The sequence below is a fragment of the Phaethon aethereus genome (genome assembly GCF_964289735.1).
Source record: "Phaethon aethereus genome assembly, chromosome: 5".
Classification (NCBI taxonomy): domain Eukaryota; kingdom Metazoa; phylum Chordata; class Aves; order Phaethontiformes; family Phaethontidae; genus Phaethon; species Phaethon aethereus.
This window is the reverse complement of record NC_138579.1, coordinates 51,787,662-51,859,750: the sequence shown is the minus strand read 5'-3', so window position 1 is coordinate 51,859,750 and position 72,089 is coordinate 51,787,662. Positions and strand designations below refer to the sequence as shown.

At 40.7% G+C, this 72,089-nt stretch overlaps 1 protein-coding gene across 1 annotated transcript; it reads right to left on the bottom strand.

Moving 5' to 3' along the window:
- Window positions 1–22,392: 22,392 nt before the first annotated feature.
- On the bottom strand, window positions 22,393–44,895 carry KMT5B (lysine methyltransferase 5B). The gene is made up of 9 exons (XM_081999871.1): window positions 43,612–44,895; window positions 42,663–42,806; window positions 32,792–32,957; window positions 31,409–31,518; window positions 29,341–29,507; window positions 28,658–28,677; window positions 28,344–28,480; window positions 25,578–25,774; window positions 22,393–24,216 (listed from the first exon to the last, which is right to left on the bottom strand). Exons 1-9 carry the CDS (start codon window positions 43,773–43,775, stop codon window positions 22,751–22,753), a joined length of 2,571 nt encoding a protein of 856 aa, XP_081855997.1. The 5' UTR covers window positions 43,776–44,895; the 3' UTR covers window positions 22,393–22,750.
- Between the last annotated feature and the right edge of the window lie 27,194 nt (window positions 44,896–72,089).

Genomic DNA, 72,089 nt, shown 5'->3' with positions numbered 1-72,089 from the left:
TAGTCCCCTGCCCTCTCTGAGACAGTAACATGGCCTCCCCCTTCCCCCTTGCAAGCCCCACATGAATCAAAATCTCTCCAGCTCCAGTCTTAACCCCAGTTCCCCTTTCTGATGCAAAATCATCACGGGAAATGGAAATTCCTCAAATCAGCAACATACTAGTGCTTTCCCAAACATGCTGTGGGTCTGGATAGAGCCTTAGAAGGCAGGCTGCTTTTAGAGGATGGTCTCCTCCACAGCAGCGAGGCCAAACATCTGCAGCCCATCAATTCAACAACTTCCAACATCCAGAAAAAGAAGTTGCTGATCTGCCTGAGACAGGTGGAGCTACCATAGTTTTAAAGACAACCACCTCTGCTTTTGTAATAATCTTCCCTATGCTGTCCTCATCTTCCTCCACCTCTCCAACACTGAAACACCTTGGAGACATTATAAGTAAAATTTTCTGACAAGTGCTTTTCTGATTTTCCATGTCTTTTAAACTTCCCACCTCTGCAAAGCAACGCTTGGTAAAAGAAGGCTGTCCCTGCCACACTACCCACCAGCCCTGCACCTACCACCAGTACCACCAAGAATAACCAGGACTTGCACTCCAGTGTCTAGGGCTATTCTGTGAAAGAAGGAGGTACAGTATGGAGCCGTTTTTAATATCATATCCTAAAGACATATATCTTCCTCAGAAAACATTTCCTCTGCAAGGTTCTCAAACTGTTCTAAGTGTGAAATACCTCTGTCCATCAGATTAATTTTTATCACTTCTGGACAGATAAAATGACTAGCGTGAAACATCTTTTGATGATTTATAACTGGTTAAGAAACTTCACTCCTGGAAGGGAAGATTGTAAATCACTGTAGCTGGCACTAAAATTGACATAACGTGTAGATGCGTCAATTTGAGGGGGAAATAAAACGGGGCTAGTTGCCAACTCAGCAGTGTAAACCTCTGGAAACACACCAGTCAATAATATCTCCATTCTTGTCTCCAAGTTCACTTGTGTCACTTAAAACAAGATGCCGTCAACGACACACTTGCAAGTTCTGGAAGACTTTTTATACCCACTGTCTGCTCCATTCATGAAGTTTGTGTTAAGAACACACTACCAGGGACAAATGAACCAGCTATTCCAAAATACTTTATAGTCACTGCATGCAAATAGAAATCTCCTAAATAAGCTGTAGGTAGCTACCTTGTATACAGGCAGGATAAGAAGAACTTTCTGAAAGAAGAATTAAAGCAAACTCCAATGTTTCTTGCACAGTGGTAGGCACAGCTAATTGACTTGCCTGAATAGAAGATACCAATTCAACACATAAATATGAGAGGAAGGAAGAAATAAATTCACTTAACACAAGTCTTCTCTATGTTGGGAATCTACTAAAAGCTAGTCATCTTTTAGTGTTCTTTTAGTGTTCAAAGGCAGGATTCCCCCAATGTTCAACCCACTCATCTTCACGCCAATCTATGGCACTGGCAGAGGGCAGCTCAATCCGTCCCAGATGTGTAGAGCACAGAGAGGCTATCTGGACAGGATGCCTCCATTTCAGTATGATGAAACCCATTCCAAGATAAGTAGCTACTGCTTGGGGCTCAGAAGGAAAGGGGTTCTGACAAAATAATTTGATCAAGGATCTTCAAGAGTGGCAGTGTTAGTTACACAGACAAAGCTCCAGTCCTCAGCCTATGAGCCTGTGTACCAAAGCTGCAAGGCCCAGCAATGGCGAGAGGTGGGGTGCTACTTCCAGCTGGAACATCTAGGACTGTAGCATGCCAGGCAAGCTGCTTTAGCTAGGTTTCTCAAATGCTGTGTACCCAGAGACAGACTATACAGAGCATGCCCGGCACAGAGAAGACTAGAGCTGTGCAGTAGCTATTCCTCTGGGACCCAATGTCATGCACAAATCCTGAGCATATGGAGACATCTATCTGCCAAGGACACATCCAGAGGAACTCTGAACTACAGCAGCATCTCTAAACGGAAAGTGTTTGCTGCTGTTAAATAAATGCACAAAGGAGAGGGGAGCACCCAGGAGAAATGATGTGTAGCACTTCATATTGGGAATATGAAGGGAATGTCCACTTCTGTAAACAGAACATCCACTCCATGACACAAGGAGAAGAGCTGGAGGAAGGAGGAAATAAGTGAGATGAAAAACAAAAGCAGGCTGAAAGGCAGATGATCTGCATGATGAGAGCTGTTTAGCTGTGATTACACACTGCTACTGTATGCCCTTTGACTCTTCTGTGCTGCCCAGTAACTCAATTGCTTCCCTATTTTCTTTTCTCACAGTATCCCATTCTTTACTGAACTCCGTTGCTGTTTTTCTTCAATGGTCTCAGCTGACATTAGTGAGGCAACTCTCCTCACCCAGAACACACACAGCTTGTCTATGAGTATCAGCACACACCTTAGTGCTTACTGATCTCCCTGTGCCTCAGAGCAGATCTTCCCCTTCCATATTTTGTATCCTCTTTGGAGACCATTTAATTACAGCCTTTCCTTCTCTAGCCCTCTTTCCTGTGCTATTTCTCTAAGAGCTTTTACATCCTGTGCTAGAGAGCCAACTCACTCTTCTGGTGTAATTCAGCATAAGAAAGGGAGAATCCTAAGCATCCCTTGCTGACTCCTATTTACACCTCAGTCATGCATTTATTACTTTATCTGCAGCCAATGCTGTGGAGTATTAAGCATCCTCTCAGGGCCTTGGTGTCTCTATAATTCTTGAGTGAGTTTATTATTTATCAGATAAAGCCAATATTATTCTTTCATGCTCACAATGTGTGCAAAACCCTTGACAATTCACAGTCAAGTTCTCTTGGAGCCTGTGGTGATCAGCTCTTCAGCCCTCTTGGACCAGCTGCTCCCTCGATCAGTGGTTCTCTGTCAGTAGACTAGGGTGTAGTGGGCACTGAACAGCAGAAGGCCTGAGCTAGCAATCATCCCAATTAACAGGAGCCTTCCTATTGACTGGATGTTGTCTACCTGGACTTTAGTAAAGCCTTTGACACTGTCTCCCATAGCATTCTCCTGGAGAAACTGGCAGCTCATGGCTTAGATAGGTGTATTCTTTGCTGGGTAAAGAACTGTTTGGATGGTTCAGCTCAGAGAGTCATGGTGAACGGCGTTAAATCCAGTTGGCGGCCGGTCACAAGTGGTGTTCTCCAGGGCTCAGTTCTGGGGCCGGTCTTGTGTAATGTCTTTGTTGATGATCTGGGTGAAGGGACTGAGTGCTCCCTCAGTAAGTTTGCAGATGACACCAAGTTGGGTGGTGAGTGTTGATCTGCTGGAGGGTAGGAGGGCTCTGCAGAGGGATCTAGACAGGCTGGATCAATGGGCTGAGGTCAACTGTATGAGGTTTAATAAGGCCAAGTGCCGGGTCCTGCACTTCGGTCACAACAACCCCATGCAATGGTACAGGCTTGGGGAGGAGTGGCTGGAGAGCTGCCTGGTGGAAAGGGACCTGGGGGTGCTGGTTGACAGCCGGCTGAATATGAGCCGGCAGTGTGCCCAGGTGGTCAAGAAAGCCAACAGCGTCCTGGCCTGTATCAGAAATACTGTGGCCAGCAGGAGTAAGGAAGTGATCGTGCCCCTGTACTCGGCACTGGTGAAGCTGCACCTCAAATACTGTGTTCAGTTTTGGGCCCCTCACTACAAGAAGGATGTTGAGGTGCTGGAGCATGTCCAGAGAAGGGCAACAAAGCTGGTGAGGGGTCTGGAGCACAAGTCTTATGAGGAGCAGCTGAGGGAACTGGGGTTGTTCTATCTGGAGAAGAGGAGGCTGAGGGGAGACCTTATTGCTTTCTACAACTACCTGAAAGGGGGTTGTGGTGAGGTGGGTGTTGGTCTCTTCTCCCAAGTAACTAGTGATAGGATGAGAGGAAATGGCCTCAAGTTGCGCCGGGAGGTTTAGACTGGATATTAGGAAAAATTTGTTTGCTGAGAGCGTGGTCAAACATTGGAACAGGCTGCCAGGGTGGTGGTGGGGTCACCATCACTGGAAGTGTTCAAAAAACGTGTAGATGTGGTACTTCAGGATATGGTTTAGTGGGCATGGTGGTGTTGGGTCGATGATTGGACTTGATGATTTTAAAGGTCTTTTCCAACCTTAATGATTCTGTGATTCTGTGACTTCCAAGGTCTAAAGTAACCCCAATAAAGCTCAGCATAGAGGATATAAGAAGTGAGGGGTAGTCCTCCAAGGTTTGGGGGAAAGGGGCTTTCTCATAAAGTAAAAGCAATCAGCATCAAAAGCACCTTGTCTACAATGTCAGGTTTTTAAGTTTTCTTTTAAGCAGCCTCTTTTATGCAAAGTAAGTGAATATGAAAGCAAGAGCATCTGCTAAAGCCTTTAAGCCTGAGGTACTGTCTGTTCTGAATGCTAAGAAGCATTCAGTGAGGTCACTCTGATCCAACCAAGACTCACGATCTTGCTTTTGAGAAGCATCTGTCCAAAGGCAACCCAAAAGTTGCAGATCTTGTATTGAGCTTGTGCCAGCTGTCATATAGATCACAGCAAGCTGAGAGCTGCTGCTGTTACCCATGTGGGACACATCTGGTAGGAAAGCACTGCCTATCAGTAGCAGCTAGAATGAACTCCAGCTTTCTTCTGGCTCTGTTAACCTAATCCCAAACTTTTTCAGTGTAGGGACTGACTGGAGATACCAAAGAAGATGGTGATGCATATGGAGGGTGGGCAGCATGCAGTCCAGGTGCTTCATATTCCTTTTGTGCTCCTGCAGGCAAGAGAATCCATCCTCAACTTTTCCCTGAAGCAAAGCTGAGTAATGGGTCCCTTCCTAGATTGCTAAAGGGTAAGCAGGGCCAGTCCTCCACGTGCACTGGAGTGAACTTGAAGAAAAAGGTAAGAAACAGCTACCTGAGCTCTTGCACGCCACTTCTAGGGCTCAAGACAGAATGAAATCAGAAAAATTAGGGCAGTTTCAAGGTTTTACTGACTCAACAGTGCAGTGATATCCAACCTACAGTCTTCTGTAAACCTGCTAAAGTTCAGCAGGCTCTACCTGCTAAGTAGAGCTGGCAGGACAGATTTCACTCAGTCCCTTTGTGGGTCTGATCCGCCACTGACTAGAACTTCAAAGCAGACGAGAAATGTCACCTGCTCAGACTGGTTGCCTTGCTTGCATGGATGGTGACACAAGCTTTGGGGGAGGGGTGAAATCAGCACTTCTCGACTTGCACAGAGAAAGGAATTTCCTTTAAATCATTATTGCTCTACCAGCTGTAAAAACTCAGATTTCTACTGTTGTGCAACACTTCTCCAAACAAAGGCATTATACTGACATGCGTAATTAAAATCCACACTTTGGGGAACTGCAAAATTGACCATGCTTTCTGAAGAAGTAGTTTCTAGAAGAAACCTCAGCAACTCTAGGAAAAGGCATACATTTTCACAAAATTGGGAGGAGGAAACAGAAAAATCCCTTACTTTTGGATTTCTGCTTTTTACCGCATGGTGCATGTGTTTATCTCCTTCACTGCATGAGAAAGTGGTTGCACAGCTTCCTGGAAATCTCAATGCAAGGTCCCTCCTCCTCAGTACAGTTTAGTCTCGTTAATCTTTCCAAGGTCTCCCCTTTCCACTGCCTATAGCACTTCCATCTCCTGGGCCACCACTGCCTGTGATTCTTTCCTGTCAAGGTCACTCTTACCTCTGTTGTTGTCATATTCTTTCTATCTCCCCCCTTCTCCTGTTGCCATCTTTCATGCAAATGCCACTCAGCCTCTCTGTTGTCTCACTTGCTAACTCATCCAGTCTTGATCCATTTCCAGAGCATCTGAAAGAGGAAATTGGTAGAAGTTGGAGAAACCAGAGCCTTCAAACCTGGCTACGGGACCAATGATTTTGCTGTCCCTCATAAGTAGAAGTCATTGCAAAGAGACTTGTTGCCTTTCTGCTCTGGGTGAAGACATTGTGTTCTCACAGAGCATCTCAGTTCATACCAAAAAGTCTTGTGCACACTGAATATAATAACAGATCAGAAACAGAGCAGAAAGGGTTGGGAGGCTGTGTTCAGCCTGAACCGCAGCAAACAGTATTTCCAACCAAGAATAAGAGTGGTCCATAGTGTCAGCTGCTGTGTTTCTTTGATTAACAGGTCAAGAAACTTCTATTTTCCACAGCCCTGTGTTGTGCAGCTAGAGTGGCGGCATGCACTTCTGCAAATACCAAAACAGACAAGTGACACTCACTCACTGGCCGTTGATATTTCTCAATTAGGTATTCAGCTCCATCCCTTGCACACCGAGTTTAGCAGTTTAAAGCACTATTGCCACCCTTGCTGCATAGTTTGCTCTCAGAACACAAGTGGTGTGGACAGGGTGTCCTCTTACTGCCCCAGAAGCAAGACAACAGCACAGGATTTACAGAGCCTGAGGGAATGATTTGCTGGAGCATACGATGTTGGCCTAGTGCCACTACCATGGAGGTTGGGGATGAATCTGCCATTGGCTTATGTGGCTGCTGCTACTACCAAAAAATGCCACCCTTAGGCTCTGTGAACTTGGGCTGCTTTCTTTATCCCACAGTAGAGTTGAAAAATTATTTTATTCACAGCCCCATGGAGAGGATGGGCAGTGGTGAAGAGCTATCCAGACAGATACCCTTTTCTTCCTAACAGCCTTTTTAGATGTGCCCTTTAACCAGATTCCTCCACAAAGGGACAAAATCACAACCCTTTAAACAGAAACTTTTTCTCTACATAGATTTGCATCCAAGCCAAAGTCAGAGAGTCCACCAGTTGTCAGAACCGATCTAAGGCCTCATCCAAAACTTCAGCTGAACTTAGCTTCTTGCAAGAGCTTATCCTGTTTGGTAGTTTTTCTCCTTGTTTAAATAGGTGCCCAGACTCAAGCAAAAAGTGATGAAATCAAAATCCTGGGAGACATACTATGCATGACTATCACAGTTTAAGCATCGCTGTTGTGCTTTCAGATACAGTCATATCAAGGCAGTGAATTGCCAGCAGGTAGAAAGACCATCTGAAAAGAATTTTAAAACTTACACAGAAAAGAATTTTAAAAGACACACAACTGAAGTAATTAAACATCCAAGCAAAGAGCTAGAAGGGAACTAAAGTTAAGCTGAAGAGACTTGCAGTGCCAACAGACAAAATCTGCTGCACACCCAGCCTTAAGAGGAAGCAGGAATTCCTTGCCTAGAGATGTCTTCTGAACAGAAATTCCCGGAGATTATAAGCTCTGTAAGAGCATTGGCCCTTGCATGGTACCTTGGATGGTCTATGGCAAGATGGCAAAATGGATTCCTCTGAAGTAATACATGCCATTATCTCAGAGCACATTACAAAGCCAAGGTGGACATGGCATTTATATCAAAGTTCAAGTCATCCTTGCTTCAGTAGACATGTAATTCCGTGTCCCTTTAGTGATTCTTCAACTGTGGAGGTCCAATGTCTAAGGTCAGGCCCTCATAAATGTGAATTTACTCATGCTCAGCTGACTCTGATGTTGCCCTTTGAATTCACACATCAACAATATGAGTTAAACTGCCTCACCCACTTCCACTAACCCCCTCCCTTTTTGCTACCATTTTGTCAACGCAAACTGGAAGCAGAGATGACAACTCAGACCTGCTAGAGTGAACTTTGGCTGCAGTGTGAACTGTTTACCCTGACCACTGAGTAGTATTACCCACCAGGCTCCAAAATCAACATGAACTACATGATCTAATGGGCTTAGATAACATTCACTAACAGCAGACAGAGCAACACTGGAGAAGTAAACTGTCATACTCCAACTACTGCCTTGTGAATTGCAACACAGGTCAGGTTTAATACACTCCTCTACCCAAAGACAGGGCACACACAGCTTTATATCTGAAATCCCACTTCACTCATGTCCAGAAAAGGGGACTTACGCATGGGCTGAAATACTGTTAAATTGGAGTATTGGGGGTTGCTTGTAACACAGGCTGTTTGCAAGCACTTGATCATGCCTGCTTGTACTAACTTAAAAGAAGCTATACACTCAAAAGTTTACTCACCTTTCAGACTACGTTTCTAGCACAGTAGTCTCCTAGGACTGCTGTTAGCACTCATACCTTGCACTGTTCTCAACCTGTCCTTCGGACTCTGCCTGGTGCTCCCTGGAAAATTTCCCAGAGTGGTTCAGCTGACAGTAGCATTAAAACTCACAGCATGTGTCTGCAAACTTCTTTGGATCAAACATTCAGAGACAGTACACAGCAGAGATGTAATTGTCGCAGATATGCTTTTAAAAAGACTGCTTCTGTCTAAGGATATGTCTTTACCAAAGATGACCATCTCCAAGCAGACAGCTGCAGATCTTATGGCCAGTGAAAATAGTTTATTTCCCTAGCAACTGTACAACTTCAAGTCTTCGCTGCAAAATCCACTACTCAAGTTTTGCCCTTAATTTGAGGGTCATCTATGCACAAAACCTCTTAAATCTTTCCACTGGCACATTAAGAGAGAGAGTAGCACTTTTATTAATGCCAGTCACTGCTACAACAGCCTCCCTGCCACGCTAGTTTCACAGGACTGCTGTTGAAAAAAATCACTTGTGCTGTCCTCCTTGTCTTGTCCTTGAGAATTCTGCCCATTATTCCTTGGAAATGTTCCCAGAGCAGTTCAGTTTGCAGCAGCACTAAGAATCGACAGCACTGACATAAACATGTCAGTCGATGTTTTTGTATCAGATGTACTGAGATACAATACAACAGAGGCTTAATTATCACAAGGTTAGCTCTGTTATATCCCCTCTTGGTTATTAAAAAAAAAAAAATGCAAGGAAGGAATAAAGAAAGAAAGAAGTTGTCAGCAAGAAACCACAAACTCTTCCTTAAGCGGTAACTAGGCTACCGTTTTTTGGAACTTTTCCTGATATAACAAAAGACACCATGAAGACAGGATCTTTGGCAGCAGTGGTTTTGAACTTCACAACCCCTAATTTTCCTCTGGTTTTCTATGCATGTATCACTGGAAATATAATTGATTGCTGGGGAAATAGTCAACCTCCAAATAGATTTCGATTTCTAAGCAGCAGCAAGCCTCTGGAAGTTCTTATGGCTAGAATCAAAAGGAGATTTTCACCAAAGTAGCCCCAAATTCCTGAGTTAACTGATGCCTTGTTTTACCTGATCACTGTCACCATTGCAGGAACTGCTGCTGAGCCATCGCTCTGTGGCGCAGGTCAGAGATGAACAGGAGGCAGTGCTGGGAAGGCAGTGACTTGAATTGAGGGACCAGTGATGGAGATGTGGGCTGTGGGACAGGGCATTGGAAGCAACCTTGGAGTGCACTGTGGTGGGAAAGACAGTTTAAAAAGGAAGGAGGTGCAAGCATCTTCACTGAATACCAGCCTCAAAGGGCTGGCACAGACAAAGGTACTGCAGTGTTGTGAGAGGAGTCAGAAGGTGAAGGAAGAGGAGCTGAAGATGACGAGTGTGAAGGAAGAAGGCATTTACAACAATGCAGCAAATGCAGTTTCGCATGAGCTGGAACCGATTCATTCCCCTTGACATCATTTGTGTGGGCTGCTCCCTCTCCTGGGGAAAACTTGCCTCTCCCCACCCCCCAGAAAAACCAACCCAAGCCATTTCAAGCAAACAATGCACCCACAGAGCTCACAGGCACACTGTCCTCATGCTTGCAGGTTCAAGTTGGAGAGGGCAGGGTGCAAGACCCCCATGCTGCCCTTCATAGTGTGTGGCTCTGTCCTGGCTAGAGGAGCCCAGGGTGGTCAAGCAAGCTGTAACCTCCAGATTCTGGTGTAGAGCTAAGCACTGCTCCAGCCTGCACAGACAACAGCAATGCTGCCTTCTCCCTGCTATGGTACAGCTCCCAAGCACCATGCAGACCACTCTCCACTCTCAAACCACTTACCCAGTGGCACAATAGGCCGGGATCCAGGAAACAGTGCTTGCAAGAACTTTTCAGAGTGAATGCTGCAGTAGAAATGCCTCTTTTTCTGGGAATTGGACAGAGATCATCTGTTCCATTCATGACTGATGGTAAGGAGTGACATTTTTAGCCATTAAAATAAATTTCAGAATCTGTGACTGAGAAGAAGGAAGGACAATCTTCAAACGTACGCTCATAGTGAGAAATACTCACCATCTACCTACCCATTACTCCTTTAGGATTCCAAAGCCCAGTTAAAATCTTTGCAATGAAGCTAGCTCAGAATACCTTGCAATAAGATTAGAGCCAGCTGGTGAAAAATGGCATGTTACAGCAGCCAGTACATATCGACATGAAGCAGCCCTGGAGAGGTGAAAGGCAGCTCATGAGCATACACCCTACTGGTGTATGACTAATGCCCCCTTAGCCTCTTCTAGACTAATGCCTCTTTAGCCTTTTATCTGCTGTAGAAAAGTTATGATTTAAATACACACAATCAATAATAAGAGAAGAATTATTTCCATTTTACAGAGGGGAAAAAGGGGACAGATTTGCCTGTAAGCAGGAAGCAGCGGCAGGGCTGTGAGAAAACCTAACACCTTCCAAATCCCTGCAGTTTGACCAAAATCATCTACTTTGTCTAGTTGCATGTGCTATGTCAGCTTTGTGGAAGCTTTCACCCTGGTGATGCAAGGATGAAAAAAAGCCTTGCTTGATTCTTAACAGTCTGCAAGAGTCACCACATGATACCACGTCAGGCAACCACGCAATCAGCAAAGGTCACAAGACATTCAGCCATTCCTCTTGGCTTTACAGTTGCTTTCCAGAGCCAAGACTCCTCCTTCTTGCAGTCAAGTATTTTGCACCACCATTTTGCAGTCCAGTACATCAGCACTCGTGCCTGCCAAGCACCGGGAAGCCCTCCCATAATAGTCAGGCCCTGTAAGAGGCACACCATTTTTTTGTCTGCAGGCACCAACAGGAGAACCATAATGGATTTGCAAAATCTAACTAGCCTTAATAGCTTCTTACTGACTGCAACTGCAGCTGCTTGGCGCCAAAAAAGGGGTGGAAGTCTCACTTTTACAGATATGCTAGGTTTGTAGGGGGGGTGAAGAGCTTTTCCAAAAGATGAAAAGGAATGGAAGAAAGTTACTGTTGCCCTACAAGCTAAAAGGGGAAAGATGTCTTCTAATTATTTTACTGTTCTAACTATTGGAGTTATGGCTACCTAAGTCAAGACTTGTAATACATACATAAAAGTTTGCATAACTAGGAAAAGTCCTTGTCCTGAGGAGCTTATAGCTTTATTAGACTGGTGACAGGTAGTATCATCCCTGTTTTACAGGCAGAACACAGATCAGAAGCCAGGCTTCAGATGCTTTGGTGACATGTAAGGCCAGTCTAGTAAGGCAGGTATGAAGGACACACGGGAACACACAGGAAGCTCAGCTCTCAGGGTCCTTACCCCACTGATACCTATGACTATTTCTGCACTGATTAAAAGCATCTACATATGCTTTCGATTTGGCAGAGCCTCCTATCTCCTCACTTTCCTTTCTGTGAGTCAATTTAACTTTCTGGAGCACCCAACCTAAGCCAGACTTTCAGAGTAGATCAGCATTTGGGTGTTGTTCTGTTCTCTTTTTACAGAAGTAGAATTTGGATTCTGGGGCCCTGTTCAAAGGCACACAAACAGCTTTTAAATATCCAACTGAGATTTCCTGCATCTCTGACCACTGTCATCCCATTAAGCTAGCCAGTCAGTGTCAGGGATGCTTAAACCTGCACAGAAGGTGATGCATCAAGTCTTTTCTCTATGCTTTAAGCAGTGTATATATCAGTGCTGTTTCAGGGTCTGTCACTTCTCTGCTATGGTCCCTTAAGGAAGCTAGTTCATGTTTCTGTGCCCCAGTGCCTCCATCTGTTTGCCACTGTAAATCTGATCTCCTTTATAGATCATTGTGGTATAGATAGATAGATACGTGGTAGATCATTGCTGTATTGTTCTTGGTAATTCTTGATCCAAAAAACGTCATGGGCAAGAGTCCTGAGACTTAACTTCATGGTTTCTGTGAAAGCAGCAAGCCAGGGCTGCAGAAGGAAACAAAGAAAAAGGGCAACATAGCCTGGATTGAAGGAAGGCCAGGTAGTGTTTGGCTACATCTTTCACTATTTGTATTCCTCCATAGTTTTCATTAAGACTTCATAGAAATTAATCTACTAGGTCAATTTAGATAATAAATGCCTTGCAGTGTGAGGAAGAATGCCAAGTAAACCAAACAGGAGAGTTCACTATTCCAGAAAGAGATGTTAACTAGATGGCCAGAATCTTCCTACTGCTGATAGCACATAGCACAGAGGTGCAACCCCTGAGCAAATATTGATTTAAAAGTACTACATAGCAACAGAACAGGCAGCAGCCAACTCGTTCTCACTTGATTTTGGGAGCTGCAAGACCAGCCAACAACACCCCCCCCCCCCAAGAACACATACAGCATTCCTGAGGCAAGTGTTAATGCTGGATCTTCACCAAGAAAGGATTCCTATAGGCTCAGCGGATGAAAGGAGGATGTTACACCGCTTGCTTCGTTCTACTCTTTTCCCCACTAGCCCCATTCGTCCTGTACTTGTACTTCCCCGTGTCTGAGGGCCTTTAGCACAGCAGGAAGTAGCTACCAGCAGGATGAGAGGTGCAGCAGCACACAGAGCCTGCCTGCCCTTGGCAGGAGCTATTCTGACTGATGGAAGCAGCAGAAAGTCAAGAGACCGGCCTGGGTAAGGCAGGAAAGTGCTGAAGGGGGAACCTCCTCCTGGTGGAGTGCAAAAGGGTCAAAAGTAGCACGAGCACAGCCGCAGTCAGTATCAAGTTACTCCCCGATTCCCCTTGCCGAGCATTGCTCTCTAATCTGTATTATTCCCTCCCTTCGGATCACTGCTGGCTGGCTTTCTTTCCCCAGGTATCATTCAGACGCACTCCTGGGATGTCAGACAGTAAAAAGCAATAAATGGCCAAACAGCTTGTAGCTAACACGTACTGGTTTCTAAAGGGGAGCTGGGATGCAGGGCTGAGAAATTCCTCTCTTGGAATCCGAGTGCCACCTTGTGCTGGGAACGGTAACAGTCAACGGATAAAAACCAACTTGTCCAGAAAAGCAAATGAGAGAAAGGGAGCAAGAAGCCATCTTTGGAGCAAAGATGCATTAGGTGTTTTGGCTTTTGGAGATCTTTCCTCCTGGTACCAACCAGCATCGCCCTCAATATCCTGCTGTAGGGTAGATTCTGCTTTTTGAAGGGACAGATGAGCTACAGTGAGCAGCTCTTCACAGATATGCTCTGACACCATACAGCAGCACAAAGCCTTACCCAGCCAAGTCAGACCTCAGATGTAACCGCACGAACAGCTACAGCTGGCGGGTGTCAGCTCTGTCCTCAGCACCGACAAGACTGTCACCTCAGACAGGAAAATTTTGCAGAGTGTTACTGACATCCACACTGGCGCCTGGTTTGCAACAGATGAGCCTGTAAGTAATACAAGTGTGGAAGAAGAACCAGTAAAATGCAACGAACATTTTAGAGCAATTTCCAAATGTAAAATACTGCTATCCTAAACCAATGTGCAGGTGAGAGAAGCCAGCAGGGAAAAGAAAAGCAGTGTTTGAGTTTCTTATTTGTTTCTTTAAAATTCACTTTGAGGCTTTTACTCTAAAGATGGGTTAAGTTCCATCTGGTCAAATTATATGAGGTGCCTCAAACGAACTTCCGAAAATGCCTGCTTCTCTACACTTCTTTTTTGGGGAGCTTTAGCAGAGTCAGCCTCATGGAAATGTTTTTTTTTGTTTTTGTTGAAAAATGGGAGGTTGTTACTGTGTGAAAATACATTTCAAAGTCAGCCTGAAAGATTTTGCACTGCTGTTGATCAATTTGGGTTTAATCTTTTTATAACTTGGAATACTTTTGCAAGCTGGCTATAGACTTGGAGACAGTATTGCTTTGAGTTTTATTCACTTCAGAGTTTCTTCACAAACTTAAGAGGAAAAAAAAACCCCGCCTCTGGGAAATACTTCTCTATCAAGGTAGGAATTCCTTTGCAAACACCTTAGAAAGGAACAGGGTGTGAGTATCCAGTTCATGAAAACTGCTCACAATCAGAATGCAGTAACCTGAATTTTGAAGTTAAGACTACAGCTAGGTACTCTAAGGATTAAAATGCTACAAGGACAATACTGTTTTCTCTCAGAGCAAGAGTGATAAACCCAGGAAATTCAGAGTTCATGTTACGTTCAAAAGAAATCTGACTGTGCACACAAATGCAATTAGAGCACACAGCTCTTATCCCAAAGGGTCTTACACAAAGTGTAATTCCAAAGCTACGTATCTAAGCAGTCCCTCTGCCTCCAGCAAGACCAGAGATGAACGTAACTGTTGCTGTCTATGTACGTACTCACAAGGCTGAGTCAAACTAAAAGAGCTAGAGGGATCAGTTTTCCCATTAGTGATGAACCACCACAACAGGTTGTGGGCAGGGGGAGTACATCTCAGCTTTTTGACGGAACGTAACACTACATCCTGAATGGGAAGGGAGGACCATCAACTGAAACTTCAGAGTGCTGAAAGCAGAGAGATCACCACCAGAGCTGAATTTTGCTTCCACTTCCCTCTCTCAGACTCCGGCCTCCTTTGGCATTTGCAGCACACCAGCTCTGATGTAACAGGAGAGATGAACATCATTAGTGATGTCACCCAGTTCAGCAACTAAGGTGGCAAAGGGGTGCCAATGTTGGTTCGCAGCAGCAGCAGGGCCACTGTTGATTGCTTCGGTGCTGCCAGTACAACCTCACCAGAGAGGTGAGACTGCGCTGCAGCTGCACAGGGGTGAAGGTCTCAGCTTGACTGAGGCAGTGGTCCTTAAGGTGATGCTTAACACCAGCCATCCACATCAGCATGAGGACAAACATTAGCAGCCACTGGGAGCACCATTCAGGGTTCTTGCTGACTGCTAGTCCTAGACATAAGTTGTTAGGTGTTTTTTTCCAGTTTCCAGACACTTCTCTCCTCCCTCTGTTGATGCGCCACTTCTAGGGCAGCAGCTGCATCTTGCATGCAGGTCAGCTGCATGGGATGGAAGTACGATATTGGAAAAGCCCTTAAAAAAAAGGCCTGAAGATGGAGTAAAACATTAAACTCCCAGACGGAAGCAGTAAGCCAGGAGCAGGAGAACTGTGACACCCAAATATTCTCCAGCAGGCAAGTATACCATTTAATTGGATGCTTGATGCCATGGATGTGGTATCCATCTGCTCTGCTTGACAGAGCTGTGGGAAGGGGTATGTACATATGAACCACTTACTGATTATCGCAATAACACTATCCATAATACTTGATTACAACATTTTTACTGACAGTCCAACCTGAGAAGCATTATACACAAGCAAGCATGAGACAGCAATCAGCTCATCCCTTATCTAACCTGCGTGTTCTCACTAGCTGACAGGAATCACTTTGCCTTCCTTCCTGCCAAACGCTCCTCATGGCTCTTACCCCTCGGGGTTTCCACCTCTTCAAGCCTCTGAAAGTCCTGTACGTCCTGTCATGCCGACACACCTCATATAAGCAAAGCTGTACCGGCTCAGACCAAAAAGTCTCTCTATCCCAGCACGCAATCTCTGACAGTGACCGATAACGTAAGGTTGGCATATAGGTAACAGGTTCACATACTCCTTAAGAGTAATATTGCCACCATTTCCCCACAAATGACTGAAGCTCAGTGGTGTAAACTCAGTCCGTGTTAAGTGACTACACTTACAAATACTACCATCACTGTTTCATAGGTGTAATTACATCTTTAGAATTTGTGTATTACAAACCTAGGAAATACTAATGTTTTCTATATTTTTTCTGCAAAGAATAAGACTTTAAGTGTTGTGGTTTCTTTAATAAAAATATGAGATGCTACATTTCAGTCTTTCGTGAAACTTTAAAAAATGTTCAGAACACTTTTAATATCTCAGCCCTTAATCCTTCTCCCATTTATTGCCTGCCATTTTTCTTCTATCTTGAGTTCACACTTGATGCTATTTGTATACACCAAAATAACTGAAACACACACAAATGGTTAATTTCACCAGAAATTACATTTGTCATCCTGTGCTGTAAACTAAAAGTAGATATACCAATAGCTTTGGGCTTTTTGCTAGAAATCTAATAAACCTGAAAATTTTTAAATTTTATTACACAACGTATTCCTCAAGCTGGAATCCTTCCCCATTAGTCACTTACTCAAGACAGCTGAATCACCTCTGCTGCTCAACACCAGCCTCAGAATTCAGAGATACCTTCTACAGCAGAGGACTTACTCTAGGCTTAAACCTTATAAAATACAGCATGAAACAGCATGGACTGGGGGGGCGTGTGTGTGAAACTATTTTTCCACTTCTCAGTTTCAACATAAAAGTTAACAAGACAGCTGAGAGAAGAGAGGAAAAGATAAAAAACTATTCTGCCTCAGACCATATCCCTCCCTCCCCCCAACAGACAAATACAGAAATATTTTTTCATTTCCAAATGGTTTTAAATAAAAGACAGGATGCAGAAAATGCATGGGACATCTACAGGTTTTTAACAACATTTTAAAAAACTTGTGTTATTCAGCTATCAACAGATACACAACTTTGAAAAATGAAGAAAATACATTGAATTTTCAGGAGTGATTAACATGACCTCAGAACCTATGCTTGATCCTATATTTAAATGGGATATAAGTAGTTTGGCTTCTGGACTTCACTGTAGATCAAATATAACTGGACTCTACATGACTTTTTTGTGCCATGTCAAGAAGAAAACTTTCAGAAGCATTTAAGTAACTTAAAAGCCTAAATCTCATTCTTAAAACTAACTGTAAACCCTGAAGGCATCAGCATAGCATTTTCCTTTCTAAGAATGCATACTTTGAGGCCACACCCAAGGCTGGATCTCAAAACTTGCCATTACTTCTGAAGTTGGAAAGTGGTGTTTGCTGAAGCATTAGCAGTTTGGCATTAGGGGAAGGTAATCCCTCCTGGACTGCAGCCTGCTGTGACTGGATGGGCCATGGCTGATCTTTGACTCTAAAACATTTTGGGCAGGCCTTGCACTTGAATTATGGGAGAGGACTTAATCTCTGGATCTGGAAAGACTATCCTTTTCTCTCAGCACCCAGTATTATCCAAGATCTTGGTAACTCTGACCGTGAATTACCCAGCAGTCTGTCCTAATGCTGTATACACATGGTTTGTGTTATAAAATCACGTCCCATCCAACACATTTCTGATTGCCATTCTCTACCTTAGATCTACCAGTTTACAACAAATTCTGTTGTACAATGTTGCAGCCAAACATGGTAATTGGAGCAGAAAAGATTATAAATCTAATTACAAAATAGAATTGATTTCTGATGAACATCAAAAAGCATCAGTGGAAAAATCTAAGGTTTGTTGGACCCATTGATAGCTCCACACTTCCTGAAACTCACTACCAAAACCATGAATCTTTGTTTGTTAAGGTAGAACAATTCCTAAGCAACACTGTTTAACCAGCCCTGTACCTGTTTCACTGCTAACATACCTGTACCTACAACAAGGAGTCCTCCAACACCACCACCTAAGCTACTGTTTCTGTGGCAGAAACTGTTCTGATCAAATTTCATGCAAGGATGAATCCAAGTGAGATTACAGCTAAATCAAATGTACCTGCTTGGGAAGAAGTCATGGATTTCCTTTGCCTGTGGGGAGGAGTAACACAAACAACCACACATACCTTGAAATATTTAATAGGATTAGTGTAAATAAGGTATGTGAACCCAGGCATGACTACCACAGAATCTCCCTTGGTGGGAAAAAAGCAGCAGCTACAACAGGCAAAAAAGAGACCAAATAAATAGCTAGTGTTGCTGCCATGAAATGATGCTCAAGAAAGACAACCTACCATAACCTTGTTAACTTCTGAAATCAAGAGTTTGGGAAAGGACAACAGATATTATGCAAGGCTATAGGTTTACTTATGACCCAGCCCAAACACGAGAATACTCACTGGGGAAGGGGATTTAGGAAAACACACAATACTAGCAGATATAATGCAAACTTAAGTGACTTTGCTTTTAATTTTCAGTAAGTCCACACAGCTCCCCAAACCTTCACCCTTTCATTCTAAATAGGGCAACCAGCCATACAGATATGGGAAGCAAAGGAATTCTGCTTCTAGCTTATTTTAAAGAGCATGCACTGGCAGCATGGTAGGCAAAACGGACATAAGAAACCAGAAAAGAAACAAGCCAAAAGCAGACATGAATACATACTTTGGGGAGTACCTTGGGTGTGTTTAACACATAGTGGCTGGCAGTGTAACTGAATAAAGCCGATGCATTGTGAACAAGAATAACACTCTGAACGATGCAAGCTAATACCTGGGCATTCAAAGTACATACAGAGATAACACCTAATGGCCAAATACACTGGAGAGAAAAAAGAAAAAAAAAGGGCATTTGAAAAAATAAGAAAAAAAAAAAAGACAGTAACAGGACATTAATGTTTATCTTGCAGAGAATCCACAGCAATGTTAGCAGACAAAATTTTTTTCCAAGTCCAAACCCCCCTGCTTGCACACTATAGCTGGAGTTACAGATGAGGTAGACAAAAGCATGCTTGATTAGCTGAGAGGGAGACTCATTTCAGACAGTATTACAGTAACATCCAACAATCACAAGCTTCTGCTGTTTGCAGAAATGTTACTTCTTCTCAGTACAAGCAATTTCCCAGAAATTCCCCTATGTCCAGGGAACATTCATGTTCATGTGAAGCAGGAAAGGCTTGATTCTTATTTGGCTTTTTCCAATCAAATCACTCCTCGTCAAATAAATGTAAAATACCTTTCTGTACCACTCCAAAGAGTCATGGGAAAGGTTAGACTACCCTATGCAAGGCAGACAGAAACACATGAGTACTCATCTTTTCTGTCTCTCTGGAATTGACATGAATATTATCCAACAGGATTGATCTGCCTGTAATATATTTTGCAGTGATTTTACTGTACAGTAAGTCTATGCAAGCTCCTACTTGAGCAGAGCACTGATGAGTGCTCTCTCCCATACGCTTATTGCATTTATTTATTTTTTTTAAAAAACATTCACAATTCCGTAACACTGTTCTGTGAGGAAAGTGTGTTTTTATGTTGCAAAGAATCAACACCTTTGCCCCTACCCTATTAACTCACTACACCAAAGGTGCAAGTTGACTACCAGTTACATCTGCTACCCAAGTGTTCAAAAGCTCATGCTAAACCTGCCCTCAACAGCTTGGTATGCACTGCCTGTGCCAGGATGCTCACGTATTTGCAGCCAACCTGCCACTTCCATACTGGTTGTAGTGTTTCCCTTTTGGCCTCACAACCTGTTACACATAACAAAAAACTATCTGACAAAGCCCATCTTAATATGCTTCCTCCAATTCTTCAGCCCACTAAAAGATGTGCTGTTGTCACCTTAAACCAACACAGCTGTTTTATCTTTTCTTACCAGTATCTTGGGAATGACAGACACAAAGGCTAGACAGGGTCCCTGACAGTCAAACCACCATTAACTTCAGAGTGCTTTGTGATCCAAATTGGACAGCAAGAAACATCCCCAGGTTGTCAGGTTCTCATATATGTGATAAAAACATTTACCTTCCTCTACTCTTAATTGACCTGCCAATTCATATGTAAGTGATGGGGGGGAAAAAAAAAAAAAAAAGGTATTTTTTGTGTCAGAGAAAGGACAGAAAAGACTGGGTTTGTGCAACCCTGCCCCCTGATCAACTTGGGGAAACACATTTAATTATTTTCAATGCATCTGTAACACCAAAAATCTGTGTAGTGGGACATAACTATGGACCTGTCTGCACTGGAAATGACTGAAAGCCTTTGTTCCAAATTCTCCAACACAAAAAGGTTGTTCAGTGAACAAGAGCAATCCAGTTACTGATGCCCAAAAACTACTTGTACTTACTTCCACATCAAAGAAAAACAGCGCTCATGAAAGAGTTGGCTGAACTGTTAGTTAGCAGGAACACCTACTCCAGGAAAACAGCTTCCACCTCTAAGGGCACAATGCTCTTACAATTTCTTCACCATCTGTTTCATGTTCTGTTTTCATTGCTTGATACTGGTTTAGCAAGCCCTAAACTTGCTCTTGAGCATGCCGGTCAGTAAATAACAGCAGCAGCTATTTACTTGCTGCATCAACCCCTCTTTTCCTCAAATGCCTCAGTTGAATTATGTTTCTGCAAACCAAGCACCTCCACTGGAACCACCAAGACTCCCAGAGGACCATTCACCATGAGTCTACAAGCAGGAGCAGCAGGGAGACAGAAGAGCTGGAGGAAAAAACGCACTATGGAGCACAGCAGGGGAACTGGTATTCCAGAGCACACTACAGCAATCATCCATGAAGCTGGGATCAGAAAGCGTGCAGATGCTCTGTTTAGCTCTTCATGTCTTTTTGCTAATACAGCCACATACTTGCAGGGCACCATCACTCAGTGAAAATGCCAGTGAATTCTTGAGGGAAGAGCTGTATTAGTGTTATTTGTCATCAGCTGTTTACTGGTAAGCTTCCTACTATAAAACAAAGCCTTAACAACAGAGCAATCTTCCCTGTAACCCAACCTTTGGTTGGTTGGGTTAAAAAATAACCCATTTCTGTATGATACAGTACAATTAAAAATCCCACAAGACAATCCATTCCGTACTCAAAAATATCAGCATACTTACCAAAGCTTTTGTGTTCAGACTTCCATGAACTAAAAGCCCAGGTCTGACAGGAGAGACTGGATTACATACAGGCCTACCCATTTTTAAAAAATATATACACTGTACATGAGACACAGCTGGCCTTTAACAGAGACTGGACATTGTAAAAAAGAAAGTTACAAGTATTATGTTTAATTCTACACTTAATTCTCTGCCAAGAATACAGAAGGGAAGTGAGATGAAGGCAGATTTCACCATCTGATTTGCAGTCTAACAAGTTACTGAAATACATTTGGAAGGATTTCTTTTTTAAAAGTCTGCATTTCTGTGAGGGTCAGAGATGGGACAAACCATTATGATCAGCTCACATGCAAATTCACCACCGATTTCCACTAATGCTTTCACAGTTGGGTAATAGAGCAGTCATGTAACTCAAACTCTTGCTCTTCTGGGCAAAGAGGGTTGGACTTGACATGAAAATACTATGCAGCTAACAGTGGATTCAACTAATCCAACAGCACATGTTCTATGATGTGACTTCTGTTTCTACACCCCCAGATTCAAAAACTCTAAACCTTAATCCATGGGTCAGTAAAAACACAAATACCATAGACCAAAGTGCTATACAGTTATGTCAACTATGACATTCTATACCTGTTTCAAAGAAATGGCTTATAAATGAGCCGATTTATACATATCAACAAGTTCATTGTACCCAGAAGTTTCCTAACATTCTTTTATTAAAAACAAAAGAGCCAAAGATTGCCCTGATGCTCTTCATTGTTATAAAGCAGACTCTGAAGTATTAAGCAGACTACGTATGAGCAAAGAACTCCAACTGATGCAGAATTTAAAACTAGGTTTACAATTTCCTATTTTATTGGCATGGATGTATTTCTAAACTTAAAAACCCTTCTGGGAAGTTATCTCAATTTCTTATGACAAAATTTCTCACAACACACAAATATTTACAACATATACATATTTTTTCAGTCTTTTACAACTGGTTCTTAAAAGACAAACAATTTATAGGTTACCACAGAACAAAAGCTGTGACTTAGTTGTTTTTAATTTCATAAAACTATCATAAGTTAAAGTGAATAGATTTTCTTTAAATTCCTTGTAGCATTTTACAAGTGCAACAGAAAAATATGAAGAACCAATTTAGGATAGCTGCAGTTCATTGGATAAATGTTGCCCGTTGTAATCACATTATTTCACAGCAAATTCTTGAAAAAATAAGCACCAATCATTCTTGCAAAGAACAATTTTATCTAAAAGTATTGAAAAGTGTTAAATACAGGGTGTTTAATTTACATAACAAGCAATAAATACACCATATCCAAACTTTTAATCTGCATACTGCTACCCTTGTACATATAATGTACTAAAAAATCAGCAAATTGTCAACACCTTTTCATGGGTTTTTTTTCTCTTTTTTAAAAGAAATCAATTTGACTTCCAACCAACAGTTTGCTACTATAACAAAGGCCACAAACAGTACGTCTGGGACAGCATACAGTGTTAAAACTGACGAACTCCAAGGGAGGGGAAAAAAAACATCTAGCAAATAAATCAAAAAAGCTGTAGATCATTGCTGGTGATATTAACATATACTAGAAAACCTTAATATGCTGCTACTATGATTTTTAAAATTGTTTAGTCAAATATCATAAGAGCAAACTAATGCTCTTACTGAAAAAATAATTATGTAGCCACACTGTATTCTCATTGTCCTGCATGGAAAGATTTGATGCAATTTCATAACTTTGCTTGAGCCTTTATTTTACAACAGAGCATTACCTCTAACTCAGAATTGCACATAAGAAGGCTATTAAAAAGTACAATAAAAATCTGCACAAATCAGACTTAAGAAGAGTCAGTATGCTGTACACTTTCTACAATATTATGTTGATAGGTGAATAAACAATAAAGAAGTGCTGCCACTAAGTCTTTCAGAAAGTTCTTCAGTTGAGGAATAATAAAATGGAATTTTTGTTGGTTTTTGTTGTTGTTGTGGGGTGGGTTTTTTTCATTTTTTAATTATTTTTTTTTAAAAATTACATCCAGGTCAGTTTAAGACCTATAAGCTTATGCATTGAGCCTTAAAGACTGATCTTCTCTCCTCCTGGAAGAAATATCAATATCTATTGAATCCTTGCCAACAATAAGCCTTAATCTCTTTGCTGGAGGAAGAGGAATAAAGTCATCAAATTCATCATCATAGTCATCTTCCTCTTCGTCGTCCTCTTCTGATGAAGATTCATCTGCTGTTTCTTCTTCATAGTGACCATAATCATCTACTTCCATTCTTGACTCCAAAAGGGAGAGAGTTTCACTACAACACACACCATTTTCATGAAGGTCATCAGGGTACATCCCTCTGTTTTCCTCCTCTCGTTTAAGCTGTATTTTTAATTTTGTTGAACTATTGCCTGATCCTGAGTTAAACCCATTATTTAGCTTTGCTACATATAAATTATTATCTTTTTCATGGTCTTTACTTAATTTGATACTTATTTTCGAAGAATTCATTCCATCACTTTCTTGGTCATTTGCCTTGCTACTACTATCATGGCGTCTACGAAGAGTCAGTTTAGGGATCCCAGAGCTATTTTCAAGGATAAGTTGTGCATCATACCTTGTGATTCGTCTTTTCTTTTTACTTTTTGCAGTTCTAAAGCTGTCTTTTGCTTTTAAATTGTCAGATGTTACAACAGAGCAGCCACCAGATCCAGGGATACAGTCTTTATAGCCAACAGGCATGTCCACCACATTATTCCTCTCTCCAAGTTCTGAATGAGAACTAATCAAATCTGGTACTTCATCTTTCACAGGTGTATTGTGCGTATCAGTTTCTTCTGTTTTTGCAGATGGTTTCACGAGTTTTCCTTGTCGAGATTTCTTTTTTGACATGCCTGCATCATTTTTCTGGCACCTAATCTCCCCTTTAGGCGATGGTCCATAAGCCACGTCATTTTCATTTATCACATGAGACTGCTGCTCTAAAATGTCCGATTGCGCTCCAGTCAAATCATTCTTATAGCTATCCAACGTATTTGGTTCAAGCTTTATGTCAGAGGTCTCCTTTAAATTCATCCGTGTTCTCATTGACCTCCTTGTTATGTATGTGCAGGGTGGTGTACCACCATGCTCATGAGCACCTTTCACAGAATTCAGTTTGTGTTCTCTTGCTGCATGCCTTGTTAAGCATCCACTAGAGACTGAAACTTTGACTGGTCCCTCCAGTTCTTTATCTTTTTTAATGGGCAAGTTTTTATACAAAACTACTTTAGGCTCTTTGAGAACTAAATTTCCCATTTCGAGCTTTCTAGAAGCATTCTTTTGCTCTGGCCTTTTGCACTGATTTCTCAACTTTATCTTTGAAAGTAAAGGCTTTGCAGGCTTTTTCAGTCTCTTTGGTACCCTGGAATTATTTATATGAGTTAGTTTAGATGAGGTAGAATTTGATGATGCTGGAATTCTCGATATAGCCTGTCTTGTTAATGTTCTGTTTTTGCTGTTCTTTTTTACACCAATTGAAGATTTTCTGTTAGCTACAAAAGAAAAAAGTGGTTTTGTTATGACACTGCTTTATCCTGAGTTTCTCACTCCCAAATACTGTATTTATTTATTTTAAACACTTCATCAAAACCTGTGAAACAGGCTAGACAGTACACAGTAAAGAGTGAGACTACTTAACTTGCAACTCAGACATGAAAGGAATTGTCAAACAAGTCAAGAGCACACCTAAATCCCAGGTACACTTCCCTCACTGCCCCCAATATAGCAAGTTTTGTTTTTCTGAATTTCTTCTTCTACCGATTTTTTTTTAAAAATCCATCCCACATTATGCAGTTTTCACTGAGTATTATTCCAGCAAAATCTGAGGATCAGCATGCTCTAGCATTAATCCCAAAATTTTTTCCTACAAGGGGAGGAAAAAAACCCAAAAACCTTAACTACTGTCATGGTTTCAGTTTCAGGTATCCAGTTGTCTGTCACCTACTGTTGTAAGCAAAGGAGTTGTGTCTGCCCCAGCAAAACTGCAACTCTAGAGCTTTGTAATTAGAGATCATAAGAGGGTTTTGGGAAGGGTTTTGGGTTTTTTGTTTTTTTTTTTTTTCCTCCTTTTTTTAAAAAAAATATCACAGCAGCAGACAGGAGCCGGATGGAACCGTAATATTTTATGTGGCTCCAAACCTGTTTGCTAGTTACGTCAAAGTTTAAGTTATTTATATTTTGACTATAACGGGGGGGGGAGGGAGGGGGAGGGAGTAAGGAAGGGGGGGAGGGGGAGGGAAGTAAATAAATGATACTCACTACTCCATGAAGAGAAGTCTCTCAAGAGCATCACAAACAAAAATCCCTTCCAATTTCTTCTGAGATTACTAACTGTGCACTTTCACTTCAGAATAGGTACCTGAACTATCAGTCCTGGATGTGGAGAGGGAATAGCTGCCCAATTTAAAGGATCTCTAAAGGAAATGACTATTTGTTTAATAATCTCTACTAAGAGTATTTATTTAAAAACGTTTTTCCTACAAAATGTAGATAACTCAAACTATGTAAGTTCTTTCCTAAACCATACTACTGCATGTGATAGTTTACTGTATTTTGAAATACACAGATTGTTGACAGAACTTTAACTGACATGTTTAGAAATATGACACTAACTATTTGCTTTTGATATAAATAAAACAAAACAAGAACATACCACCTATTGATCTTGAAACACTTAAGGAAAACTGTGAATTTGCTTTTTAAATTGCCTTCAGATTCCTGAATAAATTACAGTTCTAAAGACCAGTTTCTGAGATGCATCTGAACAATACGAGAGGAATGCCATCACAGTGAAAGTTTTTCATGTTTTTATGAAACCTTTAATCCTGCACTTGAAGCTTTTCCCCTTACTTACTTGCATTAGCTTTTTCCTGAGTGGTATCAGCATCAGTGTTAGAGCTGACAGACTGGCTGTCTGAATTTTTACTGCTGTCACCCATTTTTTTAAGTCTGTTCAATCGTTTATCTGTTTCTCTCAGTCCATATTTACTATTAATCACAGGAGTAGGTGCTGGCAATCCCACTCTTGATTTAAAAGCACCAGTTCCACGTCTACAAAGAAAAATGAGGACACAATGTATTAACTATTAATGTAAATGTATAACTTTGTTTCATATACAATAGTTTGAATCCCAGGTATATTTGGATAAACAATACCAATAACCACTGAATTTATTAGCATTCTATGAGCTGTTTTAATAAGATATCTATATACTTATTTAATAAGATGTGCAGAAAAACCTTCCATTCATTTCTTGCAAGAACAAAAATTGCAAAAGTATGTTTCCCTTGCTTTATGTCTATTTTAGTATCATTTCATAGTCAAATTATACAGGTGAAAAATGAAATATGGTAGTTCAAAATACTATATATTATCTTAGATAACAACTTAATTTTTCCTAATCACATCAGGCTAATTAAAAATGCCAGCTTCAGTTACAATGCTTGTTACTGCATCAGCAAGAGTTGAAAAAGTAATAAAATTATCACATAGTTCTGTGTTCCTTCATAACTGAAAGACTCCAGAATGTCTTTACCATGAAAATGAAACAGCTGAACAAACCTGGAACTTTTTTTTCTTTTTCTTTTAAGGTAATCACAGAAAAGGATGAAGATTAAGAATTCCTGTACTTGCACTTCAACCACTACTACTAGGATTCCTTTGATACTCTTTAATAATCCAGTACGCTTGCACTTTGCAGAATTACTGAAGACAATTTCAGTTTGGATTCCAGTCTGTTGTACTGGAAGAAAATCTACAAAACTTAACCAAAAGTGCACTAAAAAGATCAGACAGGATCTCAAGCTCCACAAGGTTAATTATTATGCAGACACAACACTTGTTCTCAAATTAACTGGTATTTGCTTGATATGGAACATTTCTTTCAGTATTATTTTGAATTCTGCAAATTACAGGCAGCTTAAGATACTAGACTGAACTTGGCACAAGAAACAGCTAATTCAGGTCAGAAAGTAATGGTGCTATGAACAACCACAACTGTCTTCTGACACGTCGTCTTTGGTGCCCAGTTGTCTCAGCCTGCATGAACAGCAGGCTCACCTAAAAACAGTACATGCACACATGTAAAGATATGTAAATTTTCTTGGTGATGATTTTTGGAGGGTTGAAAAAAAAAATTGTACAGTCCCAACCTTCCCAGAGCTCCCAAACGTACCTCACATATTCTTAAAAGTCTAGCATTTTAACATTACAAATGAACACAATCTACAGCATAGTCAAAACTGAGTCACTTAAAGATTTTTTTTTTTGTGGTGTACATAGCGACAGTTGCCTCATCAGTGTTGGTAAGGACTCGTTTTTCCTTGCTCAACTCCCCTAAATTCAAATCTCTCATATTTAATCACTGTAACACAGCCTTGTGACTAAAAAGCAGATTCCTAATGTTAGAATTACCCAAACATTAGCTTTAATTAGCTTTTTTGGTAGCATTTTCATGTACTTAAAATACGAAAATGACAAGTTAGTAAAAATGTTCAGACACATAAACTTTGTTTGTCCTGAAAGTATGTCTGTATTACATTAAAATCAACAATCAAAGGAACTTGAGCAAAAAGAAACACACCAATCCAAGTAACAAGGAAAGAATAATCATGGTGCCCATTTATTCAATACCAAAAAGCTCCCAGGACTGAAGTACATTTTTACTAGCAGCTCTCCAGATGAAGTCTGAGACTGTACCCTTCACTTGTGATGATCTACCAACATCATCTGAGCTTGGAGGTCCACACCAGACGGTTCTCCCTTGAATTGCAAGAACTGTTAGTGACATAACTAGCTACTAAAATTAAGGTAGGATTATTGAACTATTTAAAGGTAAGTGCACTAGGCTATTTCTCAATATGATTAATATTTTGTCCTTTATAGGGTTTTTTTCTCTCTACAGTTAGATAAAACAGTAACAGAACTGTTGCAGTTTCTGTGTATTTCCTCTTGGAACCAGGTGAAACTCTCACAAATGATGTTGAGCCTCCATGCTCACAGTACAGCAAAAACCAACTATGAAATTCTTTCAACTGATTTTGTGAAGAAACTAGGTTGAGACAACACAGGTGAAAGACAAATGTAACAACTTTGCTGCTATTGTGTGATGGACAGAGATAGGCAAGCACTGTCTAAATCAGTAGATCTTTAAATATACACAAACCCCCAAGTTCTAATAACATAGGGTGGAAACTACCTTGCCCATTCCCAGCAGAAGAGACCTTCAGGTCAACATAGAAAACATTAATGAAATTTGCTTTTTCTAGTGCAAAAAAGAGCAAAAGTTGGGACTTGCTAATAGTCTTGTAGCAGCTATGACTGCTTTTCCTTCCAATTCTAGTTTATTCAGTACAAACATTTTTCAGGCTCTACACTTCTTTTTTGTTATTCTCATTTTGGGCTATCTCCAGAACAGAGAATCAAAAGATAAACAGAATGCAAGAGCTCTCAGGAAACATGACCATTCAGTAACAACATAAAAAGATCATTACAACAAATAGCTAGGAAGCAATTATAATGCATCCAAAAGTCTGAGTTATAATCAAGGACCTTCAGTTTCACAAAATATACCTTGAATATGCCCAATTCCATCTGAAACTTATTTACATCAAGGCATACCTTTCACAGGTGTAACATTCGCAGTATTCATTATTTTCTCCAAAAAACCCATCTCCATAGTAACAAGAGATTTCTTCTCCAGGTTCAATATCTCTTAGGGCTTTCACACATGCTGTATCTCTGCCCGTTGATACAAACTGGGGAAGGAGACAACAGGAAGGCGGGGGGCAGGGTTAATGATTACGTTTGAACAGTATCTGAACAAGAGGGAAAAAAAAAAAAAGTAAAACAGTTGGGGAGGAAAAGGTGCAGGGACAAAGGAAAAAAAAAAAGTGTGGGGTGCTTTATTTATTTACTTTTAATTTCTTGCTTACCTTACAGTTAGGTCTGCAATCTGAAAAAGGTCCAAAAGATAAAGTCAATTAACTGTTGATAAGACCTGAAACATGAATAGTTGTAGATATCTAAAGTAAGGATTCACTCTGACTTCAGTAACTGTAGAATCTCAACTAAATACTGGGAGTTATGTTAGTATTGCACAAAGCTACACATCAAAAGATATCTATTTTGATATAGATTTCTGAGCTCTTCCCTATGCTATCACAGACGCTCAGTTTCCCTCCTCTTTAAGGTAATAGGATTTATCTTAAATCCTACCTGCTTTTCCTTCAGCATACAAAGGCAACAGAATCAGTTAAGCTTCTGTGCAAAAGGTTAAAGAGGGCATAAGAAATTCACCTAAGAAATACGTTACTGTTGACTAAGTTCACAAAGAATTCAAGGTAACCCAATTTATACTTCACTAATTTAGTTGCCAGTTCCAATATCTCTGTGAAGGAACAAGGCATCACCTCCTAGAGCCTTCTATGAGTTTCCCAGTTCACAGTTGATCAGCTCTGATCTGGGAAAATCCCAACAGGATTTTGTCCTACAGTAATCCAGTATGCCAGATTCGGACATTTTCTCTAAGGTCCGGTGCTGTTCAGCTCACATATAACACCACTTCCAAGTAGAACTGTTTATGTACTTTAACATGCTTCCTATACTTACTACTCACCATGATTGATAAATGCAGCAGGACCAAGCCACAGCTGTGCACAGTTTTTCCGTGTGGAATACATGACACTGAAGTCATTTTCCCCATGTCTCAGCAGCATATTTTCTTCCATTTCTGATAGTTCAGCAATACAGCCCACAAGTAATTCAATTTTATCATTTCGTTTCCTTAGTGTAAAGAGAGTAGCAGAAATAAGACTACATATGCCAAAATTACAAAGTAATTTCGCAAAAAGTTGTCAATAACAAGAATTGTTTTTTAAACCATTTTTCAACCCCTATAAACATCACGTTTTAAGTTAGAGACAGGATATTAGGCTAAATAGACTTTTTATCAGACACGAAATAAATGTCTTTATGCTACTATATAGAATCAATTACATAAATTCTGACAGACATTACCACTATTGTTTCTAAAAATTTCCTGAGACTGCAAGCAAGAAATTCCAAGAGTTGATTATTTCAGCTTCTACAGTTGTTAAAATCAAAAGCAAGACTTTTTTCATTTGTGCACACTCCCTCCCCATCCGCACTTAAGATATTTTGACTTCCTCCAGCTGCTCTTGTTTGCATTTCCTATACTTCTTCCTTTGGCAAGGAAAACACTGCAGAGTAAAGATGCTTACAACTCCACGGCTTCTTAAAAAAGGCCCAGTATTGACTCAAAAAGGCCATAATTCACACAAGATGTTTTCCTCTCGTATGAGTAGTTCTTCAGCATCAAGCTAGTCCTTGAAAAAGACCATTGTCGGGAGGGGCTCCAACAAAACCAAGCAAAATTATGATGCCTTCATGTACAGACAGTCAGTCTGTCGTCATAAATACAGTGTATCAGAGGCACTGAATACTCAGCCTAGGAAGAAGCACACCATTTCCATTATCTTGCAAGGGCATTGTTTCCACTGCTCTTTATCGTGGCCGTTCCAAATTTTGGCCAGATTACTCTGACACAGATGAATATGGAGATACTAAATATACATGAAGGACACAAACTAGAAACCAAGCCTTGTAAGTGCAAAGTTCTACTTTTATAGAGTGCCGAGAACTATCAGTTTTGAATCTGAATGGTTTTCCAGATATTGGCAAGGTTAAGAAGCAGCCCTTTCTCACTCGCTCTCTCTCAGGTCACTCAAGATTTTGAGCACGAAAAGTTAATTCCTTTTCAACGCACATAAATACAAAGCTTCCACCCCAAAGAATCAGCCAATGGGAGGATTCAAACTGAAAAAAAAACCCAGCCCAAAAAATAATGATTATATCATGATTGTGAACTTCCAGCTACAGTCATGAAGAGCTAGAAACTGGCCTCAGCCTTCTTAATGCTTACTCTCCCACACGTTGAGGCTGCAGCCCCAGACTAACAGCATGCTTACTTGGTACACTGTCAGTGTAATGTCTAGCCACTCAATCCTAGCTCACACATAACAGCATATCATCATCTCACATGCGCTGTTATGAGTACGTACTGTCACAAAGCAAAACACATATAAATTAGGAGGAAGGAAGGGGAAAATTTACTTTAAAATCTGAATTAATCCAGGGATCTGCTGGTGCTGCCATGGACATGCTTATAATGAAGCTGAGAAGTGCCAAAATGAGATGGGGAAAATACTCTGGGGTTCCAACTTTGTGTTTCCAGGAGAGATTTATCTTGCACAATCAAAATATGCAAATAACACCCCTCAGTTTCACAAACGTAAAAACTCATTTCCCCCACAATTATTTGTTGTGTAACAAATCCAGCATAACGTGAGTCTTGACATGGTCATGTTTCTCACGGGAGGCCAACAACTCATGACTAGAAGAAAATAATTATCTGACTGAAAACAAGATACTGAAGACTGTATGGCTATGTCCAAATACGTAAAGGAATGTCTTACAGATGCATGTATTATGTGGTAAGTACTTCGCAAAAACAGACACAAAATTTAGTTTATAAGTAAAACCAGAAAACTTTGTATTTCACCGGTTGCAGTTTTAATTCTAAATCATATTTTTTAATATATTTTTTTAGAATCTTTCAAAATAATTGACAGAAATAGAATGCAACAGTAAACTATATTTCTTACCATTCTTTTGTTGCAACAATTTTGGCTCCATTTTGCTCAGAAGAATACCGATTACAAGGCAGTATCTCAAACCCACTGTCAGTTGCAAACATTCGTAAATAAATAAATACCTGCAATGAAAGAAAACAGTACTTTTCTGTTACAATCAAAACAAAAGCAGTGAGGAACTTTACATAAAAATAATGAAAGTCAGTGAACTGCACAAAAAACCCCACACAAAAAAATGAATACCGCAATGGGATGTTGTTTGCTGAAATACATTTCTGTTTACAAATTTTACCTAGAAACATTATGTTAATCTTATTTCTTCAAAGTGACTTGCAGCAATCCCCACATGGGTTAATGTGACTATCCAAAGATTTTTAAAACATTAAAGACACCTTGAATGGTATAAAATTGGGTCACCCTAAGAAAAAAATTATCGATTTTCATTAAGTCACTGAGTAGTTGCACTCAAGAATTCTTCTCAGATCTTTAAGAACCACCAAAACCTAACAATCTACAGGATCCAATTTTTTCTTTCCAGTTCTATAAAAGATACTACTCCCATGACTAGTCTAGATACTGAATTCAGGGATTGCTGGATCAAATTTTTTAATTAAAGTGCAGCTGTATTACATAAAAAACACTTTGTGAAAGCAGAATTTGCTGACTACTTTTTTCTATACTACTAGATTTAATGCACTTTAAAGTAGGCCAAATTCCTTTTGGTTGTATCTGAAAACAATGCATTCACTCTTGAAGGAGTTAGTATTTTTTTTTTACTTTAAAAAAACAAACCCATGATTTCCTTGCAACTTTGACAGTCAACAACTGTTATGCTACATACAAAACGGATTTGGGGTATGGGAAGCGGAAAAAGAGGAATAGCACTCCCACATAAAGTCCCTATACCCAAAACAACTGAGGTATTTTGAGGTAGCAAGGCCTCTCCCTTTTCCTTTACCTTTCTTTGTCACACCATTTGATTTACAATAGCTGTAAGTGAAAAAAATACCCCACCCTACATAGAACAAACAAAAAAAGGCAGCGGATGGGGAAGGGAACCCTTTTGAAGAGGTCCTCAAAACTGTTGCCTCCTGGACATAGCTCTTCTCTCTTCTGCTTATGACTTAAGCCAACAGCAAAGGAAGTAGATGTGTTTTCCTTTCTACATGTCTATTAAATAAAAGGCAATGGTAAGGTAAGTTAAAAAAAAGCAGGGGGGGAAGCTAGCTGGGTTTTAAAAAACAAAGGAATTGCTGTCAAAAAGCAACCAAATAACATGTAAGTAAGAGAGCAGTAGATTACTTTCCTTTATTACTGCCACATTCCTAAGAATTTTTTACATTTTCTTAGACTTTCAACCATCTGAAAAAGCGCATTAATTACAAATACACCTACATGTTCCTTGAACAACCTTTCCTGCATTTTGTTCTTGTTAAGAAAATAGTGCCGGGCCCAGTCACCTGACGTCAAGGACTTGAAGGCTTTTTCTAAGTGCTCATCTTTCTTGAAGCGTTCAATCACCTCTTTAAGTTCTTCTTGCCTTCCTTTAATAGGTCGAAATCTGAAATAAAGAATAAGGCTATTCCAGTCCACTGTTGCTCATGCTGAATTATTCCTCACAGTTACTCGCAGCAGTGTACTTTTGCTGGCCATATAAATATTTAACTCCTAGCATAAAGGAACTGTCCATTATGTATGCAAATCACAGGCCCTCATTTCCTGAGGTAATGGTAGAGGTAAAGCCAAGCGTACTACTTGGAACATTAAAACATGGCATTCTGCTGAGAAGTACAATTTATTTATAAAACAAATCTCTGATAACCAATCAACCCACACAGAGTAATATTGCACTGTTTTCAACACCTATCATTTGGAACAAAGGACCTAAAGAACTAGCATAATAAAAGTGCTACTGTCCTTACTTTCCTAATAAGTTTACTATCATTAAAAGTGCATGTACAAAAAAAATCCCAGCAAATAAACCAGATGCTGTAACTTTCCTAGTTAACACTGGTATCAAGGGATCTAGGCAGAGTTCTGGCTTTTGTATCTGGGTTGGGGGTGTGTGTGTGTATACCTGATTTTAAATTTAAGCTTTCTACAACCTCACGTACTACACTAAACTTTTTAAATAGGGAGCAAACAATAAGACTGAATAAGAAATCTCAAAACAGAAAAAATGCGCAACTGTCTTGAAGGGTGATTTCAAATCAACTTCTTCCCAACCCAAAGCTTTATTATATTGACAAATTTACTATATGGGCTTACATAGATTACAAACTTGACATTAGCATTCATACAAAACACACCTCTTAATGACTACACAAGAAAGATCTATGAATAGTAACACACAGCATAGATACTAAATCTGTGGAGGACTGAAGTTCCACAAGTTAGTGTGATCCTAAGAATTTTTCCCCAAAATACTGGCTGCAGGAAACAGGTATCTGAAAATCTAGATAAAATATGAAAATAAACACCTGTACATTAGCAGAGAATTCTGCCTTCTTCCCAAAGCTTGAGATTTAAGAAAAAAACCCCTGTCTTCCGTATCTTCAACAGGAGAAAACTGGTTACAGAAAAAAACCCTATTTGACTGCAAGAAGAAGGAGATCCATTTCTGCACTGCAAAACCGTCAAGAGAAAGCAGAACTTAATTAGAGATTATATCAAATCTCTGTAAATTGCCTTCGATTGAGCACATACGCTCTGCTTTGGGGCAGAGGTGGGGTGTGTGCACTTCTAAGTGTGTAACACACCCCAGGGGACTACTCACAAAGAGAAAAATTTTCAAGAAAAAGTTTTCTGCAGCAACTTTTACAAGTCACACCTTTTGCTTGCACAGCATATGACAAAAGTATTAAAAAAGCTAAAAGATTTTGATTAAAACCATAAGTCTAAGTCCCACTACTTGTTGCTTGAAGTGTGTTACCATGCTGATTTTATTTCCTCTTGCTTACCAAACGAAGTTTGTATTTGATGACAAAAGTAAACAAGGGGAAATAAATTCTTGAAGTTGGTAGAAGGAAACCTCATCACCTCCCTCACTGATAACCTGTTTTTTAAATTACTGTATCACTTCACTTATCCTCATCTCATAACGTTGAATGTTGCAAGTAACTTCTTTTCAGATGAACAAATAAGATTTGGTGCTTCTATGCAGCTTGTATGAAGGAAACAAAATACCTTAAACATTGCACATCCCAATTTTATTTCACCTTGTAAAATAGGAAGAGTTTATTCAGAAATAATAATGATGAGGATTCAATTTCCTTCATTAGAAGTAAAATGCTGTATTTTTGCTCCTGATACAATAAAAGCCTCCTAACAGCAGTATCACTTCAAGCAGCAGTGCAGCTTATCGGAGTTCCATGCTACTGCTTTTACAGATCGTCTCTGCATTCTCCATCTGAAACACTTCCCTGTAATATAATGACTAAGCAATCTTTTATATTTTTTTGAATACGGCAAAATTATCAGCATAAACCTGTGATCTTTCACAGAAGAAAATACAGTAAGTAGTTCTAACAAGTCATTAGGCAAGTTTTCTTCTGGCTGGGATAACATCTAACAAGATAGCAAGAGTCAGTCAAGAAACAGATGCCCACTTAGAATTGTAATACATACCGTGCCAGTAAGTTTCAAATAAAGCTCTTTATTAAGGAATATACTTATCCCATCTCCCCAAAAAGCTAACTGCCTAAACAGCTGCTGAGACCTCATCATAGAAGAAAACTCCCTTCAGACCACAGATGATTATTATTATCTTTGCTCTGTAGCACAGCAAAGTCTCCCTTGACTTGCCAGAAATATACAAGAGTATCTCCCAGTTCTCCTAAAAACAAAAAGACTTCTCCTAGATCTGATAATCATAACTTATAGAGCTTCCTCAGACATTACGGGAATTTGACACAATATAGCCTGAACTGAACCTGACTAGTTTCAGCATAGGACTTGCTCTCATTTTCAGTTTCAATCAGAAACAGTTTTCCCAACAAGGACCCAACCGTACGTACATCATGAGAAGCACAAAGCACACCAACACGCACAAACACGACAGATCAGCATTTTGTTTATATCTTTATCTGCAAGCATTACAGGAGGAAAAGCCACAGAGCTGAAGACTGATATTAGCTGTAAGTCATGTCTTTTCTTGCTGGGCTCAACGAATGATTGCCCTCTCCCTTACATTTTATGTTGTATGTTGAAATGCACCATTTTTTTTTGCTACAGGAGGAAAACACATCACATTCAAAACTGCACCTGAGACAGGCAATGTATGTGCTAATAGACATAATCATACTCGTTTACCATCAAGAAGAAGGTTGGTCTAGGCTAGCTAAAGAAAGCAGTATCCCAACTCAACCACCAGCGGGGGAAAAAAAAAACCCCAAAACAAACAACCCAGGGCAGATGCTAAGCTTAAACCGTGGCTCACAAGACCTACAGAAAAAGAATCAACACCCTACATTTTCTAGCAATTAGAAGTACATCTTATAGCCCCAAAGTGATACTCATATTTCAGATCTTTCATAACATACCATTCTCAGGGGCTGACTAGATGTCTACCTGACAACTGCCCCAACCCTTTAAAAGTCACCCACATACCTCCATGGATCACATTCACCAGGTGCTCCTATGGGTCGTCCCAGGCATTCCACACTGCTGGTGGAATTCCTTTAAATGTCTAGCAGAAACTCATGTAATGTAATTTCTGAGAAGTAGAATAGTTAGTGTATGCTCAGGTCTTGAAAAGGCCAAAAAGAAAATTGGAAACAGGAAGGGGGTGAAGAGATTGTAAAAACCCCAGAACATTAAAAGGTTAGCTGAGCGCCAGCCATTCGAAACAGGAACTGCGTTTTTTGAAGAACACTACACTCAGCACCCAAGGGTTCAAAAATTAATACCTAGGACCTCCTGCAGCACTTCTGTCAAAACATTGTACTGATATTTTTTACATGGTGACAAGAGATAATGAGAAAAGACAAACACGAATCCAAACAGGCAAGATGTGTCCACAAGTACAGGGAAAGATGCTGGAAACCAACATCATGATGTATAGCATTTCACTTCAAGGGTTCACAAATCAGTGAAACAGAATGACACTTTGCACCCTGAGCCTGAGTTAGTGAGCTGTTCACAGCTCAACAGCACATGTAAACTGCACTGAGGGCATGTAAGTTTTTGTGCTAATCCAGAATACTACAACGCAGACTCATGAAAGCTTCGGTACTTTCACAGGTGTATCTCCATATATACTTTAAAAGGTACCTTCTGATTTGAGACACTGAAGCAGCCAATATGTCAAAAAAGCCTAGAAATCAAGTGGTCCTTAAGAATTTGAGGGTCTGCTGATGGACACTTCACCACTTCTAGGAGTATCATGAAATAGCAGTTTATTTGTCTTTCCCAGCACTACCTACCAAAAAGCCAAAAGGTTTTGAGGAACAACCTAAATACTATCATTTTGGTGTTACAGGGCTTCCTCATTTACACACAATGTTAAAAAAAAAAATCTAAGCATCTGTTGGAAGAGTCTACATAACTGTTTTTGAGCACCACCATGAAGAGAGCCTGAAAAGACCACACAGCTAAATGTATGTACATAAACTGAGTCAAAAAAATGGCTTTTAAGTGTCAGTAAAATAGGAGACTAGTTCAAAGAAGAGAAATAGAAAGAGCACAAGAAAACCAACAAAACCAACCAGACAACCCAGTCTCTAAACAGAGAGTCAATTAAAGCCACAATTGTTTATCCAGACTTCTTGTTTGCTCCTATGAACAGCAGCTTTATTCGATGCCATCATGAAAACTGAACAAGACACTCTGGTGTTTGAATCTGCTCACAGGCACAGACTCCTTGAGCCACCCTGCAAACAGTTTCAGGTGTCAGGTCTCACAGAACATGGAGTTTGGTGCAAAACAGTCTGTTGTTAAAAGTAAACTAGTAATGAAAAACTTGACTATCACAGTATCTTTAAAGAAATAATAATAGCCCTTCTTCCCGACAAGCTGCAGAATAGAAACTTTTCACATTTCCCTGCTAAATACTTATGTTTCTCTTGTAAACAAGATCCAAAAAAGCTATGGCTATTGCAATTCCAAAATCAGCTAGAAGATGATCTTATCTCAGTCAAGGTCAAACTGAGGTGGTCTCAATAAGGAAGATGTAGGAAAATGGCTTGGGGATACAAAGCTCTTTCCTCTCTCAAGTTTCTCTTACCTCAAGAATACTTAAAGAATCTTGAAACTCCAAGGTATAAAGCCAAAGGTCAGTGAGATGCTTGCCTATAAAGGAAGTTAAAGGAGAATTTCTGGTAAGTTCAGAAGCACAGTACCTTGCTCAGTCTCAGTCACTGAGAGCAGTGAGTTTGAACAAAAAGGATCAATTGATCCTGCAAGAGATCCAGTATGAAACTTCACATACCATACTAGTGCATGATAAAGAGTTGTACTTCTAAACCTATTTCTTAACTTCTGACTAGGGAACATCAAGAATAGTGAATAGCATCCCATTAGCCTCTTAACAATAGGCACTTTGACTGGATGATACTTTTAGTTAAGTGGCTGCAGAAAGACAGCCAGTTACTGTTCATCTAATACCAGAGATTCATCACAAAAACTAAAACTGCAGGGCTGTTAAGCATTCAAGACAGCACAACAAGAGTTGAAAACCATCTACTTATTGTAAGTGGAAACTATTTATTTACTTAACATGCATTTTGGCTTTGCCCCCCAACCCTATAGCTTGAGTATCTTAAAAGCTAGTCATGCTAGCCAGTCCGTATCTTCTACTATGAAGAAAATTAACTCTATCCAAGCCAAAACCAGCACATAAACAAACATGGAGGACACAAAAAACCCCCCAACACTTTTCTTCATAACTATTCTGACACTCCGTACGGTAAATTTAATTTAGCAGTTACCACGGCTACTGGATGCAAGCCACTCCATCTATTTGGAGATAGAATACTTTTTATTGAAGTTAAAGGTGCAACTAGAAAAACTATGTAAGTGTAAGGTGGGGCATATTGATTTCGGTGTGTGTGGTTTGTTCTTTTGAGGGAGGGTGAGGAGGGGTTGGTTCTGGTTGTGATGTTTTTTAAATCCAAAACGTTCAGCAGCCACAAAACAGTACCAATGTAATCACTGTGTACGATCACACACAGTGAAGGAAGACAACTAGGAGCAAGTTAAAGGACTTTACTGAATTAAGTTTTCAGCAAAAATTAAAAAAAAAAAAGGAGAAAGCAGATTTTACACAAAAGTCAAACAAAGTCCTTTTGGAAAGTACACAGACACTGAGGTCTGAAGAACGTAACAGCTTCATTTTGAAACAGGGTGTCACTACATAAGAGCTGTGTACCTCTAACCCAGTATCTCCATAGCGCCACAACACTGCAGTTGAACTATACAGCCACATAACCTTATTTAGCAGAAGCCACATGACTTGTTCTATCTTCAAACCCCATTCAAGATTAATACAGAGCCCTTTAATTATTATGTTGAAATGAGGTAAGGAGCGCAGAAGAGATTCAGCACAGAATGCAAGTGACATGGAACTGCTTTGCGTTTTTTGTCTTTATTGCTCAATGGTGACATACCAATGGTGATTGCTCAAAAGTGATATACCCCGTCAAGTTCAGGAACGGTTTACACCGATGCCAAAAATCGCTCTTGGTGCAGTGTTGAGAGAAAGCAGCTTCCCAGGCATCATCCCCAAACACTTCATGTTTGCTATGGAAAACATGGAAATTCCTAAAGCGTGGTCCTTTAGCCTCATGTTACCAGACAAAATCACCCACACCAGTTTGTAATTTCACTGAAAGCAGCAACATGGAGTTAGGATACACCCCCTAGATTCTCCTAAAACAGACTACAATGCATTTGACTTCCTAAATCACTTGCAAACTTAAAAAGACATCGGAACTGCTCTCCGTATTCCCTAGCATGATGCTGGTGTTTTAGGGAACCAGGAAACAACAGTGACTGGTAACAGCAGCAGTATGATCAGGAGTCTGACTTAAGATTTAAATACTAACAAATCTGTATGCAGGATAGTAAAAGAGTGGATTAAGGCATGCAACTTCAAAATTCAGTACTCAGCCTAGGGAAAAACATCTGAAAATAAGAGGATGGTAAGATAAGCAAGAATTCACTTGGCTTTTTACAAGTGTCAGTTCTCACCTCTAGTGTTAGATAACCTTCAACACAAAAAGTAATAGCTTGCAAAAATCAGTTTTGTCTTTACAAAAAGGACAGGCATGCAAGACCAAGTAAATCTTAAACAGCTAGGATACCTTTTTTTTTTTGTGACAAAGGCTCTGCTATAACAGGATTTGTACAAGAAGCAACAAAACCTCTTATCCTATACAGCTATATACTAAACAGCTATACTTGACATGGTAATACTTCCCAACATATCATAGGGGTTTTTTTTTGTTAACTGCTAACCTGCTATTTTGTCAAGATAAGAGCTACCAAATTTGGTGAAAGAATGACCACAGGGCCTGTAAGGAGGGCCAGAAGCTCTGAAAACAACCTGCTTTCTCTTGGAAATCCAGGAAGATGAAAAAAAGTTACCTTTGGGTAAAGCCACTGAGGACATTTCCAGAAATACATTCATGCTGTTCATCAAATCCCTGGTGAAAAGATGATATTTCAGAAGAGCACTGGATAAACTCATCAGGGAATCTGACTGCAATCTTTTGAGAACTAGTCTGCAGCTCTTTCAGACATTACTAACTTGACAGCTTACAGACCTAATAGCCCAATTCCCAAGATGGAGGGCATTCAGGAATTGCAGGACTTTTTTTTTTTCTGGGGGCCATAAATATAAAAAAGAAAAATAACAATCATGTTCTTGTCACCACTCTACCATAAGATCACTAATTCAGTATAAAGAAGATGGAAAACAAAGACCTTACAACAATATTCTTGGTATTTTCCTAGAATATTATGAGTTTTTTTTCCTCTAATTAATATACTCTGGGCAAAACAAGAGGTCGTTACAAACTCTTCAACTAAAGGAATGAATGAAGTACAGAAAGTGCTTATATATAAGGCACTTACACACACAAAAATAGAGACTTGGCTTCCAGAGGTGAGGTTAAGTACAACTCCAGTAAGTGGTCATCAACTTACGCTGGGCTGCTACTAAGAAAAATACAAGCCTCTTACGTATTTCTAATAGCACAACAGAATGCTGGCACAGTCACTTCCACAGTATGTCTTCAAACAAATCAGACCAAGGGAACGGGAAATATTTGCTTGCCATCATAAACGGCTGTTTTATTGTAAGCACACCTCAATACAGAAACTGTGTAACTAATATGACTTCATCACACTGAAGCAAAGATGCTCAAACATAAGCTGTAAATCTTAATTTCTACTACATCATGTATTTGGGTACTGGCATCTGGTATTTTGAAAACTGTCTAGTCTTTTCACATCTGTTTTTCCCTTGCCTTCCCTCAAAGCCATAGAGTAACAATAAATGTCAGGATCTCTAGAAAGACTACAGCTTACTAGATGGAAGAAAGATGATCTAAGCGACACAGCTACAATAAAAAGAAAATGTCACTGTACCAAAAAGATAAACAAGTACTACATTGATGCCTTTATTCATTGCAACAATAGAAACTCTCTCAATGGGACATTATTATAGAGGCAAGAAGATGTGTTTCTGGTAGAAGTTGTAAGCCTCACCTAAGTATTTCCCACAGTGCTCCAAGTTTATTAACTATTTTCCTTGAAGGCTGCCTGTATCTGTCCTCCAAGTCTGAGAAAGGAAGAAATACATGATGATAGCCTTTGTGTAGTCTTTTGATTCAAATTAGTAATTAAAGAAGTATTTTAGGTGTTGAAGACATATCATCAGAAAACGTTTATGAAAGTAGCTTCTCCAACTATTAAACAATGAATACATTTCCTTAGCAAAAAGCTTAAGAATTAACTACCTGTGCATAACGTGCAGACCATCATCCATGCAACAAAATTAAAAAGTCTTTTGAGCGTATATATTTAGCTTGATTAACTGCTGGAAATACAAAGACACTTCGAACTGAACTGTTATGAGTATCTAGCTAGACACTGTTTTGGGCACAATATGCTATTGTAACCAATAGCACGGAAAGAACTGGAACAATTCAATCATTCGTCTTAAAGATGGTTGCACTCTCCAGCAAAAAAGAAAAATCTCTTTGGAGTAAGTCTTTACAGTTATTAGGACCACACTGCTGCAATTTCATGTGCAACTCATGCTGTCAGGTTATACCAGCAACCATGTGACATGGCACCACCAATTCATCTAGCAGACATTTTTGAAGCAATCAGCTTGTTACATACATACAAAAAAATCTACTTAACCGATACTCTAGTTATATGACAGTGCTGCACAGGTAAACTGTTCTTTAGAAGTAGCCACAGCAACAGTTTGAAGAGCTGAGCAGCCTGTTTCCCATGATGGCACTGCCTGGAAACCCCAGCTCTTATTATTGTACAATAATATGCACAAGATTCCTGTTCTTAGAAACTTAGCATTTATATACAGCTTCTCCATTAAGCTAGCAATGCAGATCTTGTATGCAAATGAAAGCTTAATATAGATCTATAGAATATACTTATAATCAGTGATACGTCTGTAAAACAGGAAGAAACACACAACAACTAAACCCTAAGACCACATGAATTTAGACCAGAAGTATTCAGATGGGTGCATAACAGTGCAGAAGCATGTGTGATTCTGATAAGCAAGTTCCCAGTGTGCACATTAATTTACCTTATACATACAGACATGACTGAGTAGCATTCCTTCAGCATTGGTCTGCAAGAACTTAAGATCAAGTGACACCAACACTGAAGTGCTCAGGAACTATATCTTTCATGTGAGAAGAAAAAAAAAAAAATCACCCAGGCACATGAAATAAACAGGAAAGTCCCCAAACACTAAATTCTGTCTTAGAAATATTTCAAATTACTAACAGTTTAAAACTGACGATTAGTTAAATGTTTAAGCTAGGAAACAGTGTCTATTAACAACCTGTTCTGCTGCATAAATAGACATGAGGGCTAGTAAAAAGACCTATGATAGAGTTACAAATGCACACTGCTACAGAGCTCTGAAGTGCAGTCTCACATGCAACACCATTCCAAAGGCGGAAGCTACTCACAAATTGACATTTTTTCAGGCTTTCATAAACATGCAAGAGATTTCCACAGTTTTGCTCAGATTTTATTCTTTTCCAGAAAAATAAAGACAAGTTACCTAGTATTCATTTTGTGTGTCTGAAAACCTAAATAGGGATCAAGAACCAAACTAGTTGCTAGGTCATCGTTTTCACACAGTTCCTTGGCAGACATTCCAGAGGAAGGCACATAACGACTTTGACCCTCAAATCCTGAAGCACCGCTACCTGCAAATAAGAGATCATAAATTAGATACAGTTTAAGGAATGTTATAAAGCCCAGCTACACTCAGGGACAGCCAGACACAGGTTGGAGACAAAAAAAACCCACAACCACGCAATTAAAGAAGATGCTAAAATATCTTAAGAAGCAGAAGCACAGTTAATTTTTCACTCTTGCTTTTGTTCATTTATGTAGCAGCCAATGGAGAAAGTATTTTAGAATATATTTTACAGGTGTCTTTAATTAATTTTGGTTTCCTCCTCTCCTTCCCTCCCCGACTACAAGCATCTTTCCAGACTACACAGTTCAGTCATGCCTGCCTCTAAATTTTCTGGACTATAAACGTGATGAACCAATGAAAATTTCAAACCCCATTTTCCCAAAATCTGAATAAAGGACTTACCCTGAATTTGTATTTAGTCCTTCATCCGAGATCAATAGCAAAACCAAAAATCCATGCTCCTTAAAACCCTTTCATAATGACTATTGATATATGTGACTTCATTCAAAATGTTGAGTTCACTAAAAGTTATGCAAGTAATTCAAGTTATGTTATTCAATCACACTAGTTCTCACTTAGGGCCAATAATTAATTTACATCCAGTTATTCTCACTTAACTTTTAAGCTGATTTGAAGAGATTCCTGCAGTGAGTTAACACATCCAACAAATACAAACATAATTAATACTTCTGATGACAGCTACATGCTGAATGCAGACCTCCTTCATGAATTAAAAAAAGACAGAAGTCTGACTTGCAAATTGATCGATGAATCACATACAGCACTAAGCTGCATAAACATGTACATACATCTGCTTGATCTTCTCTCAACTCCATTTTTGCCCGTCTTGGGATTCTCCTTTCCTGCATGCTGCAATTTGGTCTGATTCTGCACATGGTCATTAGACGACTTGCTTCCACTTCTCCTGCCATTCACCACCATGTTCTTGGATTCTCCCAGCCACTTCATTCCCACAGACAATCTGACTCAGTTGCATTTAGTCACTTTTCAAAAGGCTTGGAGAAGTGGATGAATAATTTCAGTTCCAATTCCTACTGGAAGCAAAACATAAATGATTAGAACTTATGGGGAAACTGTTTCTAAGACACAGATTTTAACAAAAAGAAAAAAATACGGGGTGGGGGGGAAGGGAAGATGGTAATCTGCATTTGCATTAGGAAGACAGACAGACAAGCAGTTAATTAGCTTTAGTACAGGGAATTGAATACAGATATCCACAGGTGAACTAACCTCCTACAATTTACAACCACGTCTGGAAGCAAAGGCGGAATTCTAAAGGTGATAAATTGCTATGGACAGCTCAATTTTAAGAGCTGGACTATACACACATATAGACCTTTGTCTTTATACAGGCATACATACTCATGGATAAACACACACAGCTGTGTGATTTCAAAAGTGGAGTATTTTCAAATACACGCCCACTTAAGATTATATTTCCTAATAAATAAAATCTGTAACCTGGTTCGGAACTCTACACCAAAGAATGACATTATACAAACATCCTCCAAGAAGTAAAGATGAACACAGTTAAAAAAAAAAAAAAGAAAAAAAAAGCCAACCAGAAAACTAGTATTTTTTGAATGGAGGTGGGGGAAAAGGGTTAAATCTTTATTTAAAAGTCAGAGTTCAAAAAACCCTCAATGATGATCTAGAGGACCCAGGCTACTATTTTTACTGTTCCATGTAACAAACAAACCCCCAAACAACCCAGTCACAACACTTCTGGCTCAATGGGCCAGTAGTAAGTGCGGTCACAAGTAGAGCTGAAATTTTACAGTACATAAATAGCCAGCAAAGCACATGCTAGTTTTGGTCTGCAGTCTCAATGCCTTTTGTATAGATAATTATAAGAAAGCAACTAATGCTTTTGTACACAGTTGTGTCTCACTCTGTTATAACTTGCAGGAAAAAATCCAACACTAATTGACACAATTATTTTACAATTGCATTTATGCATTAGTAATTCATTTACTCAGTTTTAATTCATCCTCCTCTCTACTATTCCTCATAATGAAATAAAGTGGTCCTTTTCTTTTTACTGTTATTAAAAAAAAGAGCATTAATGCTTTGCTCACCGCAGGTAACAGGCATCATGTAACAGGCATTTCAATCTGGTGGAAGAAATTGGCAACAAACTAACATAATGTCTTTTGTTGAAGTTCTTGTTTTTAATCAGTTAAAGGGTAGCGAAATACTGGATTTCTGTTAGACACCTATGAGATCCAACTACTTAAACCTACAGAAATCTTTATGTCCAGATGATTAGTAACTAAGTTACAAAGACTCAAAAGATCAAGATGTTAGAGAAAAACAGTAGAGACAAGTGACTTAAGGGATGTATTGGCTCAAACATCTTACTATAACTATCATCCAGAAATTTACAGGTTTTAGAACCTTTTACAGATTGTCAAAGAAGGATAGTAAGATTATTGACAAAGTATAACAGAATCACATGAGGAAAAACTGGCTGAACTACTGCCTCAACATAAAGAAAAAGAATTGAGATCTTTTCAGTCGACAAAGAATTTTCTTGCTGCCAGTGACAGGAAGGGATTGGCTTTGAGCTCAAGATAAAAAAAAAAAAAAAGCCACACACACAGAAAAAGGTTTAAATGTCTATTTTACTGGACCAGCAAGCCTTTAACATAGCTCTTTAACAGAGCTGGAACTGAACAGTTTGACTACCAGAATGCAACTCACTCTGCATACTGACAAAATTCTTTAGGAAGTTACTGGATACAGCCTTCAGAAAAGAAATCAGAGACTTAAAATTTGTGAGGGAAAACCCTATTCATTGCATTTATCTATAATTAGAACCAAACATATTATTCACCTACAATTAGAACCAAGCCCCCCCCAAAACCTTCTTGTTAAGCATCCCACCTGAACTTCTGAAAGAAGACAGCTACCCAATGAAGATCTGCACTATCATGTAAACACTTAATGACAAACTCACTCAAACTTTCCTCTTTCTGCTTCTCAATCAATTCATTTTATAGTTCTAGATACTCTAATTAAACCCTGTTCCCCATTTTTGTAAACAGTGGTAATAAAGAGCATTAAAACAGAAACTACATTAAAGACTTCCACTAAATTCAGTCTTGGTCCCTTTGTAAGCAAGGACTGAACTACACTCTCCGGTGTGCTACAGTTCAAGAGCAGTATAGGTAAATGAAGTCTAGCATGAAGTCTAACTGTAAATGAATAGAAGTATGCAACAACGTGGAGCAAAAACATTCAATATGGTAGTGTTTCTAACAACTAACAGGTACGGTAGCTACACTTTCATCTGGAAATAGGCATACTCTGCACAAAGAAGGAAACTGATCTTTCATAAGCCCAGTTTGGGGAGGGTGAGTACTATCTGTACTAAGCCACTTCTGCCTAACAAACAGTAACGACAAGGGAAGTATAATAGCAAAGGTAAGGAGGAGTGTGGCCACAGAAGAATACTCAAACTATATACTAAGCATTAGGAAAAACACTTGCTTTTGCTGGAAAATATATTGATATAGATGTCAACTGCAAAATCCCCAAGCAAAATCAAAAATCATTCAGTGAAGCCTAGCAAACATTCTTGTGAAAAATCATTATTTGAGTCTAGCAGCCTAATGAGCAAAAACTCCTTTGTCTCCATCTACTGCTGCCTTTTATTTCCTAATACCAGCCAAATGACGAACTTGAAGACTCTAAGTGTGCTTCTTCAGCCTCTATTCCTTCTCCCAATACACCAACACTGCTTTCAAGAGATGGTATCAAAAGCCAGAACCAACAGACAGGACGCCTTTCCCAGTGAATATCACAGCTCCTAATGCCAACAGATAACCTAAAGGAGAGCAAGAGATGTCCCCCTCATCACCACCATGTGATCTTTAACACATCTTCAGATGTGATTTGCTTTCAATTCTTTCTACATCAGACTCATGCTGATAAGTCCTTTAGGAACAGAGGGAGAAAAGGAAGAGATGAACACCATCCTCCTACCTCAGAAAAAAACTGGAATATACTTACATCTCCACATACTCAGAAATTCCTGCTAAAGGGCTGCACCATCAAATAGTATAACACCACACATGGATCACTTATGACTTTGGGTTTATCTATACAGTTAAGTTTACCAGCACAATTAGAGATTCCAAGGGGCCTTTTTTATTTCAATGTAAATTTCCACATTGCTATTTTAATGCTTTATTAATTATAACACTACTCTATAACTATACTGCCTTTTATAATTCTATTACAGTAGTTTTACAAGCAGATTTCCTCAAATGTCAAAATATAGCTCAATCGCATTCTGCGCCTCTCATCAAGGAATTTAGCATTTCATGGCAACAGTACCCTCAAAAATGAAAACTCATTTTTGAGTTCATTTCACAAATGAAAAATTCAAAAATGAAAAAGTTTCATTTACGTGGTTCTAAATGTATTAAGCCTATTAACTCACTTTCTGAGCATTATTTGCATTTCAGTAACATTCAGAAGCACCAATCAACAACTGAAAGACAAACATGATCAATGCTGTCATCGCATAAGGTACTCACAAAGCCAGATTTATCTATTAAGTGTTTACCAGACTGATTAAAAAGTACTGTTCAGATTTATACCACATACAAAAAGCCTTAGTTCTTCTATACTGGAAAGTGTACTACATGCCTATGAATTTGAGAAAAGAAATTCTATGGCTGTCAAAATGGATCTAAAAAGCTGTCTGAGCCTGCCAGGTTTTAGCTTCTCATCTCTGAAATCTATCAAATCGGAGGGGGGGGAAGCTGCACAAAACCAAATCAATAAAACCCTAAGCCATACAAACACATACATCAGTAACCAGTAACCATAAGAAATTCAATTATAATTTATTTTAGTCCTCCACAACACAGTTTTTGCATATAAATATTTATTACTGAAAGGACAGGGACAGCTTCTAAACAGCAGCAGTGGATTTTGTTCATCCCTCTCCAGGACGCAGGCAAAGACGCTAGGATCAGGAGGTTTCCTAACAGGCAAGGTCATCCTCCCCTTTTCCCATGGTCTCCAGTACACAGGCAGGCAAAGGACCTCCTTCTGAAGTAGGGTTTCTTGATTATTTATTGTTTTAAGAAAACATATCTAAACCAGTTTTGGTTGTTGGTTGGTTTCTGGGGGTTTTGTTTTGTTTTTCAACTAACTATAGCAGCACGAAGTCTTCCTCAACAAGACAGTGGCCTAAAGCAAATATAGGACACAAACAAAACAAAAGACCCAATGACCACAGCCTCAGCTTTTCTGGACAAATCAATGGCATCAAGAGCAACCAGTTTTTCTATAGGATCACCAGGCTGTAGATGATTTCACTTCATCTACCCCACCCAGGTAACAAAAAACCCCACCCACTCCTAAAAAGTATTCAAGTTTCTAAGAATATGAAAGACCCTGAGCAAAATCAAAGCTGGATGAAAACTTGCACAGCTTTAGGGAGTTATTCAAAACAGCCTCAAACCTTATTTCAGTTACTGTTTTTGACAGCTCAGACAAGTACCATTAAGCCAGAGAGGAAAGGGAGGCCCAGAATGCTTCTGGCTCACAAAGGGTGTGAAGCCAACGCAGTTGTCACTTTAAACAGGAACCTAAATTATATGTTACACTACAAATTACTATTGATACTAAACCACAGCAAAACCAGGCATGGAACAGAGGTCTTTGCAACCACAGAAGGTGACAAAAAAACCAAAGCTATTTGGGGGTTTACTTTCCCATAATCTCTGTAGTCAAAGTTGTACCTTAAAAGGTGGTCCCACAGGACTTCAAAGATTCTGGAGTTGAGGCTGCAATACCTCGGTAGGATAAAAGCTACCTAGGAAGGACCACCTCAGTCCCACCCCTGCAGATGCTTATTTTAGCCACCTGATTTCACACCCACTTTTTGACTTTCTTTGTCCCTGGGATGAATGGGTTCAGTAAATTAAGCCACTAGGAAAAAAAAAAAATGTTTTTGGAGTGTTTCTTTTCAGCTACTTAGTTCTCAGAATAAACTCAGTGCAGAATTGGACATGCATTAATAGCAGCACATGGGAGGCTGTAAGACTGTGTCAAAACTGACTCCAGTCAGTTCAAACTGTTGCAGAACTGCAGCTGCAGGATGAAGGTTTGTGAGAGCACACACGGATCCAAAACTGACCCAAACTCAGGCTTCAATCCCCCACCAATAGCTCAGTCTGTACATTCCCGCTTTCTCTTGTGCCAGTTCTTTAGCAGCCACATGATTTTTGTGGGTCAATTTGAATACTAATCCAAGTACAATGCAAGCACAGAAGCAATAGCGTACCAGTACAAATGAGTGGCAGAGAGAGAGTTCACATACAGAAGTGCTTCAGCAGCTCCTGCCAGTTCTCCTCTTCTGTTCCCACCACTTCATTCACTCGGTGCCCTCTCAGGGTGATGCTGAATAACTGGCTGAGCAAAGCACCCTAAAGGCTGCATGATCCACACAACTCCAGCAGCAACTCCAGCATTCAGCAGACTTTCACAGAGACAATCCAAAAGCTCACTGCTTCCAGGAGAGGGAGAATCTCCTTCCTCCCCCTTGCCAATTCACACAAACATTTCTACCAATTATGGAGAGGTCTGCTGAGCTACAGAACTCAATTTTAACCTCATTAACTCAACAGAGGGAAGAGAAGGTAATTTTCTGCCGATTTATGTGCTGAGCAGGATCCAATGGGCACTAGAGTAGGAGAGGATGCAGTACTGGAGGAGCAGCAGCAGGACCACTGAAAAGGGAAGGAAAAGTGTCAGCTGTTGTAAGAGTTTAGCTATGTGACTTACACGGACAGGTTCAGCTGAACCTAGCAGTTCAGGGCAGCCCCACCATGGCTTGCACAAACAGTTCAATGAAGACTTCGAACTAGCGTAACACCAAATGCAGCCCTGCTGCCCCCTCGTCTGCTTGTGCCCGCTTCCATGCCATCCTCCCTCTGTGCCAGCAAAACGACTGCAGAGCCAAGTGGTGACTGAATCAGGGAAGTCACCAGAAAAGTCTAAACCTTGCTGGTTTGAGCCATGGTACAAGAGGATGTTACAGGAGGGTAGGGGTCAGGGAGGTGGTCAGGAGTGCTTAAGCTGGAACTGCTCCCAAATGCTTTGCATTCTCAAACCACAGCTTTGGATTCACTGTTTAGCACAGAAGTAGTATACCTTATACTTACTATGTTAATTTGGGCAACTGTCTGTTGCTTTAAAGCACAATGCTGTCTGAAGTGAAAAGAATACCGGGAATTGTAGTCCTGTGACAGGATAGTGCTAACAAGAGCAAAACAGGCGTTCAAGAGCCCTGTTCAGTCCTGTTGCTGAGTATACAAGCATACATCATCCCACTTATTCATTTAATATGCAATGCTCTAAGTAATTACTTTAAATAAGCCTTATTTTCCAGTTTGCAAACTCAAATGGGTATAAAGCAGAGATGTTTGCATGTGTCTATCTGACTCTAATAACAAAACAGCATGATAAACAAACAAACAAACAAATTCAATTTTTCAATCAAGTAAATCTTGATTTCCTTACACGGTGTTACTTGCAAGGAAGAAGACTTTAAAAATTCAAGACAACAGTTAATTTTAAATGAAAACAGAAGAAGATGCATCCATAGTGACCAGATTATGGAAATCGGACATGGCTCTGTGTGAACTTACTCTGTAATACATTTTAACCTCATTGATTAAAACCTCCCACTATATATTTATAGATACACTATTAAACACTCTGATCAGATTGCCATCTCATATGTGTCACCCTGCGCTGAACTTAACCCACCAGAAAACCACACCGTGTTATATACTTAAGATTCTCACACTGCCTGTGACACAAGTCAACAAAACACTACATATTCTCTTTCACCTCCCATCTTTACTTTTTCAGAGAGTAACATGTTGAAGACAACTGGACTTTCAAGTTTCAGATGTAGATGCTGGACAAAGATGTACTTTTACTCCTTCCTTAAAAGCATATATACCCCGATGAAAAATCACCAAAAACCCCCAAGATGTCAGGCGTTTCGATCTAATTGCAGCAAGCTCTGACACCGGAATGGTCACTCAAAATAGATCTTAATAAAAACCAAGCAGTACTGACACGGGCTAACACTCCTATTACGGCTCCCACAAGAGGAAAGCCATGCCGACGGGACCACTAACCATTAACACCGTAAGTGCCACGAACTGCCAAGTAACTAAGAGCTTCCTCCCCGAGCTCCCCGCACGCCTCCCTAGGCTGAAACTGCTCGCACAGAACCCAGCGGCGAACCGAGGGGGAAGCGAGCGGCGGAAGGGGAGCGGGGCCGGCTGGGCCGGGCGGCAGCACCGCCTCCCCAGCCCCATGCTGCCCCCTAGGGCTCGCCTCCCGCCGGCGCCGCCATCGAACCCCGGCCCCGGCGCGGCCCCCCACCTTCCCCGGTGCGGCCGGGACGCGGCCCCGCCAGCAGACGCCCCTGTCTCCACGCGGCCGCCGGTCCCCCCCCACTTCGTCCGCCCTGGAGCGCGGCGCCCGCCCGCCAGCGCCGCCGAAAGCCGTCCTCGCGCCGCCCGAGGCGGCGGGGGACGCCGGCGGCCCCACTCGCTGCCCCCTCGGCCGGCCCACGGCGGGGAGCGGCCCGCAGGGCAGGACACCGCCACGGCTCGTCGCGCCCCCTCCCGCGCCGCGCACCCCACGCGCTGCCCGCCCCACGGAGCGCCCCCCCAGCTGAGGGGCACGGCCCCCTCACAGCCCCCGGCGCCCCCGCCTCACAGCCCGCTGACAGGCTGCCCCTGGCACCTCCCACGCGCGGGGGCACCCTGCTGACAAGGTCCACGAGAGTCGCGACCCCCACCCCCCAAAGACTCACGCACACTCACCTCCCGGCTGCCCTCCGCGCAGGGTCCCTCGCCGCCGCCGGCGCTGCCCCAGCCGCCACTGGGGGAAAATGAATCATCAAAGGGAAAAGGGCGAGGAGAAAAAAAGAGAGGAAGGCGGGGGGGGAGAGGGGGGGCGAAGACTGAGGGAGGGAGGGGCGGAGGGGGGGGGGGAACTAAGGAGGAGGAAAAAAAAAGCAGCGATAGTGATAAAAAATAATTCCAAGTGGGGGGAGGAAAAAAATGGCGGATTAAAATCCAAGATGGCGGCTTCGAGGGGCAAGCGATGCAGGGGGGCGGCGATCGAGTGCGATGACTAGAGATCCCTCCGCCGAGCCCCGCGAGAAAGAGTCCCCGGGCTCCCTCGCAGAGACCCTGCGGCACGGCGGTGAAGGCCGGCCGCCACCGTCGCTGCCGCTTCCTTTTTCTTTCCCTTTTTCTCTGCGGGGAGCCCTCTTGCCGCCGCCCTGCCGAGCCGGTGCGCCGACCACCGCGCTCCGAAGTTTTTTCTTCTTTCTTCCGGCAAAGCCCGCGACCTCCTCGCCCCGTGCGGGGAGACGCCGCCTGCCCCTGCACTCCCGGCGGCGGAGGGACACCGCGGACAAGCGCCACCTTACGCCACCCGCCGCGGAAGGATACAGCACTCAAGAGGAACACACCGCCACCCGCGCCGCTCCCTGCCTTCTCTTCCCGCTCCCGTTTCACACCGGTCGGCGCAGAGGCAGGCCGCCAGCCCGCGAGCCCCCGCACCTCGCCCGCGGAGGAAGGACAGACAGGACCGCAGCTCCCATGACAGCTCAGGGCGGCGCTGCGGCGGAGGGATTTTACTCAGAGAAAACAAGGCCCGGGCCTCCCCGCAGCTCGGGATGCCCGGCCGTGTGTGTGTGTCTAAGAAGTTCCGGCTGCTTCAGGCCGGCGACGGATCCTTCCGCCGGGAGCTGCCCTTTAAATGCGAGGGACTCCCCACTGTGGGGGCGAGCGGCAGGCTATTATATTTGTCCGTTTGGAGGGTTAGTGGAGGTTTTAGGTACCCTTTCCACCTTGACCCTGGTCAGGCCTGAGGGAGCGGGGACTGCAAGTTCAGTGCCTCAGGGAGCTCCTGGGCTTCAGCACCTGCTTACCCCGGACGCTGCCTGACAGAGGCATTTAAAAATGGCCCCCGCGGCCTGGAGGGGCTGGGATGGCATCTCCTTCCCCGAGCCGCTGAGCGGGGCAGCCCCGGAGAGGGGAGCACGGCTGGGCCACTCGCCCGCCTCTTGTCCGCCACGTACCGCCGTCTCACGCGTGTTTGTGGCTGGGCGTGGATGCAAGCGCCCCGCTAGCGGGGGGGTGCTATTAAGGCAGCAGCTCCCGTGAGCCGCCCGCCTCGGTAGAGTCCCCTTGAAACAAAGGATGGCTTCGCTGCTGTTGGACCTCAGGGATTGCGAGACGGGGAGTGGTGAATGTGATACTTACTGCCTATAAGCAGAAACGGACTGAATTTGTTGAAAAAAAAACTTGCTAATGCATTAATTGCTGAGCGTTTCTACATTGGCAGGCGTTGGGAAACTCACACAGTAACGTTTTCTGCTCCAAGTTCAGAAGTTTTGTTATGTACTTAATATTTTGTGTTGCCCTTCATGTTTCTTGTCATATGATATGCTGATTATAGTATGGACTGTTCTCAGATACAAGTTTTATTTTTATATATTTTTTAAAATTTTATTTTATACTATAAGCTTTTAGATTATTTACATTAATTTTAAGGCAACCATAAATATTTGTGGAAGAGGAAAAGATTTCCCACTTAATGTCTTTCCTTTCAACAGCTACTCAGGAATATCAAAACCAAGTTTTATTTGTAGTAGGGTGCTGAAGTTTTTTAATAAAATATAATTTTGCATGGAACTGGGTTTAATTTTGCATTAATTACACAAGTGAAACAATATCTGGAAATGACATGTGTCCCAACAAACCAAATTGCTAGCTAATTTGATTTTACTATAATTTGATAACAAGAAATTGCTTCTGAAGCTAGGATTTTGCATGCCCCCTTGCTAAACCAGATTAACCCAGACTTTTACATTATAAACTTCTGAAAGATTTACTTCAAACCAGAATGGACTATTAACAGTACAGCAAGCAGTGATACTCTGATAATATTAGTAACAACATTTGTATATTGTTTTATAGATGCACTGGATTGCTCTGTATAGTTATGGGAATGGTTACAGTCATCTCAGAAGTTTAGACGTTGCTACACTGGAAGATGCTGGCTTCAGTCCTAATGCTAACAAGAGTTTTCCATAGCTTTAACAACGGGTGCTGAGTCCTTAATATGGTTGAAGCAGTGCACAAACAAAAACCTTATTTACATCCCCACCACAGGCTCTACCAGGTGATCGGTGGCAAAGCCCTGGCCATGTCTGAAAGGATGGGGTTTTTTTTTCAGAATACATAAATCTAAAACTTATTTCCTCTGCTACTCTGGTAACAATTATAAAAGTTAAAGAAAAAATAAGCACCATTTCCAGTTTGGTTACAGCTGGGTTTGTTATTTCTTCTACATTATAACATTTTCCCATTGTAGGTCTTTCATTCAATAAAACAAAATACTGTCTTTGAAAATAAGATAGTTGGGTGGTCAAATCATGATAGGATATTTCAGGAATAAATTTACTACATTAAATAATTTTGATGCCCATGTTTTTTCTGTAAATGAGCAGATATATGGCAACTACCTCCAACTAAATGTAATTTCAGAAATTTATTGTATTTTGTATTGTGAAAGACCCATAGATACTTCCAACATCATTTTCACTTCCTAAATACTAGCATATAAGGCTTAGCTCTCATCAGAATGTGAAGGGTCTCAGAAAATGAACTTTTATTGTTTTCTAATTAGTTATCAAAGGATGGTGACGATGGCAATATTTTTTAAAGGCATAAAAATTTCATTCAGTCAAACGTTACTCAATATATCTATGGTGATTTTTTGACTTCTGCTTGAGAATTTTTTGCTGATACTATAAGACCGAAAGATTTCGAGCATATGCCAGGTAATGGATGAGTTTCTTTCACTGTGCAGTGGCAAGAATCAGTAGTCTTTAATTCCCAGAGTAGTATTCCTAAATTGTTATAGTTGTAACAAATAGCTTTTTGCTGATTTTGTAGATGTTCCCACTTTGGGAATAGTAGCTTTTACATGTTCCACATGCCATATATGCTATGACATCGCAACATGACATATATGCTATTGATATCGCAAACATTTTTGTTCATCCAGTTTTCGCTGAAAATTTATTTATGTATGTGATGAGTGATGTTGTAAAAACCATACCTTTTAAGGAGCAAAATGTGAACTTTAGACTTGATTTATGTGTAGAAGCTGCTGCTGCATTGCAATCTCTGGGGCTTTGTATCAGTCCAGACTTCTGCCCACAGCTGCAGGGTGAGAATCCAGCCCTCAGCCCTAAGCCTCCCTATTCAAAACCACCCCTGCAGCAAAACCTTTCCAGTGATACAAAGCCAAATCCAGCTTAAGCTGAAAAAGATACAGCAGTAGCTGAGCAAATGGTGTTTTGTCTCTGTATGCCTGTATGTCCATTCTTACTTTCCTTGCAAATCTGACTTAAATACTGTGGCAATGGGTAGTTTGGAGGAATACATATAACCACAACTGAAAAGTTCATCACCCACCTGACAGTTTTACTCAGCCATGTAGACATTTGGGGATGTTTTGCTTACTTTTATTCTGCAGTACTTTTACAGATCCAGTGTAAGCATTTCTGAAACAGACATCTGGGAGTGTTTATGTGCCAATAACAAAGCCGAGTTGTCATACATGTTCTGTTTCTTTAGCAGGCCTGCCAGGCTAAAAGGCACCTTTGTGCTGTGAAAGTTTTAAAGCACACCATGTCTCATGCTATAACTTATAGGTATAACTTATGTCAGAGTTTTAAACTGGAAGTGCTGTGCCCAAATCCCTACCATCAGTGCTGATTTTAAGAGCCCAGCAATATCACCCAATGAAGTAGAAGCATGCACAAACACAAATAAATACAAGGAAGAAGCTGAAGTGAATCATCAGGTGTAATGAGCTTGCTCTTTCATTTATGGTAATTTTTTAGTTTCTGTTTACAGCAAGCAGATGCTCTATAGCTGTTATTTTTACTATTGGAAAGAAATGATGTTGTGCAAAGGGGTAACAGGTTTCACATTGCAAATGACACTTTGATGTTGGCATGGGCACACAGAGAATTTGTTTCCTTTGTATGCTGAGCAATTAAATATCTTCCTGTGACATCTTTGAGAGGATCAATCACTTCCATCTGTGCAGGAGCATGGCCTTAAGCACCAGCCATGGTGCCTCGCTAAACTTGTTGTGAGGCATACCATTGCAATCAATGTGTAATCACCTCTGGCTGATGTCACAAGTCAGTTTTCACCGATGATTACAAATCCAAAGTTGAACATGGCAAATGAATGTACATAGGAATAAAATGAAAGATTTTATTAAACATCAAAATCTTATTGATTTATCAAAAATGTACATATTCTTGGTAACAGATGGTCAATAATAGATGATAGATGGCCTCCTCTGTGTAAATTAATGGCTGTAATTCACTTGAGGGGATCTGCTGATGTCATAAGCTGCCAGAGTGCAGCTTGAGTGATTTATTAACAGCTGCAGAAATCCTAGAGTGAATTACATCTTTGTTTTCACTTAGAGTCTGCAGATTGTTATTTATAAAATATGGAGGTTTGTATTTCTCCATTATTACAGTCTTCTGTGACTTTAATACAGGGGCACAGTGCAGAAATGATGAGTATAAAAGCTCAGCTCCCTGCCTGCAGTAAAGGCAGATTTTCTCCACTAATGCATATCAACAGCAACTTTTTGCTTTATTTTTAAAATAAGCTAATCAATATCTGCAGAGGTTTACATAAGCCCTGTTTTGTTTTTTCCCCCCCACCATCAAATACAAATAATGTCCGTATCTTCTGATCCAGTAACCTCTCTGTCACTTAATGTTGTAGTTGCTGCCTCTGTGTACATTAGGCTATGTCCGAAACAAAAATATGGAAGACGACTGGGTGCTAAAGAGGAATAAGTGCTATTTCTAATAATAACTGCATTTTTCTGTTTAGGAAGAAGGCAACAGATCTAGAGGGCTAGAAAAGGCACCTGGAAACCAAAATTCTTTGTGTACAGACTGTCCCGTCTCCTAACACTATCCCTGTTCAGGGAGAAAACCCTTTTCTCCATAAAATTCCTGCATGGTGAAAGGGAAAATTTTCTCAGTATGGATCCCAGGTCTATCACACCCTTCTAAAATGTGACCATAGGCAAGAAAATGAAGTAATATTGATTTCCATTCCTTTTTCCCCCTCCTGAAAAAGTAGGAGGCAATTACGATGATATTAAATCCTGTTTCTCAAACAACGGATACATTTCCAAAAAGTAATGCAAGTTGTAGAGGGAGAGGAAAAGGGAGATGAGAATAAATGATGAAGAGTTGCACACAGGAAGGAATACTCAGAATTCATTTGCAAATAACTCTGCATATTATTTTTGCTAAAGATGCAGCATTTCTTGACAGAGCTCACAATGAGTGTTTGGATGCCAGCTAGATTCCAGTGAAAAACCTTTCCAGCTTTCTCTCTTCTCTGAGATTAGTTTTGTTTGTTGATAGTTAGATCTACCAGTCCTTGGGAGAGCGCTGCAGTTATTGTCCTCAGCAAGGAGTACTGCTTTGGTACCAAACAAATACTGCTTTACTCCTACTTTCCTTCACCAACATCTATATGTCCAAGTGACCTGTCTCTACATAAGAAGTACAAATAGAAGGAAGGCGATATTTGTACAGAAGATGAAGCTTAGAATTTGAAGGAAAATAGGCTCCAGAAATTGTTCACTGCCTTGAGACAAAGTCCTTTGAAGTCATTATGAGTTTACTAATCTCAGTAAGCCTGCTACTGCTCTTACAGTGTCATGGACATAGGCAAATCATAGCAGGATCTCACTATGTTAGAGAAGATCAGGTTCAAGACCACCTGGGGAACCTCAACATGCACAAGTCTATGGGACCTGATGAGATGCATCCCAGAGTTCTGAGCGAATTGGCTGGTGTAGTTGCGAAGCCACTTTACATGATATTTGAAAAGTCATGGCAGTCAGGTGAAGTCCCTGGAGACTGGAAAAATGGAAACATTGCACCTATTTTTAAAAAAGGTATCAAGGAGGACCCTGGGAACTACCGACCCGTCAGCCTCAGCTTTGTGCCTGGAAAGATCATGGAACAGATCCTCCTAGAAACTATGGTGAGGCACATGAAGGACAGGGAGGTGATTCAAGACAGCCAGCATGGCTTTACCAAGGGCAAGTCTTGCCTGACCAACCTAGTGGTCTTCTATGATGGAGTGACTACAACAGTGGACAAGGGAAGAGCTACAGTTGTCATCTATCCAGACTTCTGTAAGGCCTTTCACACAGTCCACCACAACATCCTTCTCTCTAAACTGAAGACTTGATGGGTGGATGAGGAATTGGTTGGATGGTCACATCCAGAGAGTAGTGGTCAATGGCTTAATGTCCAGATGGAGATTGGTGATGAGTGGTGTCCCTCAGGGGTCCGTATTGGGACCAGGACTCTTTAACTTCTTCATCAGTGATGGTGACAGTGGAATCGAGTGCACCTTCAGCAAGTTTGTAGATGACACCAAGCTGAGTGGTGTGGTTGACATGCCTGAGGGATAGAATGCCATCCAGAGGACAACCTCAAGGAATGGGCCTTAGGAGGTTCAACAAGGCTAAGTGCAGGGTCCTGCACCTGGGTTGGGGTAACCCCCAGTATCAATGCAGGCTGGGGGATGAAGGGATTGACAGCAGCAGCCCTGCAGAGAAGGACTTGGGAGTACTGGTGGATGAAAAGCTGGACATGAGCCGGCAATGTGAGCTCGCAGCCCAGAAGGACAACTGTATCCTGGGCTGCATCAAAAGAAGTGTGGCCAGCAGGTTGGGGGAGGTGATTCTGCCCCTCTACTCCACTCTGGTGAGACCCTGCTTTGAGTCCTGTGTCCAGCTCTGGAGCCCTCAGCACAGGAAAGACATGGGCCTGTTGGAGTGGGTCCAGAAGAGGGCTACAAAAATGATCAGAGGGATGGAGCACCTCTCCTATGAAAACAAGCTGAGAGAGTTGGGGTTGTTCAGCCTGGAGAAGAGAAGGCTCCAGGGAGACCTTACTGTGGCCTTCCAGTACTTAAAGGGCGTTTCTAAGAAAGGTGGGGACAGACTTTTCACACTTTTTAGCAGGGCCTGTAGCGATAGGATGAGGGGTAATGGTTTTAAACCAAAAGAGGGTAGATTCAGACTAGATATAAGGAAGAAATTTTTCACCATGAGGGTGGTGAAACACTGGCCAGAGAGGTGGTAGATGCACCATCCCTGGCAACATTCAAGGTCAGGTTGGAGGGGGCTCTGAGCAACCTGATCTAGTTGAAGATGTCCCTGCTTACTGCAGGGGGGTTGGACTAGGTTACCTTAAAAGGTTAAAAATCCTTAAAAATCCCAAATATTCTATGAATCTACTATTATACAAATGCACAGGAAGGTATCAAGAAACAGGAAAAAAATAGCATTTTTTTCCTCCTTTTCTTTCTGCTTTCTGCAATGAAATGCTGTCCTTCAGATGCTTTTGAAATTGCTTATGGATTCATAGTAGCATACATTCAAAAGCTTGATGCTCCTTGCTTCCTTTTAACTGTGTAGCAACTTAGAGCAGATGACCAGCTGGACCACAGTCCATCCATGATTTGACACTTCCAGGTTAGTTCTGAAACAGTTCTTCATTTCCTCTCAAATTGTATCTGAATCCATCTCTTTCCTTTTCAAACTGAAGTTATATTGGTTAGGGGTTTTCTGCTTGTTTCTATGTGTCTACATGCTTAGTTTGGACCCACTTTATATGAAGGATGCTGTGGAAAAAAGTTGAGAGCTTGGCAAATATCACCCTTAAGCTGTATTGATCTCCATTGTTTTCATGCTTTGGAGGGAGGAGTTGTTACTATCTTCCCAAAGCTCCATTGTCATTCAGAGGTTTGTTATATTGGTAAATATTTTTAATTTTCTTTTGTCGTACCAAAAAGGAAGGCTACTAGTTCTGTACGAGTGCTATGCTTCAACACCTCTCACTTGTCTCCCTTTTATAACCAGGCTTTTCCTCCCCATACAGACTGGCAAATCAGTGTGAAACTGTGGGGTCCCAAGGAGTTATGATGTACAGTATTTCTCCCTGTTCCTGCATTATTTCTGCAAGTTCTGAGACAATATGCTCCGTAAACAACAGCAAGCTGCCTAATGCTCTCAGATCCTCAATTCCTCTAAATGGCAAAATAGAGGTAGCTGTTGCAGCTGGTCTAATCCTGAATGGCTACTGAAATAAAAAATGTACTATTTATTATGTACAGATCCATGGTAAATAGCAGTGGACCAGGTTCTGCTATGCAGTCTTTTTGTGTTGCTTAGACTACACCTGTTATAAAGGAGGAAGGAATTTCATTAATCCACTACAGATTTCTAAATCCAAAATGACAATGTTTTCAGTTCTGTCACTGAACAGTCTCCAGCCATGTGAAGAGCAATGAGATGCTTCCTGTCAAGTGGTAGAACAAAAACAAAAGAATTTTTTCACCTTGCAAGCTTTGTTACTGTAAAAGCTTTTTGTTGTTTTTTTTAAAAGTACAGGATCATGGAAAATTTCTCATGGGTACTGATCTGATTCCAACAGAGCATGCTGATCAAGGTGTTATTTGTCCATATATATTACCTGTATTGATTATCTCACACCTAGAAAAAGTAGTGTCAGTTTCTAAAATCATCCAAAGGGCAGAGAAAGGGCAAAAAAGGACCCCAAAATATGCTTGTTTCATATTTTTGTTTGCAAATTTTCATGCACTGACACTGTTCTGCTCATTATCCGAGTATAGAAAATAATAGTAATTTCTTCTCATTACTACTTTTGGTTATATCACCCAGAGAAGTTGTGGATGCCCCACTGGAAGTGTTCAAGGCCAGGCTGGATGGGGCTTTGAGCAACCTGGTCTGGTGGAAGGTGTCCCTGCCCATGGCAGGAAGGTTGGAACTAGATGATCTTTAGGGTCCCTTCCAACCCAAACCATTCCATGATTCTATGATTCTATATTGGAGAGATTTATGGATATTCATCTCTCTCCCTCTCCTGCCAGAGTCTGTCAGGCCTTCTGTTTTCTCCTGATGGTGGGTCATTCTCAGGTGCATTTTTTTTTAATTCATGGGATGCTCATTCCTTCTATACTCCATCAGTACTAAAGAGTTACCTCACAGTGAGCATTGGATCCACATGCAAATCATGTATCCCTTCTGAAATAAACCATACAGGCACTTTGCCAAGAGTAAACCCCATGAGAAGGGCATTAAATCAAGCATGATGTTCTGTTTTCCCTGTGGATACCTCAGGCTCCAGCTATTGTTTCCAGAGAGGCTGCTTTACCCAGCAATGGTGCAGTGAGGAGAATAATTTGTGTGCTTGTAATTTAAACTTCATGTCCCAGGGCTGGCATAAGAATTTTTCCTCTCCCAGTAAAAAAAAAAAAAAAGAAAAATGGCATATTTCTGTCAAGTGACAAAAAATAAGTCGAGTGCATCTCTGCGTCATTCCCATCAAGCAAAATGGAGTTTACTGTGTTCATGACTTGCTTGGAAGGGGAAAAGGTTGTCTTCCACCATGTGATTACACATTTCTGAAGCATGCAAGAGGTTAATTTAGGGGATGGAAGGATGGGGAATTAAACAAATTCTGTTCTTGGCTGCTTCATTTGTCTGTTTTTGGGAAAAATAAAAAGTATGAGCTGAAGCAAGTTTGGACTAGATGGTATATCAACACCTGCAACAAAGGAAAATGGCTCAGGTTTCAATATGTGCAACTATTGAGCATCTTTTTTTCTTGCATCTCTGTTATGATGGAGGCTAGCATCTTATGGAGGTAGGTTTGAGACCAGGTTGGTAGGAAGCCAGAAGAATTCTCTTTAAAAGCCAGCCAATTTTTATTAGGCATTTGGATACAGTACCAGCTATCAGTTATGTGGGCAAAATCACTTTGGTTTTATTTGAGGTTGAAAGACATACACCAATCTTGGTGTTTCTCTGGTGATACAATTCTATGGGTGCTGAGTATCTGCTTTGCTGTACCACCCTTACTATTCTGCAGATGGGAGTGTCACACCATTTTACAGGACATTGATCCTAAAAGAGTACTTTCTCAGCCTCAGGAGAGGATCATGGAGGTCCAAGGCAAATTCACTCTCTAGAGATGGCATTTTCTGTGACTTTCCTTTTGGTTTGCCCAATCACTAGACATTTAAGAGGCCAAGCTGACTGAGAGAGGCTGTTGCTCTGCTCTTTCTGTAATTAGAGATCACTGTAAAATGTCACAATATGGGCACTCTGTCTCTAGCTGCTTTTGAAAATTTTGGTTATAATGCCCAGTTGGATATTTTGTTTGTGCAATGGTGGGTTCTGCTAGAGTCTCTGGGATAGCTAATGAGTTACTTTGGTTACTCAGAGTGGAAAGAAAAATAGATGATTTGTCTATGCTTACTTTTGAGGCTTTCACTCAGTGTGTCTGTGATAAAAATGTATATCTCAGTGCAATGGAATTACAGCTTTGAAAACATCCCTTCCTTAAATATGATAGAAAGTTTTGCTGGACTCCAAAGAGCAATGCAATAAATCTGCTTCAGTTATTATTACTTCAGGAGCTGTTGTAACTGACCTGCTTCTTTGTGACTGTAAAGCATATTGAGATATGTCACTGGAAATGGCCTTTTCACTCTCCTTTCAGCTCTGTCGAGATTTGGAAAAGACTATCTGGCTACTGTCATGGATGTATACAGAGGTAGCTTGATGTCTGTTCCAAGCTTTGGAAAGAGTGTATTATTCATTGAGGCTGAATGGAAGGCAAGAAATTTTGACTGTATGCATTTTTTCATGCAGGCAAGTGAGAAATTGCCAACATATCTGGATTAGACTTTGCCTTGGCAACAAGGTTTTTTTGGCTTGAAAGGGTGTTTTTGCTCCTCTATGGGGTCCATCCTGATAACTTTGGCCTTTGTGTGAAACTGCAAAATGGCAGATGTAGAAGGCAGGATTGCAAGCTCTGAACTTGGTGAGTGGGGCTAATACTTTTAATGACAGAAAGATGGGATCAGACAAACTCAAAAAACTGGAATATAATGTGTTCTAGGTGTGCCTGCCCGTTCTTCTGACTTTGTCTTTCTGCAGAAGACACTTTCCTCTTGGTCAATTTCAAAAGCTGTCTCTGCTTTTCCACTTAGTTGTAACACTTTGCTGGCTTACAAAGGAAGCGTTATGAAAACACAAAATCCTTCCACTGAGAATGGTGCCATTAGAGGTTACGGAAGGACTGGAACGAAAGATTCCTCAATGCGGTTCTAGTTTTGCATGTGAAACATTTCACTGATCTGTCTCCCTCTGTTAGTTCATTGTCTTTCTAATCCTCTTTTTTATACCTATCAGTAAGTTAAAGAAATCTACCCCAAGGGTTTTGCTATGTGACTTAAGAGTGTTTAAAAAGTGCATTGCAATGAAATAAAAGGCCCTCCTGAAATTCAGCCTTGCACAGTCTCCTCTCCCTTTATTTAGAGGAAGAATGAACTTGCATCAAGTTTTCTAGCTCAGCTGGGAAAAAAGTTCTTCAGTATTATTTAGAAAACAAATATTGTCATTCAGACTGTCTAGAAGGAAAAGTATCAAAGCTATGGTCTGGAGACTTGGTCTTCAATTGCAAATGCAGATTGTACCCACATATGTTATTTGATTTGCTGTGATTTTCTAACATTCCTTTTTAGTCTTCTGACAGCAGTAACATGGTGGTAGCAGTGCAGATTATAGATCTTGCAAGATGTAGGCTGATTTGGCAATTTCATCTTTGTTGAAAACTCTGCAAGTTTTGAAGACCTGGATCAGTTTTATAGGAGGGTTGTAGTTTTAAGAGCAGGAGAAAGGAAGCACAAGTGCACAGATACTGTTAATGAAGTGTTGACAAAGCAGCAGCCTGTGCTCCAAGACTGAGAGCAGGTCTGGCTCACATGGTTCAGGGCTCTGAGTCTGTAGCTGAAGGCGGCACACTTAAATGCCAAACCCATTTACTTCTTTGAAGAACTCCAAGATGCCCCTGAGGGGAGGTGGAGAGGAACAGAGAAACTTCTTCAGTGATGCACCAGGATAAACAGGGAATTTCCATGTTCAGGTTTAGTGAGAACATGGATGAAGAGTAGATACTTGCACACATGTCTACATACAGGAAGCAAATGAATCCTGCTTCTCCTTTCTATGCTTTGCTGTTCTTCCTCATTCCTACTACCTGAATGCAAGAGAGCATCTGACGATAGGGGGAACTTTCCTTGAAACTTCTGAATATTGATGGGAAGCCCTGTTTTTCTTTTAAGGAGATCCTGGCTTTTCTAGCCAGTGTTTTTTCACATGAAGAAGAACTTTTTAGTTCTTCTGCTTTCAGTAGTGCATTGTACCATCCTGTCAGAAAGATGCTTCTCCAACAGATGTCTGCCAATATTAAAGGTCATATCGGCCTGACCTGCCACAAGCAGAGAGTGATTGTTCTCTCTCAAGGAGTCAGAGTTCAGTTTATCAATGCAGCCTTCTTCACATCTCAGTTACCCTGGAAAAAATAACTACTTGTTGGCTGCCAGGAAGCTAATAAATGCTTAGTCCCAAGAAAAGGCTACTAGGTTCAAATCTGTAGGCAACATGGCAGGGGAGTTGGCAGGGAGGAGCAGGATGCACACAGCTTGTGAGTTTTTAGGGAAAGCTGAAGGTAGTGGGAAGGCCCTGGTTTCACCGGGGACCTTAAGGGTAAGAGCAATGCCTTATTAAATGTCTAATTAGGCTGATAGACTCTGCTGTATGTTCCCACAACAGAATTCCAGGCTTGAGATTGGACATTAAAGGACTGCCTTGTGTTCCTTTGCATGAAGGGCACTATGTGTAAGCCCCAGCTGCCAACAATGTTGCTGCATGTGTAGTGTTGTGCTGAGGGATTACTGTACCTTGACAACAAACCATGAAGGTTTTCCTCAGCTGCCTCAAGAAATACAGCAAATTTATCCTTCACTTTGAAACAGCTTCTGTGCCAAAACTGGGAAGCACAGAAGAATAATCATCTTTTTTCCAGTTCAGCTTTGCTTTTGGTAGTGTGTTCATCCCCACAAGAAAGCAGGAGAGCTGGCATGTAAGAGCAATCCCTTTAAAGGACTGCATGACTGAAAACAGAACTTATTCTTTATTATAGCTCCCTGATAGGCCTGGGCCTTCTTTCCGTTATGGTCACATAATATACATTTGCTTTAATTTTTTCATAGTAACACTTAATATCTGATATAGGTACACTTTTGACTTCTGTCATCCTTTTTTGTCCAGAAAGTATAGATACACAGAACAGATAAATTATTTCAGTTAAAATATAGATGCTTAAAAAAAAAAAGTTTAAAACCTGCTTAAAGTGATACTTGGTTTGCAAACTAAGCTTAATGCTAACCTCCAAAATTCTAGACCACAAGATCCTATCCTGCATCAGCTCCTTTGTGAGGCTACAGTCTGTATATGGTCCCCAGTCTGCCAGGCTTATCGTACCCCATAATAACCGCTAAACTGTTCTTGAGGCTTTTTTGCTTTTCACGCAGTATCCGTTAGGTGTAGCAGGCAGGGCTAGTAGGACACTAGCCTTGCCCCAAGGAGGCTACTTTACACTGACGCCCTGTCCCTTCCAGTCATTGTCTTGTCAGAGCTGCTTTGACCATCTGGTGCTCCTCAGGTTGGGTGATACTCTTAAGGCTGTTGCATCTTTGAACCTAAGCTCTGTGTGTGGATTTCAAGTGATACCTTCTGCATTCCCGTAGAAATGCAGATACTTTTTTTGCATCCTTCTTCCAGTTGCTCTGTGTTGGGGATGAAACTTTAGATGACAAACATATTTGACAAGCAGGCAGCAGTAGTCTAGTTACAGTTTTAAGAGTTACAGCTCTTAAAAGCCCGATGGTCCCTCCTGACTGAGATGCCATCAGTCTAGAAGCATTCTATTTATTACTTAAAGTAGACATAAGAAAGGAGAAAAAAAGAACAAACGTCTCGTAGCTGTTCATTTTTTCTTCATACATTTGTTTACTGAAGGCAGAAAAATGTGTTTGGTTAAAGTACAAGTAAGTGGTATTTGCAGGACTAGCAGGGGTGGTTCTACTTTTGTTGTATTTTTCAGCAGCATTTTGTAGCTAGTGTCTAAGTACTATACTACTGAGTTGTTCTGCTAGAGCATGTTCTAGCCCATATTCCTCTCTGCTATGTCAGGGAATGGAAACTCCACAGGTCATAAGCCAATAATTTAGTGGTTCATGATATCAGACAGATACTATATAGCAGACATTTTGCAAAATCCTGATGCTTTTGTCTAGCTGTTCATCTATCTAGTTCTTGATGTGGAATGCTTTGTTGTATCTTGTAGGTAAGATGATTTCATTTTTATTTGAATTTTCAGTTTCTTTGGAAGCAAAAGGTTTTCTGAATTGGAGTTTTGCAGAGGGAATCTATTAATGGACCGCGTGAGTCTGTAATGTCTTGTGGTGAGACAGTAGGTACATAGGACAGACTGACAGTGCCCTTTTTTTTTTCAGGGGGAGCACAGAGTCAAGCTTGTTTTCAAACACGGGATTACTGGATCCTTGTTTGCTCTCTTGCTGTTTGCAATCTTATTTATGATTCTACTCTTAATCCTCCTATTTTAGGAGAGAATTTTGAAGAAAGGTCATTCATTCCTCACAATGCCTGACACTCATTGACTCTCTGGAGCCTGTATAGTTTGTGTATCCTGTACAAAGTTGAGTGACTGCATTAGTTTTGTGGCTGCCTGTTGTCGACACTGATCCATTTTGGGTCTTCTCTCTGATTCTCTTGACCATGGAAGTACTGACATGCTTAGACATCATGGCAGGAACATACAGGTTCTTTAACGGCCTTATTCTTTATTTTTTGGCAAAAGATGCTAGTAAACCTGGCCTACCTGCTTTGACTCTGTCATCTTCCTCTACTATCTCAAAGTGAATTGAGAATTCTAAGTTTTTCTGTCAGCCCCTCTTCAGTGCTGGTGCCATTTCAAGGTAACAGTGAGGCCATCCAGGTCATGCTGTCTCCAGCATGTTGAAGGCAGCCGTATTTCTTGGTTTGGTTTGTTTGTTTAGTTATGCAGTATCCTGCTGGCAGGAGGGCCTGGACGCAGATAAGGTGGCCACAGCTGTCAGCAATTAAGTTAGGTTAGGAATTTTGAAAATATGATGGAGAAGAAGTCTGTGCTTGTGCTGCCTGAAGGATGTCACATGAGCTGGGTGTTCTTCATAAGGCTATGCCTTAAGACTAACCATGAACGTCAACTTATATGATTGCCCATTGACTGCAGAGTGTTTTCCTCAGGAAACAACTATTTGTGCTGTGTAATCTCTGCTGGCTTCTGGATTGTCGGGTGGAATGTGATGCATGTTGTCCTAAACGAGTTGATTACTGATTACCTGAAGGAGAGAGACTGATACTGCTGCTCACAAGACTGTCTGAGATATCTGGGCTAATAGACTCTTCAGTCACAAGATGGTTGCCAGAGAGGGATCTAGTACTTTTCTTGAAAATGAATTTCTGATAAACTATATTTCCCCCATCAGGTTGGTACAACCCTAATTTATTGACTTTCAGTTGATATTTTGAGTCTATACTTACTTTTCCTGAACTCTTAAAATGGGGATGCCTGTGTGCATGGATTTGCCCTAATGCTCTGATCAGCAGGGACTTGGACATGCTGCCTTCTGTGGAAAGCTGGCCCTTGTAATATGTAAAAAAATGTATCCTATAGCTGCTTAATATTCACCAGTATTTAATAGGAATATCCTGTTATCCACCACAAGCTATGAACTTAGAAAACTGAGAACTAAAGAGAGACCAGGGACTGTCCCAATATCGACCTTCAGAATACCCATTTCTTCTTGCTCACTGCTGCAAAGTCTCTCTTTTCTATAGCAGAGCAACATGACTGTCCTACTTGCCCTCTGCATTTGTATAAATACGAAAAATTACTAGGATACTTTTAATTAGCTATTAATAAAACTGTCTTTCTGATTTCTTGCAGGCTCCTTTGGAAAGTTAAGCCTCCCATAAAACCCTCTAGCAGTGATTTGGAAATTTAATTATGTTTTTGCTTCAGAAGGTGTGAAAAAATTTTTTTTGTGAGGGAGGGAGAAGGGGAAGAGAAGCTGAACTTTTGAAATCAGTCTCCTGCACTGAAGAAGGCCAGCTAGAGATAGGTTCATGAATAAAACTTGTTTTTAAGATGCAAAGTTTCTAAATAAAGGAAAGGACAAACTGTAATTGAGACCTACCATTCAAGGAAGCTCTTGAGGCCAACATCAGCAAAACTTTTGGTTCACTACCACAGCCCAGGTACAGTTGGACTGTTGTAAAATAACTGAGGCAGAAGAACATTACCATTTACCTCCTTTATGAATGCTAAGTATGAACACGCACCATTGGCCATTCTGGGTGACTGTGACAGTTTTGGGGGGATGACAATGCACAGACAGGACATTACCCTCATCTTTATCCAAACCCATGAAAATCCCTCATCACAGAATATTTTCATGGAGTTGCTGCTGATACTGCTTTCAGAAGGAAGGTTAAGTGTTAGGGCTTTGGTCTGACAGTTTTAAGACCAGATCTTTGCCTTTTTTCACCCCTTCTATGCCATTCAGTTAGTGTCTTTTAAAAGCTTTATGCTAGCCTTACATATTTACCTACAGCCATGCATCAAAATCAATACCTTCTCTTTAAAATTCATTTGATGTGTTACAGCACCAGAGAGAATTTCCACTGGGAACATGGAAAACACTAGGAAATTGGAGATTAGTTCACAAGATCTGAGGTCTGGTGCCAATAGGCTATTTTAGTTTCAAAAGGACAACTTCATCACTTTTGCTTTTATGTCAAAATCATAACTGAATGATTCTTGCTTGTGATTATAAAGAAATCTGACTGGGATTCTTTTCTCTCCTTTGTTTCAGTGGCAGCTTCTGGACTGTTAACACAGTTGGGGAAAAACCTAGTCTAATAAGGCTACACAAGACCAAATGTATTCTCCATCTCGGTCCCCTGGGTCATACAGAGCTCTTCTCTGTATTGTTCCTCCTGATGCTAAATCTAACCTGCTGTGCAAAGGAGGCTGCTCTAACTGTGTTTGCTCGCTACACAAATTTGTGTGGCAAACAAAGATTTTGCCATACTTTTCTTTATGCTAGAAATCTTAACAAAACACTTTCTCAACTAATGCTTTTTTCTCCCCCAACAATTTGGGTCCAGCTGTTCATTTAAAAAATAACGGTGTTGCTCCTTTCTCTTAGCACCCTCTAATAAACCAAGAGTAAATTACTGTCTGACCTACTTACTGGGATTGCTTAAATAATCCTCAATATGGCAGTATAATTTGATGCCTTAAAATACAGGGCATAAAAGTTGCAAGTTAAAAGAAGAAATATTGAATGTTAATGACAACACAGTTGGGTAACATAATAGCCTGAGGGATATTATGTTTCGTATCTAACATTCCCCTCTGTTTTTTTTCCCCTCATCTGTGGCATTTTGTTCTTCCTTCTTGTAGATTAACTAATTTCCTGAATCTCTGAATGAACTGGGTGAAATACTAATGATCTGGAGCTAGAATAAAAAGTTTATAAAAAAGATAGATGGGTTTTTTTTAATTTTAATAGGTAGTATGTTTTAAAAGAAGGGTAAAATGCATGCTTGCATTACACCATTTCCTGCTTTGTGCATTCCTTGTGCATCTCTGTGCAATTCCCAGTGACAGCCTCATTTAAAGAAGAAGAAAAGTATTTCAGGAGTAGAGGGAAACAGTAAGATACTAAGTTTTCTTTTTTAAAAGGCAATGGTTCAAAGTCAAGAGTCTGAGCAATCATCTTCCAGATTTAGCAAAGCAGTTTAGCAAATCCTACCTAATAAGCATTTTGTGTTACAGATTCATGTTATAGTGCTGAATCTGAATTTCTCTAGATCAGGAATGATACAAGTCTATATTAATATTTGTCTGTTTGGGACAATCTTCATAAGTAAGATATGAGGGAGAGATGCTATCCTGTCAAAATTATCTGCTGATTTTAATTTCTGGTTGCTACGTTCTTCCTACTATGTTGATTTGAGTCTCCATATTATAAAACAATAATACGTAGTGCACACTACTGCTTACCTACATAAATAATTATCAACTAACTCTAAGCTTCATATATGACAGAGTTGCAGTTCAAATCTTGACAAAGATGAATCTACTTTTCATTATTTCTGCATAGGCTTGCCAACCTCCCAGTGGTGTCTAACTGAGACACCTTCAAGGTGATTGTATTCTTCATGACTCACCCTGTTTTATAATAGAGTTTGACCTGAAGTTCCTGAGCATGGCTGAATTTCAGATATGCTAAGTACACATCTTGGTCATCATTTTGAATCTGTTACTTCATCACAAATCCATGAGTAACATGATTTCTAATTTCCACTTTGTTCCTTAAGCAACTTCTGAGGATTTGGGCCTCAGTCTATATGCCACTGAAGACTTCCAGAGAATGTGTGTTTAGTGGTAAACTAAACAACGTTGCAACTTCAGCTCTGTAGAAGCCTTTGCTCATACCTACAATCCTGTCTTAAACATGGACCACTTATTACGCAGCTATGAATTCTCTCTACCTGTGTTTGTTGGATTTCTCATCTAATAAGAACAAGTGCCAGTCATGTTAAAAAAAAAAAGCCTCATCCAACACATTTTACTTTGCTAGAGGAAGGGCTCTATTGAGTGAGAAAGACCTAGACAGGAAAGTGAGAGGAAATATGAGAACAACTTGGAGTTGTCAGGAAAATGTCTCAAATCTGCCTTAGCAACTTTCAACAAAGAACTGGGAGCATCTGGATTAAGTTGAAATGCTTGGTCACTTCAGTGCCTGTGGAACAAGACTAAAAATTACCTAGTGACAGCACTGTGAACTCTCAGCTTCTGATTCTAACCAGGAGTCACATGTATATTCAAACAAGACAATGAGAAAAAAGGACTAGATAAAGAAGAACTTGCCTGTACTACAGATGATTATCTGGTGGTAGTTGAAAAATGCAAAGAGGAAAGAGAAAAGTTGCGGAGCCAGGTTTGTTCACAGGATGTCTTTACAGAGGAATTAGAATACAGTTTCTCTTGCTTAATTTTAGGACTTATGTACTGCTGTCATGTTGTCTAGGAGACTTTTGAATTATCTCATGAAGAAAGTGATGAAAGCTTTGTTATGAGTCATGTAAGACTGGACAGATAAAGCACTAGAAAATGTTACAGAAGCAATTGAGTATTGGTCCTAAATGGGGAAGGACTCAATGGATTCAGCAATCTTTATTTCGATAGTGGAGACTAGAAGAGAAGAGGAAAGGAGGAACAAGTAAAATGCATATGATGCCACTCAGCTGCATTTCTCCTGATCTGCTCAGGATCACAAGTGTTTAGTTAGCATTACTGACATAGACTTACTGTAACACCTAGCTCCTTGTTCAGTGGGAGGCACTAGAACAAAGTTGTTAGATGTGCCAAAACTATGCAAAAATCACAGGGAAGATTAAAATCCAAACCTCCTTTGCCTTAACTAACACTTCTTGCCTGCTCTTTCCAATACTTTTATTGCGGAATAATGATCACAGAAAGATCTTGGTTGGATGTCCTTACAGTAAATGCTGCGAAGTCTGTTAAGTTTTTGGTGTTTCTCCTCTTAATGTTTGTCTTCAGTGAAACTCTGTGGAAATACTTGAACTAACTGCAGAGTAGAAGGTGTAAATTAGCCTGTATGAATCTTTATGCTGCTTATGCTTTATGGCTTTCAGGATCTGAGCTAGCTATTTTAATACTCCATGCTGTGATGACTTGGGAAGCCCATGAGTCTTCAGTCTCCATTTTGCAGTAAATGAGGTTTTTCCTATGGCATGGCAAGTTTGAACTGGGTTGCTCCCAGCTTTTCTGTGTTTCATGGCAAATGTGTGTTTTTATGTGTGGTTTTAGCACCATGAAGTTCTGGGAAGAGACAGCAGAAATCTTTCATTGCATCACTCTTTCTTATGCAGCAGGATGTCTGTAAATGTAATACACATGCCAAATGAGAAGTGTTTTTTCAATTTGGGAGGAAGGGTTGAAGGAAAAAAGGAGGAGGAAAGGATTCTCTCAGCAGTAGCAGGTACAGGGTTTCTCACAATACTTGCATGGTCTATTGAGACAAGTTCCTTCTG

What these genes read in the sequence shown, in the direction of transcription:
- KMT5B (XM_081999871.1), bottom strand. Translation starts at nt 43,775, where the DNA reads ATGAAGTGGCTGGGAGAATCCAAGAACATGGTGGTGAATGGCAGGAGA. An exon ending in TGCTGCATTTATCAATCATG is followed by an intron (nt 28,678 to 29,340) that starts GTGAGTAGTAAG and finishes GACCTTTTTCAG; the next exon opens with ATTGCAGACCTAACTGTAAG. An exon ending in GAATGTTACACCTGTGAAAG is followed by an intron (nt 25,775 to 28,343) that starts GTATGCCTTGAT and finishes TTTTCTTTGTAG; the next exon opens with ACGTGGAACTGGTGCTTTTA.